The sequence below is a fragment of the Anolis sagrei genome, chromosome X (genome assembly GCF_037176765.1).
Source record: "Anolis sagrei isolate rAnoSag1 chromosome X, rAnoSag1.mat, whole genome shotgun sequence".
NCBI lineage: Eukaryota > Metazoa > Chordata > Lepidosauria > Squamata > Dactyloidae > Anolis > Anolis sagrei.
The window spans coordinates 2,143,362-2,215,450 of NC_090034.1; the positions used below are offsets into that span (position 1 = coordinate 2,143,362).

The 72,089-nt window shown below is 46.0% G+C and overlaps 1 protein-coding gene across 1 annotated transcript; it reads left to right on the top strand.

The window, feature by feature from the left end:
• Positions 1–15,276: 15,276 nt before the first annotated feature.
• LOC132780033 (forkhead box protein L3) lies at positions 15,277–44,514 on the top strand. The gene is made up of 3 exons (XM_067473158.1): positions 15,277–15,469; positions 34,400–34,568; positions 43,805–44,514. The coding sequence occupies exons 1-3, from the start codon at positions 15,363–15,365 to the stop codon at positions 44,276–44,278; spliced, it is 750 nt and encodes a 249-aa protein (XP_067329259.1). The 5' UTR covers positions 15,277–15,362; the 3' UTR covers positions 44,279–44,514.
• The last annotated feature ends 27,575 nt before the right edge of the window (positions 44,515–72,089 follow it).

Consider the following 72,089-nt stretch of genomic DNA (forward strand, 5'->3'; position numbering starts at 1 on the left):
CTCTGTCCATGGCATTCATCGACCTTGCAAAGGCATTCGACACAGTGAATCGCAGAGCTCTCTGGACCATCCTCCACAAAATCGGGTGCCCTGACAAATTTGTGAACATCCTGCGGCTCCTCCATGATGACATGATGGCAACAGTTTTGGACAGCAGTGGCTCCCAAAGTGACCCATTTAAGGTGGAATCGGGTGTCAAACAGGGATGATGTGTTATTGCCCCAACTTTATTCTCCATCTTCATCGCTATGATACTTTACCTTGTTGATGGGAAGTTTCCCACCGGAGTGGAAATCGTCTATTGGACAGATGGCAAGCTGTTTAACCTCAGCAGACTGAAAGCCAAAACCAAGGTCACAACAACATCTGTTATAGAACTCCAGTATGCTGATGATAATGTCATCTGTGCACATTCAGAAGATCTACAAGCCACTGTAAACACCTTCGCAGAAGCATACGAGAAGCTCGGCCTGTCATTGAACATCGAGAAAACCAAGGTGCTGTTCCAGCAGACACCAGCCATCCCCTCTCCAATGACAGTGATACAGCTTAATGGTGTAACATTAGAAAATGTTGACCATTTCCGCTACCTTGGCAGCCACCTCTCCACCAAAGTCAACATCGACACCGAAATACAACACTGCCTGAGCTCTGCGAGCGCAGCATTTTTCTGAATGAAGCAGAGAGTGTTTGAGGACCGGGACATCCGTAGGGATACCAAGATGCTTGTTTATAGAGCTATTGTCCTCCCAACCCTGCTATATGCCTGAGAGACGTGGACTGTCTACAGACGTCACATGCAACTCCTGGAACGATTCCATCAGCGCTACCTCCGGAAAATCCTGCAGATCTCTTGGGAAGACAGGTGGGGAAACGTCAGTGTGCTGGAAGAAGCAAAGACCACCAGCATTGAAGCGATGATCCTCCGCCATCAACTTCGTTGGACCGCCCACGTTGTCCGGATGCCCGACCACCGTCTCCCAAAGCAGTTGCTCTACTCCGAACTTAAGAACGGAACATGGAATGTTGATGGGCAGGAAAAGAGATTGAAAGAAGGGCTCAAAGCCAACCTTAAAATCTCTGGCATAGACACTGAGAACTGGGAAGCCCTGGCCCTTGAGTGCTCCAGCTGGAGGTCAGTTGTGACCAGCAGTGCTGCAGAATTTGAAGAGGCATGAATGGAGGGCGAAAGGGAGAAGTGTGCCAAGAGGAAGGCGCGTCAAGCCAATCCCAAACGAGACTGCCTTCCACCTGGAAACCGATGCACTCATGGCGGGAGAAGATGCAGAGCAAGAATAGGGCTCCACATTCACGTACGGACCCACAAGAATATTGGAAGACAGTTATCCTCGGAAAGCGAGGGATCGCCTAAGTAAGTAAGTAAGTAAGTAAGTCTAACTATAGGATTCCTGCTGGTTTTCCATACACAACAGGATCAACCACCTCTGTAGTTCACCGACCACAGACTGACAGTTAAAAATGGCTGCTCTGCCAAGTGGCAGTTGGCTCCGTCCCCATCTCCATGGAAACTCAACTCAAAGCAAGCTAAGCCGGTTACCATCCCCCAATATAAGGCATTACTACATACTTACCATTACTAATCCTTACTAAAACAATACATAAATGTAGGAATAAAAATGTACATATCATCACACCATGTATCAAGATGTGAGGCCTATGAGGAGCGGCTTAAGGAGCTGGGCATGTTTAGCCTGAAGAAGAGAAGGCTGAGAGGAGATGTGATAGCCGTGTATAAATATGTGAGAGGAAGCCACAGGGGGGAGGAGGGAGCAAGCTTGTTTTCTGCTTCCCTGGAGAGAGACTAGGACGCAATGGAACCATGGCTCTAAACAACAGGAAAGCAAGGAGATTCCACCTGAACATGAGGAAGAACTTCCTGACTGTGAGAGCTGTTCAGCAGTGGAACTCTCTGCCCTGGAGTGTGGTGGAGGCTCCTTCTTTGGAAGCTTTTAAACAGATGGCCATCTGTCAGGGGTGATTTGAATGCAACATTCCTGCTTCTTGGCAGAATGGGGTTGGACTGGATGGCCCATGAGGTCTCTTCCAACTCTTTGATTCTATGATTCTATGATATGTTAGGTGTGTTTTGAATGCAATTTTTCTGCTTCTTGGCAAAATGGGGTTGGACTGGATGGCCCATGAGGTCTCCTCCAACTCTAGGATTCTAGGATTCTTTGGCATCACAACTGCTGTTCTCTTTACTTTCGAATTCGTCCTTTCTGTCTCCATTCCAGTGAGTCCTCCTTCACTGCCATTCGGGGCACAAAGGGAGGTGGTGAACATCTGGAACACGTTCCTTGGCCCCATTTCGTGTTTAAGACGGAGCATAAATATTTGCCTCTATCCAAACAACTCTTTGAGCAGCTAAACAATTCTGTGGAGACCATGGGAATAGCTAAGGCCAGAGGGAAAAGCCAGCCCTCCACCTTAGAACACCTTTTTCCTCTTGAATCATAGAATCCTAGAATCAAAGAGTTGGGAGAGACCTCCTGGGCCATCATCCAGTCCAACCCCATTCTGCCAAGAAGCAGGAATATTGCATTCAAATCACCCCTGACAGATGGCCATCCAGCCCCTGTTTAAAAGCTTCCAAAGAAGGAGCCTCCACCACACTCCGGGGCAGAGAGTTCCACTGCTGAACGGCTCTCACAGTCAGGAAGTTCTTCCTCATGTTCAGGTGAATCTCCTTTCTTGTAGTTTGAAGCCATTATTCCGTGTCCTAGTCTCCAGGGAAGCAGAAAATGAGCTTGCTTCCACATCCCTGTGACTTCCTCTCACATGTAGCCATGTTACTTACTTTAGCCTTGGTGTCCTGGTGGGTTCGTATGTGGCTGTGGAGTCCTATTCTTGACCTGCATTTTCTCCCGCAGTGAGGGCATTGGTTTCCAGATGGAAGGTGGTCCTGGTCAGGGTTGGCTTGACTCACCTTCCTCTTGGCACGTTTCTCTCTTTCGCCCTCCATTCGTGCCTCTTCAAATTCTGCAGCACTGCTGGTCACAGCTGACCTCCAGCTGGAGCGCTCAAGGGCCAGGGCTTCCCAGTTCTCAGTGTCTATGCCAGAGCTTTTAAGGTTGGCTTTGAGCCCATTTTTCAATCTCTTTTCTTGCCTACCAACATTTTGTTTTCCTTTCTTGAGTTCAGAGTAGAGCAACTGCTTTGGGAGACGGTGGTCGAGCATCCGGACAATGTGGCTGGCCCAGCAGAGTTGATGTTGGAGGACCATCACTTCAATGCTGGTGGTCTTTGCTTCTTCCAGCATGCTGACGTTTGTCCGCTTGTCTTCCCTAGTTATTTGCAGGATTTTCCGGGGGCAGCGCTGATGGAATCATTCCAGGAGTTGCATGTGACGTCTGTAGACAGTCCACGTCTCACAGGCGTAGAGCAGGGTTGGGAGGACAATAGCTTTCTAAACAAGCACCTTGGTATCCCTACGGATGTCCCGGTCCTCAAACACTCTCTGCTTCATTCGGGAAAATGCTGCACTCGCAGAGCTGAGGCGGTGTTGTATTTCAGTGTCAATGTTGACTTTGGTGGAGAGGTGTCTGCCAAGGGAGCGGAAATGGTCAACATTTTCTAATGTTTCACCATTAAGCTGTATCTCTGGCATTGGAGAGGGAATGGCAAATGACTGCTGATTAGAGCACTTTGGATTTCTCGATATTTAATGACAGGCCAAGCTGCTCGTATGCTTCTGCGAAGGTGTTTAGAGTAGCTTGTAGGTCTTCTTCTGAATGCACACAGATGACGTTGTCATCAGCATATTGGAGTTCTATAACAGATGTTGTTGTAACCTTGGCTTTGGCCTTCAGTCTGCTGAGGTTAAATAGGTTGCCATCTGTCTGATAGATGATTTCCATCCAGCATGCTGATGTTTGTCCACTTGTCTTCCCAAGAGATTTGCAGGATTTTCCAAAGTATTGCTGATGGAATTGTTCCAGGAGTTGGGTGTGACATCTGTAGACAGTCCACGTTTCGCAGGCATAGAGCAGGGTTGGGAGGACAATAGCTTTATAAACAAGTCCCTTGGTCTCCCTATGGATGTCCCGGTCCTTAAACACTCTCTGCTTCATTTAGAAGAATGCTGCACTTGCAGAGCTCAGTCGGTGTTGTATTTCAGTGTCAATGTTGACTTTTGTGGAAAGGTGGCTGCCGAGAGAGCGGAAATCGTCAACATTTGCTAATGAAATGGCCATTTGTCCGCCTGTCTTCCCAAGAGATTTGCAGGATTTTTCAAAGGCAACGCTGATGGAGTTGCATGTGACGTCTGTAGACAGTCCACATCTCGCAGGTGTATATGAGGGTTGGGAGGACAATAGCTTTATAAACAAGCACCTTGGTAATGAAATGGCCATTTGTTCACCTGACTTCCCAAGAGATTTGCAGGATTTTCCGGAGGCAGCGCTGATGGAATCATTCCAGGAGTTGGGTGTGACATCTGTAGACAGTCCACGTTTTGCAGGCATAGAGCAGGGTTGGGAGGGGAATGGCTTTATAAACCTTGGTCTCCCTATGGATGTCCCGGTCCTCAAACACTCTCTGCTTCATAAAGAATAATGTTGCACTCCAGGCCCAGGACGGTATAGTCACAAGAAGGATATATATCAAACTACAAGAAAGCTAAACATCAAAAAAACCAAGATTATGGCAACAAGAATGATTGACAACTGGAAAATAGAGGGAGAAAACGTGGGCGCCGTGACAGGGTTTGTATTTCTAGGCGCAAATATGAGTGCAGACGCAGACTGTGGCCAGGAAATCAGAAGACGCTTCCTTCTTGGGAGGAGAGCAATGTCCAGTCTCGATAAAATCGTGAAGAGCAGAGACATCAGACTGGCAACCAAGATCCATTGCCTAGTCAAAGCCATGGTCTTCCCTGTAGTCACCTACGGATGTGAGAGCTGGACCTTCGGGAAGGCTGAGCGAAGGAAGAGAGATGCTTTTGAGCTGTGGTGCTGGAGGAAAGTGCTGAGAGTGCCTTGGACTGCGAGAAGATCCAACCAGTCCATCCTCCAGGAAATAAAGCCCGGCTGTTCACTGGAGGGAAGGAGACTAGAGGGAAAGCGGAAGTCCTTTGAATGCCACATCATGAGGAGACAGCAAAGCCTAGAGAAGGGAATGATGCTGGGGAAAGTGGAAGGCAAAAGGAAGAGGGGCCGAACAAGGGCAAGACGGATGGATGGCATCCTTGAAGTGACTGGAATGACCTTGAAGGAGCTGGGGGTGGTCACGGCCGAGAGGGAGCTCTGGCATGGGTTGGTCCATGAGGTTACGAGGAGTCGGAGACGACTGAACAAATGAACAACAACACAAGAAAGGAGATTCCATCTGAACATGAGGAAGAACTTCCTGAGTGTGAGAGCCGTTCAGCGGTGGAACTCTCTGCCCTGGAGTGTGGTCGAGGCTCCTTCTTTGGAAGTTTTTAAGCAGAGGCTGGATGGCCATCTGTCAGGGGTGATTTGAATGCAATATTCCTGCTTCTTGGCAGGATGGGTTTGGACTGGATGGCCCAGGAGGTCTCTTCCAACTCTTTGATTCTATGATTCTATGTTCCCCAATCCTTGTTTTCTGCACTGCATCACACATTCATAATTTATCTTGAAGGAATCAAAAAGTAACTTTTCTTAACAATTATTGAATCCTTTGCACACACAGAGACACACAAAAGAAGAAGCAAAATGCAAAATAGTCTCCTGGGATCATGATTGTGATTCACTGCAGGTGCCTTTTTATTTATTTTTAAAGTAAGTCATAAAAATATCTTTGGAAAACATCCTTTTATTCTGGGTTGCGTGGCCTTTTTTTTCCCTTTTACGAAGAGCAAATCTTACACGACATTTTAATTGCCTGCTTAATCTCCCAAATCCAAGAGTTTACAACTTTGCATTCTGGAAATATGCAGCATAGGAGAAAAAATAGCCCAGTAAAAGTATGATTTTATGATAACATCACAAATGAATTACCGTGGTTCCAGTGAAATTACGGTGGCAAAGCAGATGCTGAGGCAAAATCATGGTTCCTATTACTTTCCTGTAGTAACGTTGACACCTGTTAATGTCGCTACTGCGTAGTTAAAGGTCTTTGGGTATCCCTTCTGTAAACATTCTTTGGGTGGGATTTATAAGCCAGACATAAATATTCAGTCAGGGATGAAACGTGGCACAGAAGGCCTTAAAATGATGCATTAAAGGCATTTATTTATTTATTTATTTATTTGCTTTATTTCTATACCACATTTTTCAGCCCTTGACAGGCGACTCAATGCGGTTTACATGGTACAATTATCAAACAGTGTCAGTGCAATTAAAACATAACAATGCAACAAACAGGATCAACAGCATCAATCCACAACAGTTAACAATCAACAAGACAGATCAACAAAACAGACATAACATAACATAACGCCTCAGTTGAAATCAGATCCGTTCTCGTAATCCTTGTGCCATTCCTATGTTCCATTTGCCGTCTTCCTATGATTGGTTGCACTGCTTAACCAAACGCTTGTTCATAAAGCCAGGTCTTAACCATTCTCCGAAACGTCAGCAGTGAAGGTGCCTGCCTGATGTCTGCCGGTAGGGCATTCCATAGCCGAGGGGCCACCACTGAGAAGGCCCTGTCTCTCGTCCCCGCCAAGCGCGCCTGTGACGCAGGCGGGATCGAGAGCAGGGCCTCCCCAGACGATCTTAATGTCCTAGTCGGTTCATAGGTGGAGATGCGTTCGGAGAGGTAAGTAGGGCCAGAACCGTTTAGGGCTTTATAGGCTAAAGCCAGCACCTTGAATTGTGCCCAGTAGCGGATTGGCAGCCAGTGGAGCTGGCTCAACAGAGGAGTGGTATGCTCCCTGAGTGCCACTCCCGTTAGCAACCTGGCCGCCTAACGCTGGACCATCTGAAGCTTCTGGGCAGTCTTCAAGGGCAACCCCACGTAGAGCGCGTTGCAGTAATCAATCCGGGATGTAACCAGAGCGTGGACTACCGTGGCCAAGTCAGACTTCCCAAGGTACGGGCGCAACTGGCGCACAAGTTTGAGTTGTGCAAATGCTCCCCTGGACACCGCCGAAACTTGGGGTTCCAAGCTTAGCGAAGAGTCCAGGATCACACCCAAGCTGCGAACCTGCGTCTTCAGGGGGAGTGTGACCCCGTCTAACACAGGCTGTAACCCTATGCCCTGTTCGGCCTTGCGACTGACCAGGAGTGCCTCTGTCTTATCTGGATTCAGTTTCAATTTGCAGGTTGGCAAGAGAAGCCATTGTTGGGTTCTATTTGCTCACTGTGGGCGTCAGAAGGAGACGACTCTCGATTGTTTGTTTGCTGTCACACCCTGGGCCTGTAGCAATTGTCTATTAACAGGACATTCTCTCTATATGCCCAGCGGGATGCCTGGGGTACCTTGGCTGAGAGGCCCTATGGATTTCCCTATACAAAGTCTTTAGAAGCTTAGAAAGTTTAACAAGGTTCTTTATTAATGTTCTGTCGCGCGCTGGGCCTGTAACAACTGTACTTTTCTATAGGACGTATACTTTAAGCCCAGCAGGAAGCCAGGGGCGCCTCAAAGAGAGGTTCTCAGGGATTTTTCTGAAGTGATGGTCTTTAGAGTCTTTAATGATACAACAAAGTCTTTATTATGGAACAAACAACAAATCTTCAACGGTTCAAACAACCCTTCAAGGCTTTCTTAGTCTAGTCCTCAATGGACTGGTACCTGACTTTGATTAACTGAACCTTCTCTGTAGGAAAAACCCTATTTAACCTCTCCCAGGCTGCTTTCTATCTATGCCTCATCGGTGTGGGTCCTACTACCGATTCCAAATGCGTCTGGGTATTGAGTAGACCTACCAGCCGAGGCTTGAAGATATTTCAGCTGGAGTTCAGTGGATCTGTAGTGCTGTCCTTCCTCAGAGAATTCTTTGAGAACTTCAGGGCTGTTTTCCCTCTGATTGCTGTGAGGCTGAGAGGCTGTGAGCTCTCAGCCAGAGCCTTGGGACCTTTTCCCTGGAATTTCTGTTTCTGTTTCCCTGGATGCTATTGAGAAAAGAAGCTTTTCTACGGGACAAGCTGGTCTACGTCCTATAGTTTAGCTTCCTTGTGTGAGACTGCCCAAAAATGGCTCCTTTCCCTCCCAGAGCCCTGAACAAGGGGCGGAACCAAAGCTTAATTATGATGGACAGGAGGCCTGCCCTATGACTGCAAAACAGATAACAGAAAGAAAATAAAGCTGGAGCTCCTGGTACAGCCGTAGCAGCACAATTAATGCTTAAATCTTCAACAAATCAATCAAATATTTTAAAACTCTGGAAAACTGGTAGCTTTCTTAATCTGCCCACAAGGGACAGGCAACTTGCTTCAAGAACGGTATCTTTCTTCTATCAAGGAAATCCTTGACCCTTCCCTGGGGAATCTGTTCTTAGGCTGGCGTGGGGCCCTAGGTTCCAGTTTGCTTTATGGGTAACCCAAGTAGACTTTACCAGCCAAGATTTTGTAGATTTTCCAGCTGGTATCCTTTACCTTCCAGCAAAGCTGGCTGTATTTCTTAGTAAAGCTGTGGAACTGCTTTCCCCCGAAGTTTGTGAGAAATGAAGCTTTCTACAGGTGGGAGAATCTCACACATCTTGTTGGAAAGGCTTCGCCGTGATAACTGAGCTAAAGGTCCCTTTTCCCTCCAAAACCCTGGGGAAAGGGGCGGCTCTAAAGGCTGCAACAATGATTGACAGGTTGCTGGCCCTATAACTGCAACCTGGAAGAAGCTACCAAATTGCAAAGTGCATAGCCTACAGGAATTCATGCAAACAAGCAAAGAAAGAAAAAGGGAATTCAAACCCCTGGCACAGCCGTGCCAGAACAGTTTGTTTTAGGAAATCCAGAACATTGGCATTCCGAATGTCCCCAAATAAGGCCCAGTGTTGACATCCATTTAGAACAAATTAGGGAATAGATGTCTTTTCTGTTGCCATCTTTTTGGAAAATTGAAATCTCCATCACCTGTTGGAAATTTTATGATCTTTGGAGAGGTGTGACCTTGTTAGAAGTCATAACCTTTTGAAAAATGATGCCATGACCTCTTGCCAAAAAGCATGACCTTAAGAGTCATTACCTTTTGGGAAACTGGCATTCATGCAAGGCAATCCGGTTTCTCAACTATTAAATTCATATATTAAATATCTCTTTGAACTGTTAGGGACAAACATATGCCAGTGCACAAAAACGCAGAGTTTCAGAAGTGTTCTATTTAGTTGCCCCAAAACACCTATTCTCCCTTAAAATATATTTGCCTTTAAATCATGCTCACAAGAGACAAAAATAAGCAGACTTGTTTAAAATTGACATAGTTGGTTTACTCACAAACTTCATGTATTCAGCATACGCTCCAGTTGGAGGTCAGCTGTGACCAGCAGTGCTGTAGAATTTGAAGAGACACAAATGGAGGGCAAAAGAAATGTGCCAAGAGGAAGGCGCATCAAGCCAACCCCGACCAGGACCGCCTTTCACCTGGAAACCATTGCAGGAGAACATGCTGGTCAAGAAAAGGGCTCCACAGTCACCCACGGACCCACCCCCAGGATACTACACTTGGAGGACCATCATCCTCGGACTACAAGGGATCACCTATGTAAGTAAGTATTCAGCATTGAGGTACATAGAGGTACATTGCATATCAATCCAGTTACAGATAGGATTTGAAGTAGTTTCTCTGTGCAGATAACACAGGGCATCTTTCTCATGACAAGCTGGAATGTGTCCAGAGGAGGGCGACTCAAATGATCATGGGTCTGGAGAACAAGTCCTATGAGGAGCGGCTTCAGGAGCTGGGCATGTTTAGCCTGAAGAAGAGAAGGCTGAGAAGAGATATGATAGCCATGTAGAAATATGTGAGAAGAAGCCACAGGGAGGAGGAGGGAGCAAGCTTCCTTTCTGCTTCCCTGGAGACGAGGACGCAATGGAACAATGGCTTCAAACTACAAGAGAGGAGATTCCATCTGAACATGAGGAAGAACTTCCTGACTGTGAGAGCCGTTCAGCAGTGGAACTCTCTGCCCCGGAGTGTGGTGGAGGCTCCTTCTTTGGAAGCTTTTAAGCAGAGGCTGGATGGCCATCTGTCAGGGGCGATTTGAATGCAATATTCCTGCTTCTTGGCAGAATGGGGTTGGACTGGATGGCCCATGAGGTCTCTTCCAACTCTAGGATTCTATGATTCTATGATTCTATCAACAGTCCATAATCTAAAGCAGTGGGTCCCAACCCTTTTTTTTTTTTTTTACCAGGGACCACTTTGGCCAGGGAGCATTGCAGCACACCCACATACATGGGAGTCACTCTGGACCGTGCTCTGACCTACAAGAAGTACTGCTTTAATATCAAGCCAAAAGTGGGCGCTAGAAACAATATCACCTATGGAGGCTGTTCAGGTCCTGAACCGGTGCTTGGCTGCTGTGACGGTCTGGATGAGGGCGAACAAATTGAAATTTAATCCAGACAAGACAGAGGTCCTCCTGGTCAGTCGTAAGGCCGAACAAGGCATAGGGTTACAGCCTGTGTTGGATGGAAGGGGTCGCACTCCCCCTGAAGACGCAGGTTTGCAGCTTGGGAGTGATCCTGGATTCATTGCTGAGCCTGGAACCTCAGGTCTTGGCGGTGACCAGGGGAGCATTTGTACACTTAAAACTTGCGCGCCAGCTGCGCCCATACCTTGGGAGGTCTGACTTGGCCACGGTAGTCCACGCTCTGGTTACATCCCGTATAGACTACTGTACTGCTCGCTATGTGGGGTTGCCTTTGAAGACTGCCTAGAAGCTTCAAATGGTCCAACTGTCAGCAGCCAGGTTACTAACAGAAGTGGCATACGCTAGCATGCACTACTCAGGGCAGCCAAACGGGCACTCCTGTGACAGATGACGAATGCGCACGTGGACATTTTAATAGAAACGCGACCCAACACAACTCTCAGGGAGGTTCTCAGGGAGCATACAACTCCTCTGTTGTGCCAGCTCCACTGGGTGCTGGTTTGCTACCGGGCACAATTCAAAGTGCTGGCTTTAGCCTAAATGGTTCTGGCCCAACTTACCTGTCTGAACGCATCTCCTCCTATGAACCAGCTAGGGTGTTAAGATCCTCTGGGGAGGCCCTGCTCTCAGTCCCACTGCATCACAAGTATGTTTGGCAGGGACGAGAGACAGGGCCTTCTCAGTGGTGACTCACCAGAGGGAAGGATATAAGAGGCAAAGATTAAGTCCTTTGGCCACATCATGAGGAGACAGCAAAGCCTAGAGAAGACAATGATGCTGGGGAAAATGGAAGGAAAAAGGAAGAGGGGCCAACCAAGGGCAAGGTGGGTGGATGGGATCCTTGAAGGGACTGGCTTGACTTTGAAGGAGCCCCTGGGAGTGGTGACGGCCGACAGGGAGCTCTAGCGTGGGATGGTCCAGGAGGTCATGAAGAGCTGGAAGCAACTGAACGAATAAACAACAACAAGGTGTTTTGGACTTCAACTCCCACTGGCTGTTAGGAATTGTGAGAGTTGAAGTCCAAAACACCTGGAGGGCCGAAGTTTGCTCGTGGTTGCTGTGGAACCTTGCCCAGGAAGGGGAGCTTGGAAATAGGCCCCATAGACCCCATGAGCCCATTTCTTTGGGGGGAGGGGAAGGATGGCTTGTCTTCAAATCATCTAATTGTGCTGATGTTGCGCGTGCACGCCTCTCAAGGAGCTGCCTTCTCCTCCGCTCCCCTGGCATGCCCATCATGAAAGTGTTGACTGATCTGCCTTGAGTTTTACCCCACTTATTGGAAGCCACTCCAAAGCACTGAGTAGCGAGAGGGGGGGAAAGTGGGGGCAGGAGGATCCAACTGCTACAAGGATTCAATGCCAACGCCGAGCAGCGTTATTAGCCTAATTCATCCGCCAGATCAAAGCCCACACAAGGAGTTCTCTCTCCTCAGCGCCTACAGCTATTTTCCTTTTCCTTCCCTCCTTGACAGCAGTCCCTCCAACCTTTCTCTTCTTCCCTCTCTCTCTCTCTCTCTTTGAATGCACCACCTTTTTTTTCTCTTTTCAGTTCTCATTTTGGTCCCAGAAATCCCATTTACTTTTTTTCCCTATCCACGGGGTGCTTGGTTGCAAATCCCAGGATTGGTTGCAAGTTGGGTTTGGGACTTCCAAAAAGGTACATTCATTTTCCAGGAGTTTTGCAAGTTGGGTTCGGGACTTCCAAAAAGGTACATTCCTATCCCAGGATTTTGCAAGTTGGGTTTGGGACTTCCTTCCAAAATAGGTACATTCCTATTCCAGGATTTTTGCAAGTTGGGTTTCGGACTTCCAAAAAGGTATATTCCTATCCCAGGATTTTTGCAAGTTGGGTTTGGGACTTCCCAAAAAGGTACATTCCTATCCCAGGATTTTTGCAAGTTGGGTTCGGGACTTCCAAAAAGGTACATTCTTATCCCAGGAGTTTTGCAAGTTGGGTTTGCGACTTCCAAAAAAAGTTGGGTTTGGGACTTCCAAAAAGGTACATTCCTATCCCAGGATTTTTGCAAGTTGGGTTTGGGACTTCCAAAAAAGCACATTCCTATCCCAGGATTTTTGCAAGTTGGGTTCGGGACTTCCAAAAAGATACATTCCTATCCCAGGAGTTTTGCAAGTTGGGTTTGCGACTTCCAAAAAAAGTTGGGTTTGGGACTTCCAAAAAGGTACATTCCTATCCCAGGATTTTTGCAAGTTGGGTTCGGGACTTCCAAAAAAGCACATTCCTATCCCAGGATTTTTGCAAGTTGGGTTTGGGACTTCCAAAAAGATACATTCCTATCCCAGGATTTTTGCAAGTTGGGTTTGCGACTTCCAAAAAAAGTTGGGTTTGGGACTTCCAAAAAGGTACATTCCTATCCCAGGATTTTTGCAAGTTGGGTTCGGGACTTCCAAAGAAAGCCCATTTCTATCCCAGGATTTTTGCAAGTTGGGTTCGGGACTTCCAAAAAGGTATATTCTTATCCCAGAAGTTTTGCAAGTTGGGTTTGCGACTTCCAAAAAAAGTTGGGTTTGGGAGTTCCAAAAAGGTACATTCCTATCCCAGGATTTTTGCAAGTTGGGTTCGGGACTTCCAAAAAGGTACATTCCTATCCCAGGATTTTTGCAAGCTGGGTTTGGGACTTCCAAAAAAAGCACATTCCTATCCCAGGATTTTTACAAGTTGGGTTTGGGACTTCCTTCCAAAAAGGTACATTCTTATCCCAGGATGTTTGCAAGTTGGGTTTGGGACTTCCAAAAAAGGTACATTCCTCTCCCAGGAGTTGTGCAAGTTGGGTTCGGGACTTCCAAAAAAGGTACATTCCTCTCCCAGGAGTTTTGCAAGTTGGGTTTGGGACTTCCAAAAAGGTACATTCCTAGCCCAGCATTTTTGCAAGTTGGGTTTGGGACTTCCAAAAAGGAACATTCCTATCCCAGGATTTTTGCAAGTTGGGTTTGGGACTTCCTTCCAAAAAGGTACATTCCTATCCCAGGATTTTTGCAAGTTGGGTTTGGGACTTCCAAAAAAAGGTACATTCCTATCCCAGGATTTTTGCAAGTTGGGTTTGGGACTTCCAAAAAAAGGTACATTCCTATCCCAGGATTTTTGCAAGTTGGGTTTGGGACTTCCAAAAAAAGGTACATTCCTATCCCAGGATTTTTGCAAGTTGGGTTTGGGACTTCCAAAAAAAGGTACATTCCTATCCCAGGATTTTTGCAAGTTGGGTTTGGGACTTCCAAAAAAAGGTACATTCCTATCCCAGGATTTTTGCAAGTTGGGTTTGGGACTTCCAAAAAAAGGTACATTCCTATCCCAGGATTTTTGCAAGTTGGGTTTGAGACTTCCCAAAAAGGCACATTCCTATCCCAGGATTTTTGCAAGTTGGGTTTGGGACTTCCAAAAAAAGGTACATTCCTGTCCCAGGATTTTTGCAAGTTGGGTTTGAGACTTCCCAAAAAGGCACATTCCTATCCCAGGATTGGTTGCAAGTTGGGTTTGGGACTTCCAAAAAGGTACATTCCTATCCCAGGATTGTTGCAAGTTGTGTTTGGGACTTCCAAAAAAAACCCGGATTTTTGCAAGTTGGGTTTGGGACTTCCCAAAAAGGTACATTCCTATCCCAGGATTGGTTTCAAATTGGGTTTGGGACTTCCAAAAAGGTACATTCCTATCCCAGGATTGCTGCAAGTTGTGTTTGGGACTTCCAAAAAAGCACATTCCTATCCCAGGATTTTTGCAAGTTGTGTTTGCGACTTCCAAAAAAAGTTGGGTTTGGGACTTCCAAAAAGGTACATTCCTCTCCCAGGATTTTTGCAAGTTGGGTTTGGGACTTCCAAAAAAAACCCCGGATTTTTGCAAGTTGGGTTTGGGACTTCCTTCCAAAAAAAGGTACATTCATATCCCAGGATTTTTGCAAATTGGGTTCGGGACTTCCAAAAAAACCCTGGATTTTTGCAAGTTGGGTTTGGGACTTCCCAAAAAGGTACATTCCTATCCCAGGATTTTTGCAAGTTGGGTTCGGGACTTCCAAAAAAACCCCGGATTTTTGCAAGTTGGGTTTGCGACTTCCAAAAAAAGTTGGGTTTGGGACTTCCAAAAAGGTACATTCCTATCCCAGAATTTTTGCAAGTTGGGTTTGGGACTTCCTTCCAAAAGAGCACATTCCTATCCCAGGATTTTTGCATGTTGGGTTTGGGACTTCCAAAGAGAGCACCACCTTCTTTTCGTTTTGCAATACCTATAGATTGGTATCGTTTTTCGAAATCAGCGGGGAGGCCAAACGCCCACTTCCCCCACTTTCCCCACCGATGAGAAACGAGCCTTGCGGGGTGGGTTCTGAACCTCGCCTTGTTTCCTTGTGTCACTTGGTTTGTGCATCCTAGGATGGGGAGGAAGGCTGGGAGGCTCCTTCCTGGGCCGGGACCACCCAGGGAGGCGCAGCTCCTTGCTACTGGCTCTCCCCACCCAAGTTCAAAGGTTCAGGAGAGACCTTTCCCACATTGCAAGCGCTTGGCTTGTGGCTGGGCTCTTCCCCCCCCTCTCCACCCCCTCCCCAAATAGCAGAGCCGAGTGGGAGGGGAGGAAAGGGAGCGTGATTGCATGGAAAAACACCTCCACGGGGAATATTCGGTGAGATGGGCTGTTGGGGAAGAAGGAGAAGGAGGAGAAGAAGAGGGGAAATACCTACTAGCACGTGTGGGAGGCAGAAAGACAGCAGGAGAGGAGGGAAAGGAGGGAGGAAAGAAAGAAAGAAGGGAGCAAGGAAGGAAGGAAGGAAAGAAACCACCGGTGAGACAGCCAGCAAGCATCACTCCATCTGCTTCTTTCCAGGAGACCAAAACAGACCAGGAAGATGTTTGACAACACTCAGTATCCTTACAACTGCTTCAATTATGATGGAGATGACTACCCGGCTTGCAGCTCCGATGAAGAGAAGCGGTTCACCAGACCGGCATACAGGTACTACTACGAGTAATATACTTTATGTCTATTCTGCTAAGGTAGAGTTCCTCAACTTGAGGGTCGAGACCTCTGGGAGGGTCGTGCGGGGTTGTCAGAGGGGTCGCAAAACACCATCAGAAAGAAAGCACAGTATTTTTGTTTATTCTGTTGGTCGTGGGAGTTCTGTGTGCCAAGTTTAGTTCAGTTCCATTGTTAGTGGAGTTCAGAGTGCTCTTTGATTGTAGGTGAACTATAAATCCCAGCAACTACAACTCCCAAATGTCAAGGATTATTTTTCCCAAACTCCACCAGTGTTCACATTTGGGAATATTGAGTATCCATGCCAAGTTTGGTCCAGATCTATCATTGTTTTGAGTCCATTTTTGGGATTATGGAATATTCTTGCCAAGTTTGATCCAGATCTATCATTGCTTGAGTCCACAGTGCTCTCTGGATGTAGGTGAACTACAACTCCAAAACTCAAGGTCAATGCCCACCAAACCCAGTATTTTCTGTTGGTCAAGGGAGTTCTGTGTGCCAAGTTTAGTTCAATTCCATCGTTAGTGGAGTTCAGAATGCTCTTTGATTGTACGTGAACTATAAATCCCAGCAACGACAACTCCCAAATATCAAGGACTATTTTTCCCAAACTCCACCAGTGTTCACATTTGGACATACTGAGTATCTGTGCTAAGTTTGGTCCAGATCTATCATTGTTCTGAGTCCACATTTGGGATTATGGAATATTTTTGCCAAGTTTGATCCAGATCTATCATTGTTTTGAGTCCACAGGATTCTCTGGATGTAGGTGAACTACAACTCCCAAACTCAAGGTCAATGTCCACCAAACCCTTCCAGCATTTTCTGTTGCTCAAGGGAGTTCTGTATGCCAAGTTTGGTTCAATTCCATCACTGGTGGATTTCAGAGTTCTCTTTGATTGTAGGTAAACCCATTTTCCTAGTTTCCAACAGATCTCACAACTTCTGAGGATGCCTGCCATAGATGCAGGTGAAATGTCAGGAGAGAATGCTTCTGGAACATAGCCATACAGTCCAGAAAACTCACAACAACCCAGAAATTCTCCCAAATGTCAACTCCCAAATGTCAAGGTCTATTTTCCCCAAACTTCACCAGTGTTACATTTGGAATTATTGAACATTCCTACCAAGTTTGATCCAGATCTATCATTGTTTGAGTCCACAGTGCTCTCTGGATGTAGGGGAACTACAACTCCAAAACTCAAGGTCAATGCCCACTAAAGCCTTCCAGTATTTTCTGTTCATCAATTGAGTTCTGTATGCCAAGTTTAGTTCAATTCCATCCTTAGTGGAGTTCAGAATGCTCTTTGATTGTAGGTGAACTATAAATCCCAGCAACTACAACTCCCAAATGTCAAGGTCTATTTTCCCCAAACTCCACCGCTGTTCACATTTGGGATTATTGAATATTCCTGCCAAGTTTGGTCCAGATCAATCATTGTTTTGAGTCCACATTTGGGATTATGGAATATTCTTGCCAAGTTTGATCCAGATCGATCATTGTTTGAGTCCACAGTGCTCTCTGGATGTAGGGGAACTACAACTCCAAAACTCAAGGTCAATGTTGGCCAAACCCTTACAGTATTTTCTGTTGGTCAAGGGAGTTATGTATGCCAAGTTTGGTTCAATTCCCTTGTTAGTGGAGTTCAGAATGCTCTTTGATTGTAGGTGAATGATAAATCCCAGCAACTACAACTCCCAAATATCAAGGACTATTTCTCCCAAACCTCCACCAGTGTTCACATTTGGACATACTGAGTATCTGTGCCAAGTTTGTACTCACCAAACCCTTCCAGATAGTGGAGTTCAGAATGCTCTTTCATAGTAGGTGAGTCCACATTTGGAATTATGGAATATTCTTGCCAAGTTTGATCCAGATATATCATTGTTTTGAGTCCACAGGACTCTCTGGATGTAGGTGAACTACAACTCCCAAACTCAAGGTTAATGCCCACCAAACCCTTCCAGTATTTTCTGTTGGTCAAGGGAGTTATGTATGCCAAGTTTGGTTCAATTCCCTTGTTAGTGGAGTTCAGAATGCCCTTTGATTGTAGGTGAATGATAAATCCAGATCTATCATTGTTTTGAGTCCACAGGACTCTCTGGATGTAGGTGAACTACAACTCCCAAACTCAAGGTCAATGTCCACCAAATCCTTCTAGTATTTTGTGTTCACCATGGGAGTTCTGTGTGCCAAGTGTAGTTCAATTCCAACGTTAGAGGAGTTCAGAATGCTTTTTGATTGTAGGTGAACTATACATCCCAGCAATGACAACTCCCAAATGTCAAGGTCTATTTCCCCCCAAACTCCACCAGTGTTCACATTTGGGCTTATTGAATATTCCTACCAAGTTTGATCCAGATCGATCATTGTTTGAGTCCACAGTGCTCTCTGGATGTAGGTGAACTACAACTCCAAAATTCAAGGTCAATGCCCACCAAAGCCAGTATTTTCTGTTGGTCAAGAAAGTTCTGTTGCCAAGTTTAGTTCAATTCCATCCTTAGTGGAGTTCAGAATGCTCTTTGATTGTAGGTGAACTATAAATCCCAGCAACTACAACTCCCAAATGTCAAGGTCTATTTTTCCCAAACTCCATCAGTGTTCTCATTTGGGAATATTGAGTATCCATGCCAAGTTTGGTCCAGATCTATCATTGTTTTGAGTCCACATTTGGGATTATGGAATATTCTTGCCAAGTTGGTCCAGATCTATCATTGTTTGAGTCCACCATGCTCTCTGGATGTAGGTGAACTACAACTCCCAAACTCAAGGTCAATGCCCACCAAACCCTTCCAGTATTTTCTATTGGCCATGGGAGTTCTATATGCCAAGTTTAGTTCAATTCCATCGTTAGTGAAGTTCAGAACGCTCTTTGATTGTAGTTGAACTATAAATCCCAGCAACTACAACTCCCAATGTCAAAGTCTATTTCCCCCCCCCCCCCCCCAAACTCCACCAGTGTTTACATATGGGCATATTGAATATTCATGCCAAGTCTGGTCCAGATCCATCATTGTTTGAGTCCACAGTGCTCTCTGGATGTAGGTGAACTACAACTCCAAAACTCAAGGTCAATGTCCATCAAACCCTTCTAGTGCTTTTTGTTGGTCATGGGATCCCTGTGGTTCAATTCAATCGTTAGTGGGGTTCAGAATGCTCTTTGATTGTAGGTGAACTATTTTTTTGTCGTGTCAGGTATGTCCTGTTGTGAGAGAATTGGCCGTCTGCAAGGACGTTGCCCAGGGGACGCCTGGATTATTTGATGTTTTTTTTATCATCCTTGTGGGAGGCTTCTCTCATGTCCCCGCATGAGGAGCTGGAGCTGATAGAGGGAGCTCATCCGCCTCTCCCTGGATTCGAACCTGCGAACTCTTGGTCTTCAGTCCTGCCGGCACAGGGGTTTAACCCACTGTGCCACCGGGGACTCCTAGGTGAACTATAAATCCCAGCAACTACAACTCCCAAATGTCAAGGTTTATTTCCCCCCAAACTCTAGCAGTGTTTACATTTGGGCATATTGAATATCCATGCCAAGTTTGGTCCAGATCCATCATTGTTGGAGTCCACAGTGCTCTCTGGATGTAGGTGAACTACAACTCCAAAACTCAAGGTCAATGTCCACCAAACCCTTCTAGTATTTTCTGTTCACCATGGGAGTTCTGTGTGCCAAGTTCAGTTCAATTCCATCACTGGTGGATTTCAGAATGCTCTTTGATTGTAGGTGAACTATAAATCCCAGCAACTACAACTCCCAAATGACAAAATAAACCTCTCCCAAATCCAACTGTATTCAAATTTGGGCCAAATTTGGTCCAGTGAATGAAAATCCATCCTGGATATCAGATAGAATCATAGAATCATAGAATCAAAGAGTTGGAAGAGACCTCATGGACCATCCAGTCCAATCCCATTCTGCCAAGAAGCAGGAATGTTGCATTCAAAGCACCCCTGACAGATGGCCATCCAGCCTCTGTTTCAAAGCTTCCAAAGAAGGAGCCTCCACCACACTCCCTCCGGGGCAGAGAGTTCCACTGCTGAACGGCTCTCACAGTCAGGAAGTTCTTCCTCATGTTCAGATGGAATCTCCTCTCTTGTAGTTTGAAGCCATTGTTCCATTGCGTCCTAGTCTCTCTCCAGGGAAGCAGAAAGGAAGCTTGCTCCCTCCTCCTCCCTGTGGCTTCCTCTCACATATTTACACATGGCTATCATATCTCCTCTCAGCCTTCTCTTCTTCAGGCTAAACATGCCCAGTTCCCTGAGCCGCTCCTCATAGGGCTTGTTCTCCAGACCCTTGATCATTTGAGTCGCCCTCCTCTGGACACATTCCAGATATTTACATTACGATTCATAACAGGAGCAAAATTACAGTTGTGAAGTAGCAACGAAAATAATGTTATGGTTGGGGGTCACCACAACATGAGGAACTGTATTAAGGACCTATACGGCAAACCTTCAATGCCGTTACACAATTAACAAGCACAGACAAGACACAAACACACAAACAAGCCCTATGAGGAGCGGCTTAGGGAACTGGGCATGTTTAGCCTGAAGAAGAGAAGAATGAGAGGAGACATGATAGCCATGTATAAATATGTGAGAGGAAGCCACAGGGAGGAGGAGGGAGCAAGCTTGTTTTCTGCTTCCCTGGAGACTAGGACGCAATGGAGCAATGGCTTCAAACTACAAGAGAGGAGATTCCACCTGAACATGAGGAAGAACTTCCTGACTGTGAGAGCTGTTCAGCAGTGGAACTCTCTGCCCCAGAGTGTGGTGGAGGCTCCTTCTTTGGAAGCTTTTAAGCAGAGGCTGGATGGCCATCTGTCAGGGGTGCTTTGAATGCAACATTCCTGCTTCTTGGCAGAATGGGGTTGGACTGGATGGCCCAAGAGGTCTCTTCCAACTCTTTGATTCTATGATTCTATGAAAGGCTTTCCCCATCCTTTCCCATCTCCGGCATCTCAACTTTTTTGGCTCAACTTTTCAAAGTCTCTATTTTTCCTTCTTCTCTTTCTCTGTGTTATTGTTTCCAAAGGGAATCGTTCTCATCGATTCCCCCATTAAGTCATCCTTAGAACCTCTGACCAGGTTTCATGGGGAAAGAGAAGAGAGCAGGGGGATTTCAGTTCGTTTGTTTATGATTTAATGATTGTGTCATTTAAGTTGCGGTGAGTTTTCCTAATTTCCACCTGAATGTGAGGAAGAACTTCCTGGCTGTGTGAGCTGTTCAGCAGTGGAACTCTCTACCTCAGTGTTTCTCCACCTTCCTAATGCCGTGACCCCTTCATCCAGTTCCTCGTGTTGTGGTGACCCCCAACCATAACATTATGTTCGTTGCCACTTCGTAACTGTAATTTTGCTACTCTTAGGAATTGTAATGTAAATATCCAACATGCAGGATGTATTTTCATTCACTGGACCAAATTTTGTTGGGCTGGGAGGGGATTGATTTTGTCATTTGGGAGTTGTAGTTGCTGGGATTTATAGTTCATCTACAATCAAAGAGCATTCTGAATTTCACCAGCGATGGAATTAAACCAAACTTGGCAAACAGAACTTCCACTGGAAGGGTCTGGTGGGCATTGAACTTGAGTTTGGGAGTTGTAGTTCCCCTAAATCCAGAGAGCACTGTGGACTCAAACAATGATGGATCTGGACCAAACTTGGCACAAATACTCAGTATGCCCAATTGTGAACACTGATGGAGTTTTGGGGAAGATGGACCTTGACATTTGGGAGCTGTAGTTTCTGGGATTTATAGTTCACCTACAATCAAAGAGCATTCTGAACCCCACCAACGATAGCATTGGGCCAAACTTCCCACAAGAACTCCCATGACCAACAGAAAATACACTATTGTGTTTTCTGATGGTCTTTGGTGACCCCTCTGACACTCCCTTGTGACCCCCCCCCCCCAACAGAGTCCACAGCAGACACTCTGCTGGCTGTTGTATTGGATCACACGTCGGACACTTCCCAAGTGTCTAGGACTGTGTGATGTATCGGTGAATAATGCATGCAGATCCCAGTAAGGTGGCCTTCTGCAGCTGGCAGGTGGTAATCTTGTCAGCGCCAATTGTGTTTAAGTGCAGGCCAAGGTCTTTAGGCACTGCACCCAGTGTGCCCATCATGACTGGGACCACCTTTACTGCCAAAGTCTTTGCAGTTCGGTCTTTAAATCCTCATATCGTGTCAGCATTTCCAGTTGTTTCTCTGCAATCCTGCTGTCACCTGGGATTGCGACATCGACGTTCCATACTTTATTTTTTAACATGATTGTGAGGTCAGGAGTGTTGTGCTCCAAAACTCTGTCTGTCTGAATCCGGAAGTCCCAGAGGAGTTTGGCGTGTTCATTCTCTGTAACATTTTCCGGCTTGTGATCCCACCAGTTCTTTGTCGCAGGCAGATGGTGTTTGTGGCACAAGTTCCGATGAATCATCTGAGCAACGGTGTTGTGCCTCTGCTTGGAGTCTGTCCGTGATCTTCTTGCAGCAGCTGAGGATGGGATCTATTGTTTCATCTGCTTCCTTGCAGAGTCTACTTTTGGGATCTGTTGTCGACTTTTCAGTTCTGGCTTGGATGACCTTGGTTCAAATGGCTTGTTCTTGGGCTCCCAGAATCAGGCCCTCGTTTGTCTCCTTTCTCATAGTTCCATTTGTGAGCCACAGCCATGTTTTTCCTTTGTCCATTTGGCTCTCAATGTTTCCCAGGAACTGTCCATGGAGAACCTTCTTCTCCGGCCAGTTTTCTCTTCTGCTCTGCATTGTGTTTTTACGGTATGCACTCTTTGTCTTTTGCACTTGAAGCAGTTTACTACTCTTGGCTTCCCTCAATGTTGTTGTTGTTGTTGTTGTATGGAAGTTTTTAAGCAGAGGCTGGATGACCATCTGTCAGGGGTGCTTTGAATGCAACATTCCTGCTTCTTGGCAGAATGGGGTTGGACTGGATGGCCCAGGCGGTCTCTCCCAACTCTAGGATTCTGTGATGGTGCAAATGTATCCGGTTGGATGGTGATTACGTTGTGTACGTTTTGTATCAAGGACAGTTCAGGCTACGATCTGGAGCAACTTCTGCTGTTCTAGGTTCATTCATCACGTTTTTAATGACACCGGTTGGCAAAACGTTTTGACCCACTCTGGTAGTAAACATACAACCAAATCTAACTTAATGTGTTGTTGAAGGCTTTCATATCTGGAATCACTGGGTTGCTGTGAGTTTTCCGGGTTGCCATGTTCCAGAAGCATTCTCTCCTGACGTATACCCCACATCTATGGCAGGCCTCCTCAGAGGTTGTGAGGGCTGTTGGGAACTAGGCATGCTCAATGGAAATACTGGCTGTGAGTTTTCCAGGCTGCTTGATCATGTTCCAGAAGCATTCTCTCCTGACATTTTGCCCACATCTATGGCAGGCATCCTCAGAGGTTGTGAGGGCTGTTGGAAACAAGGCATGATCAATGGAAATACTGGGTTGCTGTGAGTTTTCCAGGCTGCCTGACCATGTTCCAGAAGCATTCTCTCCTGACATTTTGCCCACATCTATGGCCGGCATCCTCAGAGGTTGTGAGGGTTGTTGGAAACTAGGCATGCTCGATGGAAATATTGGGTTGTTGTGAGTTTTCCAGGCTGCCTGACCATGTTCCAGAAGCATTCTCTCCTGACGTTTTGCCCACATCTATGGCTGGCAAACTCAGAGGTTGTGAGGGCTGTTGGAAACTAGGGATGCTCAATGGAAATACTGAGTTGCTGTGAGTTTTCCAGGCTGCTTGATCATGTTCCAGAAGCATTCTCTCCTGATGTTTTTCCCACATCTCTGGCCAGCATCCTCAGATGTTGAGAGGTCTGTTGGAAACGAGGCAGGTGAGGTTTATATATCTGTGGAATGATGTCCAGGGTGGGAGAAAGAACTCTTGCCTGCTTGAGGCAAGTGTGAATGTTGCTCTTGGCCACGCTGATTAGCATTTAATGGTCTTGTAGCTTCAAAGCCTGGCTGATTGCTGTCTGGGGTGATCCTTTGTTGGGTTAGGCTCAAGAGCAAGCAGTTGTAATAATCATAATAATCACTGTGTTGTCAAAGTCTTTCATGGCTGGAATCACTGGGTTGCTGTGAGTTTTCTGGACTGTCTGGCCATGTTCCAGAAGCATTCTCTCCTGACATTTCGCCCACATCTATGGCTGACAAACTCAGAGGTTGAGAGGTCTGTTGGAAACGAGGCAAGTGAGGTTTATATATCTGTGGGATGATGTCCAGGGTGGGAGAAAGAACTCTTGTCTGTTTGACACAAGTGGGAATGTTGCTCTTGGCCACCTTGATTAGCATTTACTGGATGGGGACCAAACTTGGCACAAATCCTCAATATGCCCAAATGTGAACACTGGTGGAGTTTGGAGGAAAATAGACCTTTCTATTTGGGAGGTTGTAGTTGCTGGGATTTATAGTTCACCTACAATCAAAGAGCATTCTGAAGTCCACCAATGACTTGAATTGGGCCAATATTCCCACACAGAGACCCCCATGACCAACAGAAAATACTGGAGGGATTTGGTTTCCTAAGACATTCAGAAATATGTGTTTTCTGGTGGTCTTTGGGGACCCCTCTGAAACTCCCCTCATGACCCCCCCCCAGGGGTCCCGCCCCCCCCCCCCCAAGTTGAGAAACACTGTTCTATTGCTTCCCATGTTGGATGCTCTTGGTTAACCTATGCCAGAGAAGACATCTGCCCTTGCGCTATGCTACTCTGCTGCTGAGTACGCATGCCCAGTGTGGAACACATCTCACCACGCTAAAACAGTGGATGTGGCTCTTAATGAGACATGCCGCATTATCACGGGGTGTCTGCGCCCCACACCACTGGAGAAATTACACTGCTTAGCCGGTATTGCACCACCTGACATCCGCCAGGAAGTAGCAGCCAATAGTGAAAGGACCAAGGGAGAGACATCTCCAGCTCATCCCCTGTTTGGGTATCAGCCAGCACGTCAACGACTTAAATCCAGACATAGTTTTCTTAGATCTACAGAGACACTCTCTGAAACACCCCAGCAAGCGAGAGTCCAAAAGTGGCAGGCCCAAACCCAGCACCTGAACTCATGGGTGATACCAGATGAGAGACTCCCCCCTGGGCACTCAGAAGACTGGGCGACTTGGAAGGCGCTGAACAGATTGCGCTCTGGCACCACGAGATGCAGAGCCAATCTTAAGAAATGGGGCTACAGGGTGGAATCCTCGGCATGCGAGTGTGGTGAAGAGCAAACCACTGACCACCTGCTGCAATGCACCCTAAGCCCTGCCACATGCACGATGGAGGACCTTCTTGCGGCAACCCCAGAGGCACTCCAAGGGGCCAGATACTGGTCAAAGGACATTTAACCAAATACCAAATTTGCAAAATCTGTGTGGTTTTTTTTTCTTTCTTTCTTATCTCTGTGTTTATTTTGCTCTGTTAGAATTGTAATACAATGGTTGCTGATGACACGATAAATATAAATACCTATGCCAAATACAAATATCTATTATTATTATTATTATTATTATTATTATTACATCGCTGACCTTTTGACAACACAGAGTAAGTTGCAGCAGATAACCTCAAGGATCAGAATATTGCATAACTGGCAAAATTCAGGTTGTCAGGAGCAAAGAGATTGGCTTATTTGAAATCTAATTAGCCCATTAATTAAGTGACACAGTTGACACAGTTCCATGTGATGTTGAAGGGAACGAAGAGTGACTTGGATGGAGCTCATCATGTGAAAACTTCCCACTTGTTTTTAGATGATTTTGATGCATGATCTTCTATCTACTCCCAACTGCATTAGCCATTAGTTCCATTTGAGTTGATTAACTGACACCAAAATCCCAGCATTAAAATTTTTCTGTTGTGCTAAGACCGTAGTCCTCATGAATATGAATTAATCCCACAAAACCTAACAATATTCAAAATCCAGCTGAATATGGGAAGAATTGAGCTGATTTTAGCCCAAATAACTATTGGCCAATGGAACTCTTGCATTGTCTGCTACTAGTGATTTTTTTTCCAGCGCTGATTGTTTTTAAGTGCAGGCCAAGGTCTTGAGGCACTGCACCCACTGGGACTCCCTTGACTGGCTTGTGCCAGAGTCTTTGTAGTTCTCTCTTTAAGTCCTCATTCTCTCTTTAAGTCCTTGCCAGAGTCTAGTATGGTTGTTGTTGTTAATACAAGGGTTGAATGAAAAGTAATGCCTCCACCTTCGTAACTCCTCAACAGATGACAGTACTGGTATGTGGCAGGTACTGGCTTGTTCAGTAGACTCTCCTCTCCAGTTCCATTTTGATGGGAAGCCTTAGTATTGAAAGGACCTTCATAACTCCCCAAGAGATGGCAGTACTGGTATGCGGCAGGGACTGGCTTGTTCAGTAGACTCTCCTCTCCAGTTCCGTTTTGATGGGAAGCCTTAGTATTGAAAGGACCTTCGTAACTCCCCAAGAGATGGCAGTACTGGTAGGTGGCAGGGACTGGCTTGTTCAGTAGACTCTCCTCTCCAGTTCCATTTTGATGGGAAGCCTTAGTATTGAAAGGACCTTCGTAACTCCTCAACAGATGTCAGTACTGGTATGTGGCAGGTACTGGCTTGTTCAGTAGACTCTCCTCTCCAGTTCCATTTTGTTGGGAAGCCTTAGTATTGAAAGGACCTTCGTAACTCCTCAACAGATGTCAGTACTGGTATGTGGCAGGTACTGGCTTGTTCAGTAGACTCTCCTCTCCAGTTCCATTTTGTTGGGAAGCCTTAGTATTGAAAGGACCTTCGTAACTCCTCAACAGATGTCAGTACTGGTATGTGGCAGGTACTGGCTTGTTCAGTAGACTCTCCTCTCCAGTTCCATTTTGTTGGGAAGCCTTAGTATTGAAAGGACCTTCATAACTCCTCAACAGATGTCAGTACTGGTATGTGGCAGGTACTGGCTTGTTCAGTAGACTCTCCTCTCCACTTCCATTTTGTTGGGAAGCCTTAGTATTGAAAGGACCTTCATAACTCCCCAAGAGATGGCAGTACTGGTAGGTGGCAGGGACTGGCTTGTTCAGTAGACTCTCCTCTCCAGTTCCATTTTGATGGGAAGCCTTAGTATTGAAAGGACCTTCGTAACTCCTCAACAGATGTCAGTACTGGTATGTGGCAGGTACTGGCTTGTTCAGTAGACTCTCCTCTCCAGTTCCATTTTGTTGGGAAGCCTTAGTATTGAAAGGACCTTCGTAACTCCTCAACAGATGTCAGTACTGGTATGTGGCAGGTACTGGCTTGTTCAGTAGACTCTCCTCTCCAGTTCCATTTTGTTGGGAAGCCTTAGTATTGAAAGGACCTTCGTAACTCCTCAACAGATGTCAGTACTGGTATGTGGCAGGTACTGGCTTGTTCAGTAGACTCTCCTCTCCAGTTCCATTTTGTTGGGAAGCCTTAGTATTGAAAGGACCTTCGTAACTCCTCAACAGATGTCAGTACTGGTATGTGGCAGGTACTGGCTTGTTCAGTAGACTCTCCTCTCCAGTTCCATTTTGTTGGGAAGCCTTAGTATTGAAAGGACCTTCGTAACTCCCCAAGAGATGGCAGTACTGGTATGCGGCAGGGACTGGCTTGTTCAGTAGACTCTCCTCTCCAGTTCCATTTTGATGGGAAGCCTTAGTATTGAAAGGACCTTCATAACTCCCCAAGAGATGGCAGTACTGGTATGCGGCAGGGACTGGCTTGTTCAGTAGACTCTCCTCTCCAGTTCCATTTTGATGGGAAGCCTTAGTATTGAAAGGACCTTCGTAACTCCCCAAGAGATGGCAGTACTGGTAGGTGGCAGGGACTGGCTTGTTCAGTAGACTCTCCTCTCCAGTTCCATTTTGTTGGGAAGCCTTAGTATTGAAAGGACCTTCGTAACTTCTCAACAGATGTCAGTACTGGTATGTGGCAGGTACTGGCTTGTTCAGTAGACTCTCCTCTCCAGTTCCATTTTGTTGGGAAGCCTTAGTATTGAAAGGACCTTCGTAACTCCTCAACAGATGTCAGTACTGGTATGTGGCAGGTACTGGCTTGTTCAGTAGACTCTCCTCTCCAGTTCCATTTTGATGGGAAGCCTTAGTATTGAAAGGACCTTAATAACTTCTCAACAGATGGCAGTACTGGTACTTGGTAGGTACTGGCTTGTTCAGTAGACTCTCCTCTCCAGTTCCATTTTGTTGGGAAGCCTTAGTATTCAAAGGACCTTCGTAACTCCCCAAGAGATGGCAAGTTCTGGTATGCGTCAGGTACTGGCTCGTTCAGTAGACTCTCCTCTACAGTTCCATTTTGGTGTCTATGGAGAATGCTGGCTCTTTGGCTTAGAAATGGAGATGAGCACCAGAGTCCCAGAGTTGGACACGACTGGACTTAAGGTCAGGGGAAAATCTTTCCCTTACTATGGGGTTGAAAAATACTGAGTGCCAAGGAGACTGAAATGAAGCCACCCCTCCCCAAAAGATTCTGTGCCTTCAGTTTAATTTTCCTTCATTTTCCAAGCTTGTAGCACTTGAGCCACTAAAAAACCTGTTTGTTGACCATTCAGAAATGTCAGCACCCATTGTAAAAGATCGGGCAAAGTGAACAAGGGAATGCGATTAAAGGCTGAGTCGTCCTTATCCAAAATGCCTAGAATCAAAGGTATTTGGGACTTAAAGGGGATTTTTGGAATATCTGTATTTGCATAGATGCACATAATGAGAAATCTTAGAGATAAGACCCAAGTCTAAACACGAAATCCGTTTATGTTTCATATACACCTGACATACATTGCCTGGAGGTAGTTATATACTCTGTGTTTAATCAAATGGTGCATGAAACAAAGTTTGTGAGATCTCACAACCTGTGAGGATGCGTGTCATAGGTGTGGGAGAAACGTCAGGAGAGAATGCTTCTGGAACATGTCCAGTCAGCCATAAAAATACATACATTGATAACAAAAAGAACCATTATAGTGCAATTTGACATAAGACAGTGCATAATAACAATATTAAAAACTAAAAACTATATCCTCTCATTCAAGTCTGTTCCATCGTCTTGGGCCGTTCCTGGGTCATTTTCCAATTCAAGTTTGTCTATTTATTCAGAGGTTCCAAATGCCTGCTCGAAGAGCCAAGTTTTTACTCTTTTCCGAAAGGTCAGGAGGGAGGGGGCTGATCTAATGTCCCTAGGCAGGGAGTTCCACAGCCGAGGGGCCACCACAGAGAAGGCCCTGTCTCTTGTCCCCACCAGACGTGCTTGCAAAGCAGACGGGATTGAGAACAGGGCCTCCTCGGATTATCTCAAATTCCTGGAGGGTTCGTAGGAAGAGATGCGTTTGGACAGATAGGCTGCGCCAGAACCGTTTAGGGCTTTATAGGCTAAAGCCAGCACTTTGAATTGAGTCCGGTAGCAAACTGGCAGCCAGTGGAGTTGATGCAGCAGAGGAGTTGTATGCTCCCTGAGAACCTCCCTGAGAGTCGTGTCGGGTCATGTGTCTATTAAAATGTCCACGTGCACATCCTTCATCTGTCACAGGAGTGCTTGTTTGGCTGCCCTGAGTAGTGCATGCTAGCGTGAGCCGCTCCTGTTAGTAACCTGGCTGGTGCACATTAGACCATTTGGAGCTTCCGAGCCATCTTCAAAGGCAACCCCACGTAGAGCGCATTGCAGTAATCTATACGGGATGCAACCAGAGCATGGACTACCATGGCCAAGTCAGACTTCCCAAGGTGCGGGCACAGCTGGTGCACTAGTATTAATTGTGCAAATGCTCCCCTGGTCACCACCGAAACCTGAGGATCCAGACTCAGCGATGAGTCCAGGATCACTCCCAAGCTGCGAACCTGCGTCTTCAAGGGGAGTGTGACCCCATCCAACACAGGCTGTAACCCTATGCCCCGTTCGGCCTTACGACTGACCAGTAGGACCTCTGTCTTGTCTGGATTCAATTTCAATTTGTTCGCCCCCATCCAGACCGTCACAGCGGCCAGGCACCGGTTCAGGACCTCGACAGCCTCCTTAGTAGCAGGTGGAAAGGAGTGACAGAGTTGGACGTCATCTGCGTACAGATGACACCATACCCCGAAACTCCGGATGATCTCCCCCCTATATGTAGTAATATATTGGGAAATAGATATTTCTAATTACAAATGAATGAAGTTTTGGGTTGTTGTAGGTTTTTCCAGGCTATTTTTTTCTCCTGACATTTCGCCTGCATCTATGGCAAGCATCCTCAGAGGTAATGAGGACCTCACTACCTCTGAGGATGCTTGCCATAGATGCACGCGAAACGTCAGGAGAAAAAAATTGACTCCAGAACATGGCTATATAGCCCGGAAAAACCTACAACAACCCAAGGATTCCGGCCATGAAAGCCTTCGACAATAGAATGAAGTTTTGTCTTGAAGCATGGTGGAGCATGAATCTTATGGAAAGCAATGGTTTTAACCTGGCTCCCTGTCTCTTGTGTTGAATGGGGTTGGACTGGATGGCCCAGGAGGTCTCTTCCAACTCTTTGATTCTAGGATTCTATGATTCTTCCAGAGACGCTCCCCTCTGTCACCACCACCCCGGCGTCACTTGCATCTCTCACTTGCAGCAGCCTCTTCCTTTGCCCAATGGCCATGAAACACCCCCCCCCCCCACTTCATCCATGGTTTGTTTCTCCTCTTCCCTTCTCTTGAGCCTGCTTGCCCAGCATTGGCGGAGGTGGCTGGGGGCAATGGGAAGGCACCTCTAAAAAGTCACTGGGCTCAGGGAGGAGTAGCTGGGAGGCCGGAAGGGAGGCCTGTCACCACCTTCTCTCTCCTGCCTTCCTCGTGGGCCATGGCTGCTGCTGTTTTTGTGAAGCTCCAAGCCTCCTTTGACCGGAAGGTCTGAAAAGCCTCAGAAAAACCAGGAAGCCATTCCGGGCGGGCGGGGGGGGGGGGGGGGGGGGGACTGAAGGAGGAGTCGGCGACCCTTCAGAAATGGCTGAATGACCCCCTGGGGGTAGTGACCCCCAGATGGAGAAACACTGTATTAGAAGAAAAGGTGTCCCTGTTTCAGGTACCCAGGTGCACAGCTTTGGTAATTGGAGTCTCTCAGGTGTATAGCAGAGTTGGGAGGGGAATGGCTTTATAGACAAGCACCTTGGTCTCCCTACGGATTCGGAAACATAAGATCAACACCAATCAAGAAGATCAACACCTGGCCAGGAAACTGAGATGGATCCAGGATGGAAGTAATCATAGAATCATAGAATATTAGAGTTGGAAGAGACCTCATGGGCTATCATCCAGTCCAACCCCATTCTGCCAAGAAGCAGGAATATTGCATTCAAATCACCCCTGACAGATGGCCATCCAGCCTCTGTTTAAAAGCTTCCAAAGAAGGAGCCTCCACCACACTCCGGGGCAGAGAGTTCCACTGCTGAACGGCTCTCACAGTCAGGAAGTTCTTCCTCATGTTCAGATGGAATCTCCTCTCTTGTAGTTTGAAGCCATTGTTCCCTTGTGTCCTAGTCTCCAGGGAAGCAGAAAGGAAGCTTGCTCCCTCCTCCTCCCTGTGGCTTCCTCTCACATATTTATACATGGCTATCATATCTCCTCTCAGCCTTCTCTTCTTCAGGCTAAACATGCCCAGCTCCTTAAGCCGCTCCTCATAGGGCTTGTTCCAGACCCTTGATCATTTTAGTCTCCCTCCTCCACATTCCAGCTTAGAGTCAATATCTCTCTTGAATTGTGGTGCCCAGAATCTATCATTAATTTACAACTTTGGGATGACATCAACAGAATATTCCTATAAAAGACTCAGTCTAATAATGCTCAAAGTGCGACTGACCTGAGGAGTCTGGTTCACCCGCTCTGCTCTGCTCCATGCGAAGGAGAGAGATAGTGTACGTATGGAGAGTGGCAGATTTGCACGGGAGCAGTCTGGTCCCTTTGGGGCTTCTTTCTCAAGGGAAGAGGAAGAAGTGCGCTTTTGGAGTCTTGGATTTTGTGCAGAGAGTCAGGTTCTGCTGTGTGGAAAACAGAGATCTGGTCCTTGGCATTGTGCTTACGGAAAGAAGTTTTGGTATTTTGGCATTTTGAAGTTTTGGCGTTATGGAACTATGCATTGACAGACTAAAGGGAAGCAAGACCTGGCCTAACAAGTGCTTCTCCAAGGAGGGAGAATATTTGGGTGCATGAAGATGAATGCATGTGTGAATGTTGAGTGAAAATATAATTCCACTTTGTTTGTTTGTTAGCCATGTAATTGTAAATCCAACATAGAATCTGTATATCTGTATGTCCAATATCATTCTATGTCTAAATTGGGGGGTTTTTTTGGCGGGGGGGGGGGTTGTAATCTGATGTACCCTCTCACACTAGAATTTGCAATAAAAAGAACCAATGTAGTGTCGAAGGCTTTCATGGCTGGAATCACTAGGTTCTTGTGGGTTTTTTCGGGCTACTATAGAGCCATGTTCTAGAGGCATTCTCTCCTGACGTTTCGTCTGCATCTATGGCAAGCATCCTCAGAGGTAGTGAGGTCTGTTGGAGTTAGGACAATGGGTTTATATATCTGTGGAATGGCTGGGGTGGGGCAAAGAGCTCTTCTCTGCTGGAGCTAGGTGTGAATGTTTCAACTGACCACCTTCATTAGCATTTGAAGGCCTGCCTGAGCCTGGGAAAATCTCTTGCTGGGAGGTGTTAATCTGTGCCTGGTTGTTTCCTCTCTGTTGTTTTGCTGTTGTAATTTTAGAGTTATATCTATCTCTGTGTGTGGGTTTTCTGTAGACGGTGTGACCCAATTGTTGATCTGGTTTGCGGATGACTAGGACATTCACACCTAGCTCCAGCAGAGAAGAGTCCTTTGTCCCACCCCAGTCATTCCACAGATATATAAACCCATTTTCCTAGTTCAAACAGACCTCACTCCCTCTGAGGATGCTTGCCATAGATGCAGGCGAAACGTCAGGAGAGAATGCCTCTAGAACATGGCTCTATAGCCCGAAAAATCCCACAAGAACCTAAAAGAACCAATGCTTGAAAGTTATTGAAAAGTCATTCATGACCAGGGGTCCTCAAACTAAGTCCCGGGGGCCGGATGCAGCCCTCCAAGGTCAGGGTCAACCTAAGTCTGAAACTACTTGAAATCACACAACAACAACAACAACAACAGTCCTATCTCATCAGCCAAAAGCAGGCTCACAGTTTCCACTGAAATACTAATAAGTTTATATTTGTTAAAATTGTTCTTAATTTTAATTATTGTATTGTTTTTAAATGTTCTTTGCACTACAAATAAGATATTTGCAGTGTGCATAGGAATTCATTCGTGTTTTTTGATAATTATAATCCAGCCCGCCAACAGTATGAGGGACTGTGACCAGGCCCTCTGTTTAAAAAGTTTGTGGACCCCTGTTCATGACAAATGATTTAAGTGAGAATTATGTGTCGCTCTCTAACTCATAGTAACATAAACGTAAAGGTTGTCCCTTGACATTAAGTCCAGTCATGTCTGACTCTGGGGTGTGGTGCTCATCTCCATTTCTAAGCCAAAGAGCCAGCGTTGTCCATAGACACCTACAAGGTCATGTGACCTGCATGACTGCATGGAGCGCCGTTACCTTCCCGCCGGAGCGGTACCTATTGATCTACTCACATTTGCATGTGTTCAAACTGCTAGGTTGGCAGAAGCTAGGGCTGACAGCAGAAGTTCACACCGCTCCCCGGAATTGAACCTGCGACCTTTCTGTCAACAAGGTCAGCAGCTCAATGCTTTAACCCGAAATGCAAAGATACAGAATGGGGGACGCCTGGCTTGAGAACAGTACGTGTGAAAAAGATCTTGGAGTCCTCATGGACAACAAGTTAAACATGAGCCAGGAATGTGATGTGGCAGCAAAAAAAGCCAATGGGATGTTGGCCTGCATCAAGAGGAGCCTAGTGTCCAGATCTAGGGAAGTCATGCTCCCCATGCTCTATTCTACCTGGAATATTGTGTCGAATTCTGGGCACCACAATTGAAGAGAGATATTGCCTCTAAGCTGGAATGTGTCCAGAGGAGGGTGACTAAAATGATCAAGGGTCTGGAGAACAAGCCCTATGAGGAGCGGCTTAGGGAACTGGGCATGTTTAGCCTGAAGAAGAGAAGGCTGAGAGGAGACATGATGAGGGCCATGTATACATATGTGAGAGGAAGCCACAGGGAGGAGGAGGAGGGAGCAAGCTTGTTTTCTGCTTCCTTGGAGACTAGGATGCAAGGGAGCCATGGCTTCAAACTACAAGAGAGGAGATTCCATCTGAACATGAGGAAGAACTTCCTGACTGTGAGAGCCGTTCAGCAGTGGAACTCTCTGCCCCAGAGTGTGGTGGAGGCTCCTTCTTTGGACGCTTTTAAACAGAGGCTGGATGGCCATCTGTCAGGGGTGATTTGAATGCAATATTCCTGCTTCTTGGCAGAATGGGGTTGGACTGGATGATGGCCCAGGAGGTCTCTTCTAACTTTTTGATTCTATTCTATTCTATTCTATTCTATTCTACTCGACTCGACTCGACTCTACTCTACTCTATTCTAACCCACTGCACCACCGGGGGCTCATAGTAGTCCTCTAATTATCTGTACTCATGCCTGCCTCCAAATTGCTTGTCAACTTATGTCAACCCCATGGATTTTATTAAACAAGAAAACAATTGTGATCAGATAGCCTTTGCTCAAGTCCCAATGGTTTCAACTGAAGAAGTACAATTGCACAAAACCCATTGCATGATATGACACTTTCCTATGGTCTCACTGACATTTTTCATTGGGGTTTGTGACCTAGTAAGCAAGCCTGACCCATTGCATGTTACTGGTTCTGCATCGACTGCAAACCCCGAACGTTCATGAGATTTGTCAACAAACAGCCCAGCGTCACTGTTCTTTCTTTCTCTTCTCTTCTCAGCTACATTGCTTTGATCGCGATGGCCATCCAGCAGAGCCCGTCGAACAAGGTCACCCTGTCTGGGATTTACGACTTCATCATGAAAAAGTTCCCCTACTACCGGACCAACCAGCGGGCCTGGCAGAACTCCATCCGGCACAACCTCTCCCTCAACAGCTGCTTTGTCAAGGTAAGACGGTCACAATCGCCTTCACGTTCAGGGAGATCCCACTCCCTTTTCAGCCTTTGTACTCCTCCTAGTAGTAGTAGTGATAGTGATAATAATAATACTACTAATAATAGCAGAAACCCCAGAGGCCATCCAGTCCAACCTCCTTCTGCCTTGCAGGAAAAGCACAATCAAAGCACCCTCAAGAGATAGCCATCCAGCCTTTGTACTACTACTACTACTACTAGTGATAGTGGTAATAATAATAATAAAATAATAATAATAATAATAATAATAGCAGAAACCCCAGAGGCCATCCAGTCCAACCTCCTTCTGCCTTGCAGGAAAAGCACAATCAAAGCACCCCCAACAGATAACCATCCAGCCTTTGTACTACTACTACTACTACTAGTGATAGTGGTAATAATAATAATAAAAATAATAGCAGAAACCCCAGAGCCCATCCAGTCCAACCTCCTTCTGCCTTGCAGGAAAAGCACAATCAAAGCACCCTCAAGAGATAGCCATCCAGCCTTTGTACTACTACTACTACTACTAGTGATAGTGGTAATAATAATAATAATAATAATAATAATAATAATAATAATAGCAGAAACCCCAGAGCCCATCCAGTCCAACCTCCTTCTGCCTTGCAGGAAAAGCACAATCAAAGCACCCCCAACAGATGGCCATCCAGCCTTTGTACTACTACTACTAGTAGTAGTAGTAGTAGTGATAGTGATAATAATACTAGTACTAATAATTGCAGAAACCCCAGAGGCCATCCAGTCCAACCTCCTTCTGCCTTGCAGGAAAAGCAGAAAGCACCCCCAACAGATGGCCATCCAGCCTTTGTACTACTACTACTCCTAGTACTAGTAGTGATAGTGGTAATAATAATAATAATAATAATAATAATAATAATAATAATAGCAGAAACCCCAGAGCCCATCCAGTCCAACCTCCTTCTGCCTTGCAGGAAAAGCACAATCAAAGCACCCCCCAACAGATGGCCATCCAGCCTTTGTACTACTACTACTCCTAGTAATAGTAGTGATATTGATAATAATAATACTACTAATAATAGCAGAAACCCCAATGGCCATCCAGTCCAACCTCCTTCTGCCTTGCAGGAAAAGCACAATCAAAGCACCCTCAAGAGATGGCCATCCAGCCTTTGTACTACTACTACTACTAGTGATAGTGGTAATAATAATAATAGTAATAATAATAATAATAATAATAGCAGAAACCCCAAAGGCCATCCAGTCCAACCTCCTTCTGCCTTGCAGGAAAAGCACAATCAAAGCACCCCCAACAGATGGCCATCCAGCCTTTGTACTACTACTACTAGTAGTAGTAGTAGTGATAGTGATAATAATACTACTACTAATAATAGCAGAAACCCCAGAGCCCATCCAGTCCAACCTCCTTCTGCCTTGCAGGAAAAGCACAATCAAAGCACCCCCAACAGATGGCCATCCAGCCTTTGTACTACTACTACTACTAGTAGTAGTAGTAGTGATAGTGATAATAATACTACTACTAATAATTGCAGAAACCCCAGAGGCCATCCAGTCCAACCTCCTTCTGCCTTGCAGGAAAAGCAGAAAGCACCCCCAACAGATGGCCATCCAGCCTTTGTACTACTACTACTCCTAGTACTAGTAGTGATAGTGGTAATAATAATAATAATAATAATAATAATAATAATAATAATAATAATAGCAGAAACCCCAAAGGCCATCCAGTCCAACCTCCTTCTGCCTTGCAGGAAAAGCACAATCAAAGCACCCCCAACAGATGGCCATCCAGCCTTTGTACTAGTAGTAGTAGTAGTAGTAGTGATAGTGATAATAATACTACTACTAATAATTGCAGAAACCCCAGAGGCCATCCAGTCCAACCTCCTTCTGCCTTGCAGGAAAAGCACAATCAAAGCACCCCCAACAGATGGCCATCCAGCCTTTGTACTACTACTACTACTAGTAGTAGTGATAGTGATAATCTGAAGTTCCCCAAATCCCCAGCTAACATGGTCAGGATGATGGGCATCACAATAAACAAGGAAGTGGGAGAGCATTGTGATCTATGTTTCCCAATCATGCTGACATGCCACCACCCTAAACCAGGCATGTTTTGCCAGATTTTCAAAAACATAATAATATAAACAAACATGGAACACTCCCTTATTCTTAGCCATGCTGTACATCCAACCCAGAATTAGGATCTTTCTGTTTTTTCCCCAAGTGCCAAATTTGCCGAACTTTGTGCTTGCAAATGCAAGCAAATACCACATTTCGCAGTCATATAGCAGGTAAACAAGCCCCTTGGTCTCATAGAATCCTACAATCAAAGAGTTGGAAGAGACCTCCTGGGCCATCCAGTCCAACCCCATTCTGCCAAGAAGCAGGAATATTGCATTCAAAGCACCCCTGACAGATGGCCATCCAGCCTCTGTTTAAAATCCTCCAAAGAAGGAGCCTCCACCACACTCCCTCTGGCACAGAGAGTTCCACTGCTGAACGGCTCTCACAGTCAGGAAGTTCTTCCTCATGTTCAGATGGAATCTCCTCTCTTGTAGTTTGAAGCCATTGTTTCACGTCCTAGTCTCCAAGGAAGCAGAAAACAAGCTTGCTCCCTCCTCCTCCCTGTGACTTCCTCTCACATATTTATACATGGCTATCATGTCTCCTCTCAGCCTTCTCTTCTTCAGGCTAAACATGCACAACTCCTTAAGCCGCTCCTCATAGGGCTTGTTCTCCAGACCCTTGATCATTTGAGTCGCCCTCTTCCTCTGGACACATTCCAGCTTAGAGTCAATATCTCTCTTGAATTGTGGTGCCCAGAATTGGACACAATAGTCCAGGTGTGGTCTAACCAAAGCGGAATAGAGCATGGGGAGCATTACTTCCCTAGATCTAGACACTATGCTCCTATTGATGCAGGCCAAAATCCCATTGCCTTTTTTTGCCGCCACATCACATTCCTGGCTCATGTTTTACTTCCTCCCCACAAGGACTCCAAGATCTTTTTCACACGTACTGCTCTCGAGCCAGGCCTCATTGTCCCACATTCTGTCTCTTTGCATTTCGTTTTTCCTGCCAAAGTGGAGTATCTTGCATTTGTCACTGTTGAACTTCATTTTGTTAGTTTTGGCCCTTCATCTCTCTAATCTGTCAAGATCGTTTAGAGAGATCTCCCTACGGATGTCCTGGTCCTCAACACTGTCTGCTTCATTAGGAAGAATGCTGCACTCGCAGAGCTCAGGTGGTGTTGTATTTCAGTGTCAATGTTGACTTTTGTGGAGAGGTGGCTGCCAAGGAAGTGGAAATGGCATTGCAGTCGGATTGGCTGGTGCGTGCTGGAAGATCACTTTGGTCTTCTTGATGTTCAATAAGAGGCTCAACTTCTTGTATGCTTCTGCAAAGGTGTTGAGATTGGATTGTAGGTCTTCTTCTGAATGTGCACAGGCTACGTTATCATCGGCATATTGGAGTTCTATAACAGACGTTGTTGTAAGCCCTTATTTATTTATTTATTTATTTATTTATTTGCATTATTTCTACCACGCTCATATCAGCCTGAAGGCGATCTTTCAATCTTTTTTCCCATCCTCTAATGTTACATTTCCCATTCTTGAGTTCAGAGTAGAGTAACTGCTTTGGGAGACGTGGCCAGTCCAGCGGAGATGATGGTGGAGGACCATGGCTTCAATGCTGGTAGTCTTTGCTTTTTGATGTTCAGTCAGAGGCTCAGCTTCTTGTATGCTTCTGCAAAGGTGTTGAGAGTGGATTGTAGGTCTCTTTCTGAATGCACACAGACTACGTTATCATCGGCATATTGGAGTTCTATAACAGATGATGTTGTAAGCCCATCTTTCAATCTTTTTTCCCGTCCTCCAATATTACGTTTCCCATTCTTGAGTTTAGAGTAGAGTAACTGCTTTGGGAGATGTCGCCAGTCCAGTGGAGATGATGGTGGAGGAGCATGGCTTCCATGCTGGTAGTATTTGCTTCTTGATGTTCAATCAGAGGCTCAGCTTCTTGTATGCTTCTGCAAAGGTGTTGAGAGTGGATTGTAGGTCTTTTTCTGAATGTGCACAGACTACGTTATCATTGGCATATTGGAGTTCTATGACAGATGTTGTTGTAAGCCCATCTTTCAATCTTTTTTCCCATCCTCTAATGTTACGTTTCCCATTCTTGAGTTCAGAGTAGAGTAACTGCTTTGGGAGATGTGGCCAGTCCAGCAGATATGATGGTGGAGGAGCATGGCTTCAATGCTGGTAGTCTTTGCTTCTTGATGTTCAATCAGAGGCTCAGCTTCATGTATGCTTCTGCAAAGATGTTGAGAGTGGATTGTAGGTCTTCTTCTGAATGTGCACAGACTACGTTATCATCGGGATATTGGAGTTCTATAACAGATGATGTTGTAAGCCCATCTTTCAACCTTTTTCCCATCCTCCAATATTACGTTTCCCATTCTTGAGTTCAGAGTAGGGTAACTGCTTTTGGAGACATGGCCAATCCAGCGGTGATGATGGTGGAGGAGCATGGCTTCAATGCTGGTAGTCTTTGCTTCTTGATGTTCAATCAGAGGCTCAGCTTCTTGTATGCTTCTGCAAAGGTGTTTAGAGTGGTTTGTAGGTCTTCCTCTGAATGCGCACAGAGTACGTTATCATCGGCATATTGGAGTTCTATAACAGATGATGTTGTAAGCCCATCTTTCAATCTTTTTTCCCGTCCTCCAATGTTACATTTCCCATTCTTGAGTTCAGTGTAGAGTAACTGCTTTGGGAGACGTGGCCAGTTGAGCAGAGATGATGGTGGAGGAGCATGGCTTCAATGCTGGTAGTCTTTGCTTCTTGATGTTCAGAGGCTCAGCTTCTTGTATGCTTCTGCAAACGTGTTTAGAGTGGTTTGTAGGTCTTCCTCTGAATGCGCACAGAGTACGTTATCATCCGCATATTGGAGTTCTATAACAGATGTTGTTGTAAGCCCATTTTTCAATCTTTTTCCCTGTCCTCCAATGTTACGTTTCCCATTCTTGAGTTCAGAGTAGAGTAACTGCTTTGGGAGACATGGCCAGTCCAGTGGAGTTGATGGTAGAGGACCATTGCTTCAGTGCTGATGGTCTTTGCTTCTTCCAGCACGCTGACATTTCCCCGTCTGTCTTCCCAAGAAATTTGCAGGATTTTCCAGAGGCAACACTGATGGAATCATTCCAGGAGTTGCATGTGACATCTGTAGACAGTCCACGTTTCACAGGCATATAGCAGGGTTGGGAGGACAGTGGCTTTGCATGCAGAGGAGACATGCAAAAGGAGAGGTATTTCCCAGGATCCTGTTCCTGGTCTTTTCATCTAGAACAGTGGTTCTCAACCTTCCTAATGCCGTGACCCCTAAATACAGTTCCTGTTGTTGTAGTGACCCCCGACCATAAAATTATTTCCGTTGCTACTTTAGAACCGTAATTATTCTACTGTTATGAATTGTAATGTAAATGTATTTTCATTGCTACAAATTGAACATAATTAAAGCATAGTGATTAATCAGGGAAACAACATGTTTTGGGGAGGTTGGACAATGGATGATGGGATCTACAGTACCTCTGACTTCCACAGACTTGGGTTGCCCAGCTCGGGGGGCAGGACCTGGGCCCTGTGGGGAGCCATTTTGAGGAGGGGGGCAGGGCCAAAGGAGGTGACCTCCCGACCCCTCCAAAATGGCCAAGCGACCCCCCTGGGGGTTGCGACCCCCAGGTTGAGAACCACTGATCTAGAAATCCCCATAAGTTTCTGATGGCATAAACCGAAAGGCAGGAGGGAGAGCCAATAGTCCAGAGGACAGGAGCAGAATTCAAAACGATCTGGACAGATTAGAGAGATGAATGGCCAAAACTAACAAAATGAAGTTCAACAGTGACAAATGCAAGATACTCCACTTTGGCAGGAGAAATGAAATGCAAAGAGACAGAATGGGGGACAAGGCCTGGCTCGAGAGCAGTACATGTGAAAAAGATCTTGGAGTCCTTGTGGACAACAAGTTAAACATGAGCCAACAATGTGATGTGGCGGCAAAAAAAGCCAATGGGATTTTGGCCTGCATCAATGGGAGCCTAGTGTCTAGATCTAAGGAAGTAATGCTACCCCTCTATTCTGCTTTGGTTAGACCACACCTGGAATATTATGTCCAATTCTGGGCACCACAATTCAAGAGAGATATTGACAAGCTGGAATGTGTCCAGAGGAGGGCAACTAAAATGATCAAGGGTCTGGAGAACAAGCCCTATGAGGAGCGGCTTAAGGAGCTGGGCATGTTTAGCCTGAAGAAGAGAAGGCTGAGAGGAGATACGATAGCCATGTATAAATATGTGAGAGGAAGCCACAGGGAGGAGGAGGGAGCAAGCTTGTTTTCTGCTTCCTTGGAGACTAGGACGCAATGGAACAATGGCTTCAAACTACAAGAGAGGAGATTCCGTCTGAACATGAGGAAGAACTTCCTGACTGTGAGAGCCATTCAGCAGTGGAACTCTCTGCCCCGGAGTGTGGTGGAGGCTCCTTCTTTGGAAGCTTTTAAGCAGAGGCTGGATGGCCATCTGTCAGGGGTGATTTGAATGCAATATTCCTGCTTCTTGGCAGAATGGGGTTGGACTGGATGGCCCAGGAGGTCTCTTCCAACTCTTTGATTCTATGATTCTAGGACTATCCAAACATAGGAAAGCGTGGGAAGAAAGATCAAAGCAGATGAAGTGAGGATCGTGTGCAGAACCACGCCAACCTCTGCGTTGCTCCTCCAGAAGGTTAAACAAGAAACAGAGAAATCGGTTCTATCTAGCGTACACGCGTACGGAACAAATTGGAGGCATTTGCTTTGATTTTTACCTACAGCTTCTATAATTAGAGAGCCTGGGATTCAACAGCTTGTCATATGTGTTTACATGAGTCGTGCATTTAAATGAATACAGATGTCGAAATGGCAGGACTCGCAGAACACACGCACAAAGGCCGGAGCTTCGGCTGTAGCCTCGATCCAGTCCCACAACCTGTCCTGGGTGGCCGGAGCTCAGACTTCGGACATCGGAAGTGTTCTCCGTCCTCATCAAACAGACGTCTCCAGAGCGTGTGCCAGTCGTCATAGGGAATCAGGGTTTTTGGACTTTGGGTTATTTTCTTTATGTTCTAGTAATACATTCCAAACTGGAAAGATTTTTGTCATTTAATTTTATTTATTTATTTATTTATTATTCAAACGTATATGCGGCCACTCCCCTGGGGCTCGGAGCAGCTTACAAGAACAGGCTAAAATCGAACACAATTTAAAAGCAATTTAAAACAATTTAAAAATAACACTATCAAACATTAAAAGCCTGTCGAAACAGGTATGTCTTCCATTCCCTGCGGAAAGCTGATAAGTCCTGCAAGGAATGGACTTCAGGTGGCAGAGTATTCCAGAGCGATGGTGCCACTGCTGTGAAGGCTCTGCGTCTGGTTGCTGTTAGATGCAAGGTCTTGACACTGGGAATTTCCAATAGATCTTGATCCTCAGAGCGGAGGGATCTCTGGGGTTGGGAGGGGGTGAGGCGGTCCCTCAGGTACATCGGCCCCAGACCATGGAAGGCCTTCAAATAGAATCATAGAATCATAGAATCAAAGAGTTGGAAGAGACCTCCTGGGCCATCCAGTCCAACCCCATTCTGCCAAGAAGCAGGAATATTGCATTCAAATCACCCCTGACAGATGGCCATCCAGCCCCTGTTTAAAAGCTTCCAAAGAAGGAGCCTCCACCACACTCCGGGGCAGAGAGTTCCACTGCTGAACGGCTCTCACAGTCAGGAAGTTCTTCCTAATGTTCAGATGGAATCTCCTCTCTTGTAGTTTGAAGCCATTGTTCCATTGCGTCCTAGTCTCCAAGGAAGCAGAAAACAAGCTTGCTCCCTCCTCCTCCCTGTGGCTTCCTCTCACATATTTATACACGGCTATCATATCTCCTCTCAGCCTTCTCTTCTTCAGGCTAAACATGCCCAATTCCCTAAGCCGCTCCTCATAGGGCTTGTTCTCCAGACCCTTGATCATTTTAGTCGCCCTCTTCCTCTGGACACATTCTAGCTTGTCAATATCTCTCTTGAATTGTGGTGCCCAGAATTGGACACAATATTCCAGGTAAAGTGGTCTAAGCAGAGCAGAATAGAGGGGTAGCATTACTTCAAGGTGAGTCCCATCCCTTTGAAAGTGATCTGGTGCTCAATGGGTAACCAATGCAGCTGTAGTCAGATTGGGGTGATGTGGCATCTCATCGGAATTCCCGCAAGAAGCCGAGCAGCTGCATTTTGTACCAACTTGAGCTTCCGGATCACCGACAGAGGAAGGCCAATGTAGAGGGCATTACATTAGTCCAGCCTTGAGATGACCGTGGCCTGAATCACCGTAGCCAGGTCGTCCCTGGACAGGGAGGGGGCCAGCCGTCTAGCCTGCCGCAGGTGAGAGAAGGTGGTTCTGCTCACGGTGGAGATCTGGGCCTCCATCGTCAGCAGAGGGTCCAAAAGGACTCCCAGACTCTTGACCAATGGTGACGGGCGTAGCGCCTCGCCATCCAGGGTGGGCAGCTGGATGTCCCCACTGCCCGGTCCACCCAGCCATAGGATCTCCGTCTTTGCTGGATTCACCCTCAACCTGCTGGCACGCAGCCATCCAGTCACGGCCTCGAGGCACTGATGGAAACAATCGGGTACAGAGTCTGGTCTGCCCTCCATCTTCAGCACCAGCCAAGTGTCATCGGCGTACTGGTCACACTCCAGCCCAAAACCTCGAACCAGCTGAGCAAGTGGTCGCATAGAGATGTTAAACCACAGAGGGGAGAGAATGGCCCCTGAGGAACCCCACAAGATAGAGAGAGGGGACCTCTCAGAGACCAGGCATTCCCTCTCCAATAAACACAATCATGATAACAATGGGCAGGCCACATGTACAAGATAAAACGATTAAAATCTAATCAGATAAAAAATAGGAGCAGGTTATTTGCAGGGAACTCATAAAAGCAAGCAGAGTTGTGAAGCAAGCAGAGTTGTGAACTCATTACCTGGAGAGATCAGGAAAGCCCCTTCACTAGAAATGTTCAAAAAGAACCTTAAAACCTGGCTCTTCCGCTGTTGGGAATAGTGTATCCCCATTTGGAAGTCTCCATGTTGTCCATCCCTGTTTTAAAAGAGAACTAGTAGGTCATTGACTGACTTCTGTCTTTTTCCATGACATGCAGGTTCCCCGGACAGAAGGCAATGACAAGGGGAAAGGAAACTACTGGAGCTTTGCGTCAGGATGCGAATCCATGCTGGATCTTTTCGAAAACGGGAATTACCGGAGGCGGAGAAGGCGGAGGAATGTCAAAAGGGAGCCGAGAGAGAAGAGGTCAAGTAACGAAATGGGTTGCTTGCCCGTGTTGTCCCCCATGGATTCTGCCTTCCCTAATATCTCCTCTCCGGGCGAGGACACGGAGTCTCCGCTGAAAGCTTTGGAGTCTCGCGAGTTCTTCCCAAACGCCGTTGCCGGACAGGAGACTCTAAACAGCGCTTCGGTAGGAAAATCTGACTCCGAAATTAAGTTTAGCATTGATTACATTCTCTCCTCTCCGGATCCTCTGCCCGTCCTAAGGTCTCCGTATCACGTGCAAGACCACAAGAACCACCACCTCTTGGATTCTCAGCAACTGAACGTTCAGATCTGGACAATGTGAAGCCTGGACCTGGCTTCTGTTTGTTTATCTTACAGACTAAGACGAGTGTGGTAAAGATAGTCAGGTTCATCTGATTTTCATTGTGGGCTACATTGAGGACAATGATGGAAGGACCAGTCTTAGCCAACGTAGTCAATGGTGAAGAGAGTGAGATAATATCTGTGTTGCACTCCAGAACAGGAATAACCCTCTGACTTGAAAACACCACACGTTGAGTAGGGGAAAACAATACTTTTGTTGAAGCCGTCCCCTGCCATGCGTTGCTGTGGCCCACATGGGAGTTCTGTGTCGGAGGTTTGGCCCAATTCTATCGTTGATGGAGTTCAGAATGCTCTGTGATTGTAGATGAACTGTAAATCCCAGCAACTACAACTTCCAAATGTCAAGATTCTATTTTCCCCAAACTCTACCAGAGTTCACATTTGGGCATATTGAGTATTCGTGCCAAGTTTGGTCCAGATCCATCATTGTTTGAGTCCACAGTGATCTCTGGATGTAGGTGAACTACAACTCCAAAACCAAAGGACACTGCCCACCAAACCCTTCCAGTATTTTCTGTAGGTCATGGGAGAACTGTGTGGCAAGTTTGGTTCAATTCCATCATTGGTGGGGTTCAGAATGCTCTGTGATTGTAGATGAACTATAAATCCCAGCAACTACAACTCCCAAACATCAAGGTCTATTTTCCCCAAATTCCACCAGTGTTCACATTTGAGCATATTGGATATTTGTGCCAAATTTGGTCCAGATCCATCATTGTTTGAGTCCACAGTGATCTCTGGATGTAGGTGAACTACAACTCCAAAACCAAAGGACACTGCCCACAAACCCTTCCAGTATTTTCTGTTGGTCATGGGAGAACTGTGTGCCAAGTTTGGTTCAATTCCATCATTGGTGGGGTTCAGAATGCTCTGTGATTGTAGGTGAACTATAAATCCCAGCAACCACAACTCCCAAATGACAAAATCATCCCCCCTAACCCCACCAATATTCAAATTTGAGTGTATTGGGTATTTGTGCCAAATTTGGTCCAGTGAATGAAAATACATACATTGGGTTGTTAGGTGTCTTGTGTCCAAATTTAGTGTCAATTCGTCCAGTGGTTTTTGAGTTCTGTTAATCCCACAAACGAACATTACGTTTTTATTTATATAGATAAGCAAAAGCAGCAAAGTAAAAAGGCACTTTAAGGGGATAGATGAATCCAATTAGGGTAAAAGATAAGCAGGAACAAATTAGTCCAAGGTAGAGCTCAGCAATGTCCAAAAGCAAAGTCCATAAGCCTCTAACAAAATCCAAAGAACCAGGAAACATTGATCCAAGGCCTGAGCAGGTAATCACAAGAGACAAAAAACTAAACAGGAAACAAGAAATCTTTAAGCATGAATTTTCGAGGCAAGGCTTCTATGAGACGAGGACAAGACCTTAGCAGGATTCTAAACGATGCTTCATCTGGTAATATTTTCCATGCTTGGGACTTGTAAACCTTCCCAAGCACTCAGAAACTGTTTTCACTTTCCTTGAATGGCCCTTATCTTTTTCTCCTAAAGCCTGGCAGAACGCCGAAGGCCTTGCTCGGCCTGTCTGTTTTGACTCATTTCCGCCCGTCTATCTCTATGCTCATTAGTCTCCACAAGTGCCGAGTTGTTTTCAACCCCCAAATCCTGGGAACTCTCTGGAAGCAATTCAGGGAGTAAACCATCATCCCTATACCCTGTAGGAACATTCTCATGGGAAACTACACTTGGAACAGGTGCCTCTCTGTCTTCTCTGCATTAATATCACTGACCAAACCATTGCCATCTTGAACCTTATTTACAGCATTCCCCACATCCAAAGCACCCTGATCCTGAAACACAATCAAAGGCTGAACTCCAACAATCTGGAAGGCCTAACTAATAGTAATTTATCACTAGACTTGTGCGCGGAATTCGTTTTCTCTGTTTCTTTCGGTACTTCGGGAGCCAGTAATGGTAAGAGCACTCCCGGTACAAAAACCCACCCAACACGAAAGCAAGCAGGAACCGATCTCGGCTCCTCTTCTGCTTTTCAGCATCACAGTTTAATTGTTTTTATTAATCCCCCAACAAACAAAAACACTCCTCCTCTGACAACTACTCTCCTCTTCCAGGAGGTCATCACTCTTCCTTACCCGAAAGTGGGAAGGTGTTGTATCGCAGGCTAAGATTCACCTTGCTATCTCTGACAAACCAGCCAAAATTGTGAGGTAGAGAGTTTATTGTGAGGTTTTCAAACAAAGCAGTTCATCAGCAGTGAAAAGATCAGTTGTACAAGGTAAAAATCCAATATAATCCCTTTGAGTCAAAGCAGGAGACTTGAAGCATAGAAGCAGAGTAAAAGTCCAGGAAATAGCATGAAGTAACGTGAAGCAGGCTTTCCCCAAGCCCCAGAGCCGAAGGCAAGCAAGCCATTTAGCAAAGTTGGAACTGACACAGAACCAGCTCCAAGGCAGTTTACTTATAGGTAAAACATCAAACAGGCAGCTAACAAGCAGTTTTCCCACCAACTGATGAGCTCAACACTTGGCCGCAATTCGTAAACTCTGTCTCAACACCTGCTGGGCAGCCTGACCTTGATCCCCACCAACTGCCCTATCAGCTACATTCCGTTCCTGAGAGAACAGCGGCTTGTCTCTAGCTACAGATTGTGACTGAGAAAACCCACACCTGCATCTGTATTCTCATTTCCATCATGCTCATCTGCACTCTCAGTCCCATCATGCTGTTGCTGTTGAACCACAACAGAAGGCTCCTTAAAATGCCTTGGAAAGAGTGTGTGCATGGCTGCTGGTGTGGTGTAGCCCAGGAAAGAAAGTGTACGGCTGTCTACTGCCAAGAGCCTCTCCTCTAGAGGAAGAAATAGAGTACAGGCCTCCTTGACTCGGAAAGAGTGTGTGTGGTATGCAGGCCCGAGAGAGAAAGTGCAGGTGCCTGCCTGCAGCCGATAATCTCTCCTCTAGAGTAGAAACAGGCAAGAAGCCTCCTTCAAGCGCGCACCTGCCTGCAGCTGAGTGCCTCGCCTCTAGAGTAGAAACAGGTAAGAAGCCTCCTTCAAGCGCACACCTGCCTGCAGCTGAATGCCTCTCCTCTAGAGTAGAAACAGGCAAGAAGCCTCCTTCAAGCGCGCACCTGCCTGCAGCTGAGTGCCTCTCCTCTAGAGTAGAAACAGGCAAGAAGCCTCCTTCAAGCGAACACCTGCCTGCAGCTGGGCACCTCTTCTCTAGAGTAGAAAGAGGCAAGAAGCATCCTTAAAGTGCACACCTGCCTGCAGCTGAGTGCCTCTTCTCTAGAGTAGAAACAGGTAACAAACCTTAAAGTGCACACCTGAGTGCAGCTGAGCGCCTCTCTTCTAGAGCAGAAACAGATGAGAAGCCTCCGTAAAGCGTGCACTTGCCTGCAGCTGAGTGCCTCTCCTCTAGAGTAGAAACAGGTAGGAAGCCTCCTTAAAGAACGTGCCTGCCTGCAGCCGAGTGCCTCTCCTCTAGAGTAGAAACAGGTAAGAAGCCTCCTTAAAGTGTGCACCTCTCTGCAGTGGAGTGCCTCTCCTCTAGAGTAGAAACATGTAAGAAGCTTCCTTAAAGTGCGCACCTGCCTGCAGCGGAGTGCCTCTCCTCTAGAGTAGAAACAGGTAACAAACTTTCTTAAAGTGCACACCTGAGTGCAGCTGAGTGCCTCCCCTCTAGAGCAGAAACAGATGAGAAGCCTCATTAAAGCGTGCACATGCCTGCAGCTGAGTGCCTCTTCTCTGGAGTAAAAATAGGTAACAAGCTTTCTTAAAGCATGCACCTGCCTGCAGCTGAGCACCTCTCCTCTAGAATAGAAACAGGTAAGAAGTCTCCTTAAAGTGCGCACCTGTCTGCAGCTGAGCACCTCTCCTCTAGAGTAGAAACAGGCAAGAAGCTTCCTTAAAGTGCGCACCTGCCTGCAGCTGAGTGCCTCTCCTCTAGAGTAGAAACAAGTAACAAACCTTCTTAAAGTGTGCACCTGAGTGCAGCTGAGTGCCTCTCCTCTAGAGCAGAAACGGATGAGAAGCCTCCTTAAAGCGTGCACTTGCCTGCAGCTGAGTGCTTCTCCTCTAGAGTAAAAATAGGTAACAAGCTTTCTTAAAGCATGCACGCACCTGCAGCTGAGCACCTCTCCTCTAGAATAGAAACAGGTAAGAAGTCTCCTTAAAGTGTGCACCTGTCTGCATCTGAATGCCTTTCCTCTAGAGTAGAAACAAGCAAGAAGCTTCCTTAAAGCGTGCACTTGCCTGCAGCTGAGTGCCTCTTCTCTAGAGTAAAAATAGGTAACAATCTTTCTTAAAGCACGCATGTGCCTGCAGCTGGGAACCTCTCCTCTAGAATAGAAACAGGTAAGAAGTCTTCTTAAAGTGTGCACCTGTCTGCATCTGAATGCCTCTCCTCTAGAGTAGAAACAAGCAAGAAGCTTCCTTAAAGTGTGCACTTGCCTGCAGCTGAGTGTCTCTTCTCTAGAATAAAAATAGGTAACAAGCTTTCTTAAAGCACACGCCTGCCGCTGAGCACCTCTCCTCTAGAGTAGAAACAGGTAACAAGCCTCCTTAAAGTGCATGCCTGCCTGGAGCCGAGTACCTCTCCTCTAGAGTAGAAACAGTTTAAATGCCTAGCATGATGGGATGCTGGTCCTGGGAAGCCCCACTCCCTGTAATGGGCCGATAGAAAATGGTTCTTTTGGCATTCTAGAGCAAAAACAGATATTTGCTCTCCTGATTTCAGGAGGCTCCCAAAAAACAGATCAGAGCCCCCACTGAAAACTGGCACATGAAAGAGATCAAAGGAAGCACATACAATGCAATGCATGGCTGAACGGTGCCCCATCTGTCATGTTGTTGCTTCACAACCTTGGCTGAAACACTGGAATGATATTGGGATATGAAATAATTACAATGGAGGTGGAGAACTTGACTTTCAGGAAGCATTTCCCCTGGTGTTTCCCGCTGTTCCATCTTCCTACCTTGCATTTTTGGAGGTCCCATCTTCGGCAATTACTTGTACACAATCTACTCCGCAACTATGATAGCATGTTTATGTCTTTGAATGCATGCCTCTGTATGTTTGAGCGCTCTTGACATGTAGACATGAATAATATCTAGATTTCTATCTACTTCTGTGACTTATCCGTTGATAAACAATTACCTGTTAATCTGTCCTTATCAAGGCATACATACCTGTACTGTTTTTAATGTGTAGTCAGTTGGCACCATATAGATATATATGGAAAGAAGAACATCTGCTGCTGCTGGACATATTATATACCCTACTGTGTTGTATTGACAGTGTTTGTTTGGCTGCCCTTCACCAAAACCAGGTCTACCAAGAGCTTGTTTGAATTTAGAGTTCATTCCACAGGGATATTTCCAAAATGGAAGATTAAAACAAACTTTGATGAGCACACAATTCTCGGACCGTTTCATTGTCTTCTTGTATTAATCGCGAACTCTATTTTTTAATTATGCCTGCATCCTATTTTGAGTTTGATTGATACATGAGATTCAGCGATATGCTAAATCAGTGGTTCCCAACCTGTGGTCAATCCAAGCAGATGATCCACTTTATCTGCTTTGAACTGGAATGTATCCAGAGGAGGGTGACTAAAATGATCAAGGGTCTGGACAACAAGCCCTATGAGGAGCGACTTAAGGAGCTGGGCATGTTTAGCCTGAAGAAGAGAAGGCTGAGAGGAGATATGATGAGGGCCATGTATAAATATGTGAGAGGAAGCCACAGGGAGGAGGGAGCAGATCAAGGGTCTGGAGAACAAGCCCTATGAGGAGCGGCTTAAGGAGCTGGGCATGTTTAGCCCAGAGAAGGCTGAGAGGAGATATGATGAGGGCCATGTATAAATACATGAGAGGAAGTCCTAGGGAGGAGGGAGCAAGCTTGTTTTCTGCTTCCTTGGAGACTAGGACACAATGGAACAATGGCTTCAAACTACAAGAGAGGAGATTCCATCTGAACATGAGGAAGAACTTCCTGACTGTGAGAGCCGTTCAGCAGTGGAACTCTCTGCCCCGGAGTGTGGTGGAGGCTCCTTCTTTGGAGGCTTTGAAACAGAGGCTGGATGGCCATCTGTCAGGGGTGATTTGAATGCAACATTCCTGCTTCCTGGCAGAATGGGGTTGGACTGGATGATGGCCCAGGAGGTCTCTTCCAACTCTTTGATTCTATGATTCTACTGGATGGAATGTGTTCTGTATCAGAAACTAGAGCTGATGCGGTCTATCCAATGCAATTTTCTGAATCAGATCTAAAGTTGACCAAAAACTGATTCGTAAGCCTTTTGGTACTAATGTTGGAGAGTGGTCCCTGCTTTGAATTGGATTATATTAGTCTACACTGCCAAATAGTCCAGTTCAGAGCAGATGACCTGGATTTTATATGGTAGTGTAGAAGAGGTCTTAGACTGACACTGCCATATAATATCCAAATTAACTGCTTTGAACTGGATTATATGGCAGTGTAGACTGATACAATCCAGTTCAAAGCAGATGTAGATCCTTAAACTGCATTCTACGAGTCTACGCTTATCAGTTTCATATTTCACACTATAGGAAAGGATATTCCATCTGAACATGAAGAAGAATTTCCTGACTGTGAGAGCTGTTCAGCAGTGGAACTCTCTGCCCTGGAGTATGGTGGCGGTTCCTTCTATGGAAGCTTTGAAACAGAGGCTGGATGGCCATCTGTCGGGGGTGCTTTAAACACGATTGTCCTGCTTCTTGGCAGAATGGGGTTGGACTGGATGGCCCACGACATCTCTTCCAACCCTATGATTCAATGATTCTATGATTATACGGCAATGCAGATGGTCTACAGACTGTCTTATGAATAGTTGAAGTTCTTCATCTACAGAACTTTCAGTGTTTGTTTATTTTTTTGGCAATGTAAGTTGAATTTAGTCTATTAAACACCAGCATCATCAAAACTTCATTTCAGATAGGAAAACCTAAGACTTGTGGTGCTTTTGGCCATACTTTATTTACTCATGCTGGCATTGTGCCAGAATTTAGGGGTCTTTGCCAGGAGGCAGAGACCAATCAGACTCATCAAAGAGTTCGTTACCCTGGCGAGACAGAGAGAAGCACCCAATCCCTGATTTTTCCCAATAAAAGGTCTCACCAAGTTGAAGGAAGCGCCACTGATTATGCGATTCAGCTGAAAAGGATACAGAGCGGCAATAATTCGCCAAGCAGAGCATGAAAAGTTACACAATAAATGCCATTTTTATAGAAAATACAGAGTTGTGAGTTCCAAATCTCCCGCTCCCGCCTCCTGCCGGTCTTGAAGGTGATTGGTTGGCGCACAAACAGCTGGGAGGAGGCTCGCCCACCTCCCAAGCGCCTGGACCAATCACAGAGCAGTTGCGGCTCACCAGAACCAATGGGAAGACTCCTGCCATCTCGCCACTTCAGCGAATCAGGAGGGAGGGAGGCGGGATGATGGAATACAATGCATTTTTGAATGGATTATGGCTCAGGAAATGTCCAAAAGCCTCCTGCCAGTCTTGAAAGTGATTGGTTGGCACGCAAACAGCTGGGAGGAGGCTCGCCAGCCTCCCAAGCGCCTGGACCAATCACAGAGCAGTTACGGCATGCCAGAACCAATGGGAAAACTCCTGCCGTCTCGGCGCTTCAGCGAATCAGGAGGGAGGGAGGGAGGACGATGGAATACAATGCATTTTTGAATGGATTATGGCTCAGGAAATGCCCAAAAACTTAGCGAGTTCCAGAAGGACCTGCCAGTCAAGCTGGCCTATTGTTTTGTGAGTGGTGTCAATAAACATGTTGGAGCATAAACCGGGTTTTTCTTTAACTACAAGACAGGGGAACAATGGGGGGGGGGGGCAAACTTGAGTAGATGCTATCAATAGGAAGGCTTGTGTGTAAAATTTCCTGCTTATCTTACTGAAAAGTGATTAAATTCTGCCAAATGAATTACCTCCTGATGGTCAGCCTCCGAGGTCAGGAAATAACTCCTTTTCTATTGTCCATGCAAGAGAGGTCTTTGGGGGAAGTCTTCGGTATTCGCTAATTGCTTTGTCCCTTGGGGCTGGGTGGCTTCCTCACATATTTTCTTAAGGCAAGGAAATGGGGAAAAGGGTCAGGAAAGGGTCAGAAACATAAGGGGAATATATAGAAATATTGCGATCATGCACAAGGAAATCATATCTAGGCATCCCTTCCCTCCCTCCCTCCAACAGAGCAATTGATAAAAGGTTCTTGTGGGTTTTTTTCGGGCTATATGGCCATGTTTTAGAGGCATTTTCTCCTGACGTTTCGCCTGCATCTATGGCAAGCATCCTCAGAGGTAGTGAGGTCTGTTGGAAGTAGGAAAAATGAGTTTATATATCTGTGGAATGGCTGGGGTGGGGCAAAGAGCTCTTCTCTGCTGGAGCTAGGTGTGAATGTCAGACTACACCAACAACCACCATGTCAGACTACACAGAGAAGCGATTGAGATCCACAAGCATGTGGACAATTTCAACAGAAAGAAAGAGACCATGAAAATGAACAAAATCTGGCTACCAGTATTAAAAAAAACTCTCAAATTACAACAGCAAAACAGCAGAGAGGAAACAACCAGGCACATCTTAACACTTCTCAACAGAACATTTTCCCAGGCTCAGCCAGGCCTTCAAATGCTAATGAAGGTGGTCAGTTGAAACATTCACACCTAGCTCCAGCAGAGAAGAGCTCTTTGCCCCACCCCAGCCATTCCACAGATATATAAACCCATTTTCCTAATTCCAACAGACCTCACACCTCTGAGGATGCTTGCCATAGATGCAGGCGAAACGTCAGGAGAAATGCCTCTAGAACATGGCCCTATAGCCCGAAAAAACCCACAAGAACCTAGTGATTCCAGCTATGAAAGCCTTTGACAATAAATTGATAAAAGCCTTTATCACGGCATAGTATGAATTCATAGCTCAGTTTTGGGAAAATTCATGGGCGAAAACAAATTCATGAAGGAAAAAAGAGTCCAAAATGTGGCAGGAAGTCCAAAGATCATTAAGAAAAGGAGTCTGATGATTTCCACTGAGCCAAAACATGAAGCCCTGCAGCGCTGAGGTCAAATCTTGTCCCTTGTCCTTGGAAAACTATAAGTTACTATCTCTTATTTGCGGGGGGGGGGCATGTTCGACGTCATTGCTATTGAAAAAGACAGTAGCCAGAGTTTCTCTGCCATGCCAACCTGTATCAGAGCTTCCCTATGAGGAGTGGCTTAAGGAACTGGGCATGTTTAGCCTGAAGAAGAGAAGGCTGAGAGGAGAGATGATAGCCATGGATAAATATGTGAGAGGAAGCCACAGGGAGGAGGAGGAGGGAGCAAGCTTGTTTTCTGCTTCCCTGGAGACTAGGACGCAATGGAACAATGGCTTCAAACTACAAGAGAGGAAATTCCATCTGAACATGAGAAAGAACTTCCTGACTGGGAGAGCCGTTCAGCAGTGGAACTCTCTGCCCCGGAGTGTGGTGGAGGCTCCTTCTTTGGAAGCTTTTAAGCAGAGGCTGGATGGCCATCTGTCAGGGGTGATTTGAATGCAATATTCCTGCTTCTTGGAAGAATGGGGTTGGACTGGATGGCCCATGAGGTCTCTTCCAACTCTGTCTAGATCTAAGGAAGTAATGCTACCCATGCTCTATTCTGCTTTGGTTAGACCACATCTGGAATATTGTGTCCAATTCTGGGCACCACAATTCAAGAAAGATGTTGACAAGCTGGAATGTGTCCAGAGGAGGGTGACTAAAATGATCAAGGGCCTGGAGAACAAGCCCTATGAGGAGCGGCTTAAGGAGCTGGGCATGTTTAGCCTGAAGAAGAGAAGGCTGAGAGGGGATATGATAGCCATGTATAAATATGTGAGAGGAAGCCACAGGGAGGAGGAGGGAGCAAGCTTGTTTTCTGCTTCCCTGGAGACTAGGACGCGGAACAATGGCTTCAAACTACAAGAGAGGAGATTCCATCTGAACATGAGGAAGAACTTCCTGACTGGGAGAGCCGTTCAGCAGTGGAACTCTCTGCCCCAGAGTGTGGTGGAGGCTCCTTCTTTGGAAGCTTTGAAACAGAGGCTGGAGGGCCATCTGCCAGGGGTGATTTGAATGCAATATTCCTGCTTCTTGGCAGAATGGGGTTGGACTGGATGGCCCAGGAGGTCTCTTCCAACTCTTTGATTCTATGATTCTATGATTCTATGATTCTTCCATGGAAGATCATTGCCAGTTTGCACACCGGAGGACCCGCTCCATGCAAAGCCTTTCCCAGAACTGGAAAACAAAACAAACAAACAAACAAGTGCGAACCTCGTCGGTACAAAACTTCCCAAGCTTTAAATAGCGTCATTATCTCCGATCTTTAATCACCGTTTGGAGATAAAGGGAGAAAAATAATGAAACGTCAAGTCAAAGCATGTTGTGTATTATGCCTCCGATTCAATCAGAGCGGGTCTCGTTAAAATTAAAAGGTGATAGCATTATGCAACCCCCTCCTTCCCAGATTAGGGATCCTTCAACTGTCCTGACTAGCAGGCTGAGGAATTCTATTCATAGAATCATAGAATCAAAGAGTTGGAAGAGACCTCCTGGGCCATCCAGTCCAACCCCATTCTGCCAAGAAGCAGGAATATTTCACTCAAAGCACCCCTGACAGATGGCCATCCAGCCTCTGCTTAAAAGCTTCCAAAGAAGGAGCCTCCACCACACTCCCTCTGGGGCAGAGAGTTCCACTGCTGAACGGCTCTCACAGTCAGGAAGTTCTTCCTCATGTTCAGATGGAATCTCCTCTCTTGTCGTTTGAAGCCATTGTTCCATTGTGTCCTAGTCTCCAAGGAAGCAGAAAACAAGCTTGCTCCCTGCTCCTCCCTGTGACTTCCTGTCACACATTTATACATGGCTATCATATCTCCTCTCAGCCTTCTCATCTTCAGGCTGAACATGCCCAGATCCTTAAGCCGCTCCTCATAGGGCTTGTTCTCCAGAACCTTGATCACTTGAGTCGTCCTCCTCTGGACACATTCCAGCTTAGAGTCAATATCTCTCTTGAATTGTGGTGCCCAGAATTGGACACAATATTCCAGGTGTGGTCTAACCAAGGCAGAATAGAGCATGGGGAGCATGACTTCCCTAGATCTAGACACTATGCTCCTATTGATGCAGGCCAAAATCCCATTGGCTTTTTTTGTCGCCACATCACATTCCTGGCTCATGTTTACCTTCCTGTCCACGAGGACTCCAAGATCATTTTCACACGTCCTGCTCTCGAGCCAGGCCTCATTGTCCCCCATTCTGTCTCTTTGCATTTCGTTTTTCCTGCCTAAGTGGAGTATCTTGCATTTGTCCCTGTTGAACTTCATTTTGTTAGTTTTGGCCCATCATCTCTCTAATCTGTCGAGATCCCTTTGACTCCTGCTCCTGTCTTCTGGAGTCTTGGCTCTCCCTCCCCATTTGGTGTTGTCTGCAAACTTGATGATCCTGCCTTCTAGCCCTTCATCTAAGCTTTGATTAGATATTCTTGGGAGTTGGACTGGACGGCCTTAAGTATTTTCTGTTGGTCATGGGGGTTCTATGTGGGAAATTTGCCCCAATTCTGTTTTTTGTGTAGCGCAAGGGCAGATGTCTTCTTCTGGTTGTGATCCCCAGGTTGTGCCAGTCAGCTTTTGTATGATATTGTTTCTAGCACCCACTTTTTGCTTGATGTTCAGGCAGTGCTTCTTGTAGGTCAGAGCACGGTCCAGAGTGACTCCTCCCAGGTATTTGGGTGTGCTGCAATGCTCCAGTGGGATTCCTTCCCAGGTCATAATCCTAAGAGCTCGGGATGCTTTTCTGTTCTTGAGATGAAAAGCACATATCTGTGTTTTAGATGGATTAGGGATCAGCTAGCTTTCCCTGTAATAGGCAGTAAGAGCACCTAGAGCTTCGGAGATCTTCTGTTCTGAGCTGGGCATGTTTAGCCTGAAGAAGAGAAGACTGAGAGGGGATATGATAGCCATGTATAAATATGTGAGAGGAAGCCACAGGGAGGAGGAGGGAGCAAGCTTGTTTTCTGCTTCCTTGGAGACTAGGATGCAAGGGAACAATGGCTTCAAACTACAAGAGAGGAGATTCCATCTGAACATGAGGAAGAACTTCCTGACTGTGAGAGCCGTTCAGCAGTGGAACTCTCTGCCCCGGAGTGTGGTGGAGGCTCCTTCTTTGGAAGCTTTTAAACAGAGGCTGGATGGCCATCTGTCAGGGGTGATTTGAATGCAATATTCCTGCTTCTTGGCAGAATGGGGTTGGACTGGATGATGGCCCATGAGGTCTCTTCCAACTCTTTGATTCTATGATTCTATGATTCTACCGTCTCAAAGCTCCCTGCTTGAGCAGTAATGGCATGATCATCAGCATAGATGAAACTCTCTGTCCCTTCTGGCAGTGGCTGGTCATTTGTGCAGATGTTGAACATGGATGGAGCAAGCACGCTCCCCTGAGGCAGGCCGTTCTTCTGTTTCTGCCATCTGCTTCTTCGGCTCTGGAACTCAACAAAAAAGCTCCTGTTCTGTAGCAGGTTTCCTGTGAGGCGGGTGAGGTGGTCGTCCTTTGTGATATTATACATTTTTCTCAGGAGGAGGCAGTGGTGGTTGACAGTATCATAGGCTGCTGGCAGGTCTATGAAGACATCTCCTGTGATCTGCTGCCTTTCAAAGCCATCTTCTATGTGCTGAGTCAGGTTCAGCACTTGCGATGTGCAGCTTTTGCCTTTCCTGAAGCCAGCTTGCTGTGGGATCAGACAGGGGTCTATTTGTTCCACAAATCAATGCAAAATAAGTCTCTCCAGAACTTTGTAAAGATGGCATAACAAAGAGATTGGTCTATTTTCCAAGGTTGCTTGTCTGTTCTTGAGATGAAAGGCACATGTCTGTGTTTTAGATGGTTTAGGGATCAGCTGGTTTTCCCTGTAGTAGGCGGTAAGGGCACGTAGAGCTTCGGAGATCTTCTGTTCAACCATCTCAAAGCTCCCTGCTTGAGCAGTAATGGCATGATCATCAGCATAGATGAAGCTCTCTGTCCCTTCTGGCAATGGCTGGTCATTTGTGTAGATGTTGAACATGGGTGGGGCAAGCACTCTCCCCTGAGGCAGGCCGTTCTTCTGTTTCCGCCATCTGCTTCTCCGGTCCTGGCACTCAACAAAAAAGCTCCTGTTTTGTAGCAGGTTTCCTATGAGGCGGGTGAGGCACATATCTGTGTTTTGGATGGATTAGGGATCAGCTGGTTTTCCCTGTAGTAGGCGGTAAGGGCACGTAGAGCTTCGGAGATCTTCTGTTCAACCATCTCAAAGCTCCCTGCTTGAGCGGTGATGGCATGATCATCAGCATAGATGAAACTCTCTGTCCCTTCTGGCAGAGGCTGGACATTTGTGTAGATGTTGAACATGGATGGGGCAAGCACGCTCCCCTGAGGCAGGCCGTTCTTCTGTTTCCGCCATCTGCTTCTCCGGTCCTGGCACTCAACAAAAAAGCTCCTGTTTTGTAGCAGGTTTCCTATGAGGCGGGTGAGGCACATATCTGTGTTTTGGATGGATTAGGGATCAGCTGGTTTTCCCTGTAGTAGGCGGTAAGGGCACGTAGAGCTTCGGAGATCTTCTGTTCAACCATCTCAAAGCTCCCTGCTTGAGCAGTAATGGCATGATCATCAGCATAGATGAAGCTCTCTGTCCCTTCTGGCAATGGCTGGTCATTTGTGTAGATGTTGAACATGGGTGGGGCAAGCACTCTCCCCTGAGGCAGGCCGTTCTTCTGTTTCCGCCATCTGCTTCTCCGGTCCTGGCACTCAACAAAAAAGCTCCTGTTTTGTAGCAGGTTTCCTATGAGGCGGGTGAGGCACATATCTGTGTTTTGGATGGATTAGGGATCAGCTGGTTTTCCCTGTAGTAGGCGGTAAGGGCACGTAGAGCTTCGGAGATCTTCTGTTCAACCATCTCAAAGCTCCCTGCTTGAGCAGTAATGGCATGATCATCAGCATAGATGAAGCTCTCTGTCCCTTCTGGCAGTGGCTGGTCATTTGTGTAGATGTTGAACATGGGTGGGGCAAGCACTCTCCTCTGAGGCAGGCCGTTCTTCTGTTTCCACCATCTGCTTCTCTGGCCCTGAAACTCAACAAAAAAGCTCAAAAAAGCTTCTCTGGCCCTGAAACTCAACAAAAAAGATTTCCTTGAGCGGTGATGGCACGATCATCAGCATAGATGAAACTCTCTGTCCCTTCTGGCAGTGGCTGGTCATTTGTGTCGATGTTGAGCATGGATGGAGCAAGCATGCTCCCCTGAGGCAGGCCGTTCTTCTCTTTCCGCCATCTGCTTCTTCGGCTCTGAAACTCAACAAAGAAGCTCCTGTTTTGTAGCAGGTTTCCTATGAGGCGGGTGAGGTGGTCATTCTTCTGTTTCCGCCATCTATTCCAGAAGCGCCACCTCCAGAAGCGACCAGATAATTATCTCACAACCTCTGAGGATGCTTGCCATAGATGCAGGCGAAACGTCAGGAGAAATGCCTCTAAAACATGGCTCTATAGCCCGAAAAAACCCGCAAGAACCTAGATAATTATCTGTTTTGAACTGGATATAAGTCTATGTTCCCAGTTCAAGGCAGATAATCTGTATGTATTTGACATGGCAGTGTAGATGGGACATTAGCAAAACAAGTGCAATTGCTGAGACTCAATTTGCAGCCAGTGAGGTCTATGAAATCTACACCGATGTTGCCCTATTATCTCTGCAAGTGTGCGAGAGAATATTTTTAGTCTCACTGATGCATAATTTCGGGTATTTCTGTCCCGCTGCATTGTCAGCGTTGGCTTTGCAAAGGAGATCAATCATCCCCCTTCATTCCCCCCCCCCCAAAGAAAAACCCAGGGACATTTTTTCAATTTACCTGGTGGATTGTCGTCTGAGGACTTCCGAACGGTTCCTGGCCCTTGAAATGAATGGCATTTTAATAATAGGACAACATAAGCGAGGTGAGGGCTGGATGTGACCTTATTCAAATGCCGCCGCCATTACAAAAGCCCTTCCCAACATAATTATAATTAAATACTTTATGCCTTCCTTGCAAAACCTTTCTTTCTTTCCTTTTTTTTAGATCAATCACGGATATTAACATGAGTCTTGCCTTGCCCCTCAGCGAATGCCTCCCGCTCAAGTGTTTACGGATCACTGGGTTTCCATTAAGGAAGTTGTGAGCCACTGCCATGCATCGGTCCCGGGCACATTTGCACAAATTAGCTCCTTGCAAGGAAGTGGGAAAGAGGGGGACGTCCTAGTTTTCTATAGTTTTGGGATCTGGTTCATAATAGAGGTATATACTAGGCTTGGGCGATCCAGTTCGTTAATTTCGTAATTCGTTATTAATTCGTATTTAAATTAGCTTACGATCCAATATCGAGCCATGCAGGAATAGTGTGAGGAGTAATTAAGAATTGAAGCATTTTTTCCAATTTTCGTAATTATTTCGTAATTATTTCGTAATTATTTTCGTATGTCTGGTGCAAGTTTTACAATCTCGCATTTACTCCACTTCCGGTCCCTTTGCTCTGCTGCTTCCCTCCTCTTTCCTCATGCTTCTTCTTGCCTCACTCTAATATACAATACTATAATATAATATATAATATAATCTATATATATATATATATATATATATATATACACAAAATTTTATATTATTATAATACTATTATATTATAGTATTGCATATATTATATTATATTATATTATATTATTATATATTTTATTACTATATTATTATATTATATTATAATTGTATAATATATTATAATATAAAGTAATATAAAGTAATATAAAGTAATATAATATAATATATTATAATATAATATGTTGTTGTTCATTCGTTCAGTCGTCTCCGACTCTTCGTGACCTCATGGACCAGCCCACGCCAGAGCTCCCTGTCGGCCGTTACCACCCCCAGCTCCCTCAAGGTCAGTCCAGTCACTTCAAGGATGCCATCCCTCCATCTTGCCCTTGGTCGGCCCCTCTTCCTTTTGCCTTCCACTTTCCCCAGCATCATTCCCTTCTCTAGGCTTGGCTGTCTCCTCATGATGTGGCATTCAAAGGACTTCAACTTGGTCTCTCGTCTCCTTCCCTCCAGTGAGCAGCCGGGCTTTCTTTCCTGGAGGATGGACTGGTTGGATCTTCTCGCAGTCCAAGGCACTCTCAGCACTTTCCTCCAACACCACAGCTCAAAAGCATCTCTCTTCCTTGGCTCAGCCTTCCCGAAGGTCCAGCTCTCACCTCCGTAGGTGACTACAGGGAAGACCATGGCTTGGACTAGGCAATGGATCTTTGTTGCCAGTCTGATGTCTCTACTCTTGACTATTTTATCGAGACTGGACATTGCTCTCCTCCCAAGAAGGAAGCGTCTCCTGATTTCCTGGCCACAGTCTGCATCTGCAGTAATCTTTGCACCTAGAAATACAAAGTCTGTCACGGCCTCCACGGTTTCTCCCTCTATTTCCCAGTTGTCAATCATTCTTGTTGCCATAATCTTGGTTTTTTTGACGTTTAGCTGCAATCCGGCTTTTGCGCTTTCTTCTCTCACCTTGATTAGAAGGCTCCTCAGCTCCTCCTCGCTTTCGGCCATCAGGGTGGTGTCGTCTGCATATCTGAGGTTGTTAATGTTTCTTCCAGCAATTTCCACCCCGGCTTTGCATTCCTCAAGCCCCGCACATCCTCGCATGATGTGTTCTGCATACACGTTACAAAGGTTGGGTGAGAGGATGCAGCCTTGCCGGACGCCTTTCCCAACCTTGAACCCGTCTCCTGTTCCGTGGTCAGTTCTGACTGTTGCTCCTTGGTCCTTGCACAGATTCCTCAGGAGAGAGGGAAGGGGGCTTGGGGTGCCCATCCCACCCAGAACATGCCACCATTTATTATGATCCACACAGTCAAAGGCTTTATAAGAGTCAATGAAGCAGAAGTAGATGTTTTTCTGAAACTCCCTGCCTTTCTCCATTATCCATTATAATATAATATAATATAATATAATATAATATAATATAATATAATATAATATAATATACAATAATATAATATAATAATATTATAATAATATATTATAATATTTATATAATATAATAATAATATAATATAATATACAATATAATATAATAATAATAATATAATATAATATAATATAATAATATTATAATAATAATATAATATAATATAAATATAATATAATATAATATAATATAATATAGTTGTTGTGTGTTTTATCACACCAACAGTCAACAACAGAGGGAGAGGGAAGCCTCAGAAGTTCCCCCTTGTCCCATTTGGAGGATTTTTTAGCATATTGCGCAATCACGTCCGCCATTAACGAATCGATTCGTAATTTACGAAATTTTGGAAATTTCGAAATTTTGAAATCTTAAATTTTGGAAGTCCTCAGAATTTAGAAACGCTAGCGCACCCTAGAAACGAAACGAGTTTAGAACCAATTTTTTTCTTGATCGCCCAAGCCTAGTATATACCTTTCTCTTTTTTTGAGAGGCGTGGTTTTGAGTAAGTGGATAGGAAAGAAATATGGACTGGAGAGCAGTGTTTCTCAATCCTGGGAGGGTCACAAGGGGTGTCAAAGGGGTCACCAAAGACCATCAGAAAATACAGTATTTTCTGTGTGTCAATGGGGTTCTGTGCGGTAAGTTTGGCCCAATTCTGTCATTGGTGGAGTTCAGAATACACTTTGGTTGTAGGTGAACTATAAATCCCAGCAACTACAACTCCCAAATGACAAGGTCTATTTTTCTCAAACTCTATCAGTATTCACATTTGGGCATACTGAGTATTTGTGCCAAGTTTGGTCCAGATCCACCATTGTTTGAGTCCACAGTGCTCTCTGGATGTAGGTGAACTACAACTCCCAAACCCATGGTCAATGCCCATCAAACCTTTCTTGTGTTTTTTGTTGGTCATTGGAGCCTTGTGTGCCAAGTTTGGTTCAACTCTATAGTTAGTGGAGTTCAGAATGCTCTTTGACTGTTGGTGAACTATAAATCCCAGCAACTACAACTCCCAAATGACAAGGTCTATTTTCCTCAAACTCCATCAGTGTTTACATTTGGGCATACTGAGTATTCATGCCAAGTTTGGTCCAGATCCATCATTGTTTGAGTCCACAGTCTCTGGATGTAGGTGAACTACAACTCCCAAACTCATGGTCAATGCCCACCAAACCCTTCTAGAGTTTTTTGTTGGTCATGGGAGCCCTGTGTGCCAAGTTTGGCCCAAATCCATCATTAGTGGGGTTCAGAATGCTCTTTGATTATAGGTGAACTATAAATCCCAGCAACTACAACTGGCCACCAAATCCTTCCAGTATTTTCTTATGGACATGGGGGTTCTGAGTGGAGAGTTTGGCCCAATTCTATCATTGGTAAGGTTCAGAATGCTCTTTGATTGTAAGTGAACAATAAATCCCAGCAACTACAGCTCCCAAATGGCAAGGTCTATTTTCCTCATACTCCACCAGTGTTCACATTTGGGCATATTGAGTCTTCATATTTATTTATTTATTTATTTACTTTGCTTCTATACCACTGTTCTCAACCCGAAGGCGACTCACAGCGGTCCTCATGCCAAATTTGGTCCAGATCAATCATTGTTTGAGTCCACAGTGCTCTCTGGATGTAGGTGAACTACAACTCCCGAACTCAAGATCAAGTCCCACCAAACTCTTCCAGTATTTTCTTATGGACATGGGGGTTCTAAGTGGAGAATTTGGCCCCATTCTATCATTGGTAAGGTTCAGAATGCTCTTTGATTGTAAGTGAACTATAAATCCCAGCAACTACAACTCCCAAATGACAAGGTCTATTTTCCTCAAACTCCATCGGTGTTTACATTTGGGCATACTGAGTATTCGTGTAGAGTTTGGTCCAGATCCACCATTGTTTGAGTCCACAGTGCTCTCTGGATGTAGGTGAACTACAACTCCCAAACTCAAGGTCAATACTCACCAAACCCTTTCAGTATTTTCTGCGGGTCAAGGGAGTTCTATGGGCCAAGCTTGGTTCAATTCCATCATTGGTGGAGTCCGGAATGCTCTTTGATTGTAGGTGAACTATAAATCCCAGCAACTACAACTCCCAAATGACAAGGTCTATTTTCCTCAAACTCCATCGGTGTTTACATTTGGGCATACTGAGTATTCGTGTAGAGTTTGGTCCAGATCCACCATTGTTTGAGTCCACAGTGCTCTCTGGATGTAGGTGAACTACAACTCCCAAACTCAAGGTCAATACTCACCAAACCCTTTCAGTATTTTCTGCGGGTCAAGGGAGTTCTATGGGCCAAGCTTGGTTCAATTCCATCATTGGTGGAGTCCGGAATGCTCTTTGATTGTAGGTGAACTATAAATCCCAGCAACTACAACTCCCAAATGACAAGGTCTATTTTCCTCAAACTCCATCGGTGTTTACATTTGGGCATACTGAGTATTCGTGTAGAGTTTGGTCCAGATCCACCATTGTTTGAGTCCACAGTGCTCTCTGGATGTAGGTGAACTACAACTCCCAAACTCAAGGTCAATACTCACCAAACCCTTTCAGTATTTTCTGCGGGTCAAGGGAGTTCTATGGGCCAAGCTTGGTTCAATTCCATCATTGGTGGAGTCCGGAATGCTCTTTGATTGTAGGTGAACTATAAATCCCAGCAACTACAACTCCCAAATGACAAGGTCTTTTCCCCCCAAACCCCACCAGTGTTCATATTTGGGCATTTGGAGTATTCGTGCCAAGTTTGGTCCAGATCCATCATTGTCCACAGCTACAACTGTGGACTACAACTCCAAAATTCAAGGTCAATACTCACCAAACCCTTTCAGTATTTTCTGTGGGTCTTGCGAGTTTTGTGTGCCAAATTTGGTTGAATTCCATCCTTGGTGAAGTTCAGAATGCTCTTTGATTGTACGAGAACTATAAATCCCAGCAAGTACAACTCTCAAATGTCAAGGTCTTTTCCCCCCAAACTCCACCAGTGTTCAGTGTTTGGGCCTATTGAGTATTCCTGCCAAGTTTGGTCCAAATCCTTCATTGTTTGAGTCCACAGTGCTCTTATAACAGTAAATAAATAAATAAACTCAAACACAGGGGAAGTCCAGACAAGAAACAATCAGGAACAACTAATCACCTCTCAACAAAAGATTCCCCCAGGCAGTGGAACAAAAGCACCTCCCTATGGTCGGAATAGAGCATTGCCTCTAGATGCCAGAGATGGAAAGGGGATGGCATTTACATTTGTCTGTGTATTGTATGTACACTGTTTAACTGGTATTGCACCACCTGACATCCACAGGGAAGTAGCAGCCAATATAGTGAAAAGACCAAGACTTTGACTCCCTCCGGTCCTTCAGTACATGGATGACATACTCATAGCACAGGCATGGGCCAACTTGGCCCCTCCAACTGTTTTGGACTTCAACTCCCATAATTCCTTCAGTATGTGGACGACATCCTTCAGTTCATGGATGACATGCTCATAGCACAGGCATGGGCCAACTTGGGCCCTCCAAGTGTTTTGGACTTTGACACCCTCAATTCCTTCAGTATGTGGGCAACATCCCTCAGTTCATGGATGACATACTCATAGCACAGGTATGGGCCAACTTGGCCCCTCCAACTGTTTTGAACTTCAACTCCCTCAATTCCTTCAGTACGTGGCCAACATACTCATAGCACAGGCAGGGGCCAACTTGAGCCCTCCAAGTGTTTTGGACTTCAGCTCCTTCAATTCCTTCACTATGTGGACAACATCCTTCAGTACGTGGATGACATACCCATAGCAAAGGTATGGGCCAGCTTGGGCCCTCCAGGTGTTTTGGACTCCCACTCCCACTATTCCTTCAGTAGGTGGATGACATTCTTCATTACGTGAAAGGCATACTCATAGCACAGGCATGGGCCAACTTGGCCCCTCCAGGTGTTTTGGACTTTGACTCCTCACTTCCTTCAGTACGTGGATGACATACTAGTAACACAGGCATGGGTCAACTTGGTCCTCCAAGTGTTTTGGACTTCAACTTCCACAATTCCTTCAGTACGTGGATGACATCCTACAGTACGTTGAAGACATAGTCATAGCACAAGCATGGGCCAACTTGGGCCCTCTAAGTGTTTTGGACTTCAACTCCCTCAAGTCCTTCAGTACGTGGCTGACATATCCATAGTACAGGCATGGACCAACTTGGGCCTTCCAAATGTTTTGAATTTCAACTCCCACAATTCCTTCAGTAGGTGGATGACATTCTTCAGTACGTGGAAGGCATACTCATAGCACAGGCATGGGCCAACTTGGCCCCTCCAGGTGTTTTGGACTTTGACTCCTCACTTCCTTCAGTACATGGATGACATACTAGTAACACAGGCATGGGTCAACTTGGTCCTCCAAGTGTTTTGGACTTCAACTTCCACAATTCCTTCAGTACGTGGATGACATCCTACAGTACGTTGAAGACATAGTCATAGCACAAGCATGGGCCAACTTGGGCCCTCTAAGTGTTTTGGACTTCAACTCCCTCAAGTCCTTCAGTACGTGGCTGACATATCCATAGTACAGGCATGGACCAACTTGGGCCTTCCAAATGTTTTGAACTTCAACTCCCACAATTCCTTCAGTAGGTGGATGACATTCTTCAGTACGTGGAAGGCATACTCATAGCACAGGCATGGGCCAACTTTGGCCCTCCAGGTGTTTTGAACTTTGACTCCCTCAATTCCTTCAATACATGGCTGACACACCCATAGTACAGGCAAACTTGGGCCCTCCAGGTGTTTTGGACTTCAACTCCCACTATTCCTTCAGTACATAGATGACATCCTTCAGTACATGGATGACATGCTCATGGCATAGGCATGGACCAACTTGGGCCTTCCAGGTGTTTTGGACTTTGACTCCTTCAAATCCTTCAGCACATGGACAACATCCTTCAGTACATGAACAACATGCCCAAGGCATAGGCATGGGCCAAATTGGGCCCTCCAGGTGTTTTTCACTTCAACTCCCACAATTCCTTCAGTACGTGGATGACATCCTTTAGTACATGAAGGACATACTCATAGCACAGGTATAGGCCAACTTTGGCCCTCCAGGTGTTTTGAACTTTGACTCCCTCAATTCCTTCAATACGTGGCTGACATACCCATCGTAAGGCATGGACCAACTTGGGCCTTCCAAGTGTTTTGGACTTCAGCTCCCTCAATTCCTTCAGTACGGGGATGACATGCTCATGGCATAGGCGTGGGCCAACTTGGGCCCTCCAGGTGTTTTGGACTTTGACCCCCTCAGTTCCTTCAGTATGTGGATGACATCCTTCAATATGTGGCTGACATACCTATAACATAAGCATGGGCCAACTTGGGCCCTCCAAGTGTTTTGGACTTCAACTCCCACAATTCCTTCAGTACATGGACAACATCCTTCAGTATGTGGAGGACATACTCATAGCACAGGCATGGGCCAACTTGGTCCTCCAAGTGTTTTGGACTTCAACTCCCACAATTCCTTCAGTACTTGGACAACATACTCATAGCACAGGCATGGGCCAACTTGGGCCCTCCAAGAGTTTTGGACTTTGACACCCTCAATTCCTTCAGTATGTGGGCAACATCCTTCAGTTCATGGATGACATACTCACAGCACAGGTATGGGCCAACTTGGCCCCTCCAACTGTTTTGGACTTCAGCTCCCTCAATTCCTTCAGTACTTGGACGACATACTCATAGCACAAGCATGGGCCGACTTGGGCCCTCTAAGTGTTTTGGACTTCAACTCCCTCAATTCCTTCAATACGTGGCTGACATATCCATAGTACAGGCATGGACCAACTTGGGCCTTCCAAATGTTTTGAATTTCAACACCCACAATTCCTTCAGTAGGTGGATAACATTCTTCAGTATGTGGAAGGCATACTCATAGCACAGGCATGGGCCAAGTTGGACCTTCCAGGTGTTTTGGACTTCAACTTCCACAATTCCTTCAGTACGTGGATGACATCCAACAGTACGTGGAAGACATAGTCATAGCACAAGCATGGGCCAACTTGGGCCTTCCAAGTGTTTTGGACTTCAGCTCCCTCAATTCCTTCAGTACGGGGATGACATGCTCATGGCATAGGCGTGGGCCAACTTGGGCCCTCCAGGTGTTTTGGACTTTGACCCCCTCAGTTCCTTCAGTATGTGGATGACATCCTTCAATATGTGGCTGACATACCTATAACATAAGCATGGGCCAACTTGGGCCCTCCAAGTGTTTTGGACTTCAACTCCCACAATTCCTTCAGTACATGGACAACATCCTTCAGTATGTGGAGGACATACTCATAGCACAGGCATGGGCCAACTTGGTCCTCCAAGTGTTTTGGACTTCAACTCCCACAATTCCTTCAGTACTTGGACAACATACTCATAGCACAGGCATGGGCCAACTTGGGCCCTCCAAGAGTTTTGGACTTTGACACCCTCAATTCCTTCAGTATGTGGGCAACATCCTTCAGTTCATGGATGACATACTCACAGCACAGGTATGGGCCAACTTGGCCCCTCCAACTGTTTTGGACTTCAGCTCCCTCAATTCCTTCAGTACTTGGACGACATACTCATAGCACAAGCATGGGCCGACTTGGGCCCTCTAAGTGTTTTGGACTTCAACTCCCTCAATTCCTTCAATACGTGGCTGACATATCCATAGTACAGGCATGGACCAACTTGGGCCTTCCAAATGTTTTGAATTTCAACACCCACAATTCCTTCAGTAGGTGGATAACATTCTTCAGTATGTGGAAGGCATACTCATAGCACAGGCATGGGCCAAGTTGGACCTTCCAGGTGTTTTGGACTTCAACTTCCACAATTCCTTCAGTACGTGGATGACATCCAACAGTACGTGGAAGACATAGTCATAGCACAAGCATGGGCCAACTTGGGCCTTCCAAGTGTTTTGGACTTCAGCTCCCTCAATTCCTTCAGTACGGGGATGACATGCTCATGGCATAGGCGTGGGCCAACTTGGGCCCTCCAGGTGTTTTGGACTTTGACCCCCTCAGTTCCTTCAGTATGTGGATGACATCCTTCAATATGTGGCTGACATACCTATAACATAAGCATGGGCCAACTTGGGCCCTCCAAGTGTTTTGGACTTCAACTCCCACAATTCCTTCAGTACATGGACAACATCCTTCAGTATGTGGAGGACATACTCATAGCACAGGCATGGGCCAACTTGGTCCTCCAAGTGTTTTGGACTTCAACTCCCACAATTCCTTCAGTACTTGGACAACATACTCATAGCACAGGCATGGGCCAACTTGGGCCCTCCAAGAGTTTTGGACTTTGACACCCTCAATTCCTTCAGTATGTGGGCAACATCCTTCAGTTCATGGATGACATACAGCACAGGTATGGGCCAACTTGGCCCCTCCAACTGTTTTGGACTTCAGCTCCCTCAATTCCTTCAGTACTTGGACGACATACTCATAGCACAAGCATGGGCCGACTTGGGCCCTCTAAGTGTTTTGGACTTCAACTCCCTCAATTCCTTCAATACGTGGCTGACATATCCATAGTACAGGCATGGACCAACTTGGGCCTTCCAAATGTTTTGAATTTCAACACCCACAATTCCTTCAGTAGGTGGATAACATTCTTCAGTATGTGGAAGGCATACTCATAGCACAGGCATGGGCCAAGTTGGACCTTCCAGGTGTTTTGGACTTCAACTTCCACAATTCCTTCAGTACGTGGATGACATCCAACAGTACGTGGAAGACATAGTCATAGCACAAGCATGGGCCAACTTGGGCCTTCCAAGTGTTTTGGACTTCAGCTCCCTCAATTCCTTCAGTACGGGGATGACATGCTCATGGCATAGGCGTGGGCCAACTTGGGCCCTCCAGGTGTTTTGGACTTTGACCCCCTCAGTTCCTTCAGTATGTGGATGACATCCTTCAATATGTGGCTGACATACCTATAACATAAGCATGGGCCAACTTGGGCCCTCCAAGTGTTTTGGACTTCAACTCCCACAATTCCTTCAGTACATGGACAACATCCTTCAGTATGTGGAGGACATACTCATAGCACAGGCATGGGCCAACTTGGTCCTCCAAGTGTTTTGAACTTCAACTCCCACAATTCCTTCAGTACTTGGACAACATACTCATAGCACAGGCATGGGCCAACTTGGGCCCTCCAAGAGTTTTGGACTTCAACTCCCATAATTCCTTCAGTACATGGACAACATCCTTCAGTACGTGGAGGACATACTCATAGCACAGGCATGGGACAACTTGGTCCTCCAAGTGGTTTGGACTTCAACTTCCACAATTCCTTCAGTACGTGGATGACATCCAACAGTACGTGGAAGACATAGTCATAGCACAAGCATGGGCCAACTTGGGCCCTCCAAGTGTTTTGAACTTCAACTCCCACAATTCCTTCAGTACTTGGACGACATACTCATAGCACAGGCATGGGCCAAGTTGGACCTTCCAGGTGTTTTGGACTTCAACTCCCACAATTCCTTCAGTACTTGGACGACATACTCATAGCACAAGCATGGGCCAACTTGGGCCCTCCAAGTGTTTTGGACTTCAACTCCCACAATTCCTTCAGTACATGGATGACATTCTTCAGTACGTGGAGGACATACCCATAGCACAAGCATGGGCCAACTTGGGCCCTCTAAGTGTTTTGGACTTCAACTCCCTCAATTCCTTCAATACGTGGCTGACATATCCATAGTACAGGCATGGACCAACTTGGGCCTTCCAAATGTTTTGAATTTCAACACCCACAATTCCTTCAGTAGGTGGATGACATTCTTCAGTATGTGGAAGGCATACTCATAGCACAGGCATGGGCCAAGTTGGACCTTCCAGGTGTTTTGGACTTCAACTCCCACAATTCCTTCAGTACATGGAGGACATACCCATAGCACAGGCATGGGCCAGCTTGGTCCTCCAAGTGTTTTGGACTTCAACTCCCACAATTCCTTCAGTACGTGGAGGACATACTCATAGCACAGGCATGGGCCAACTTGGTCCTCCAAGTGTTTTGGACTTCAACTCCCTCAATTCCTTCAATACATGACTGACACACCCATAGTACAGGCATGGGCAAACTTGGGCCCTCCAGGTGTTTTGGACTTCAACTCCCACTATTCCTTCAGTACATAGATGACATCCTTCAGTACATGGATGACATGCTCATGGCATAGGCATGGACCAACTTGGGCCTTCCAGGTGTTTTGGACTTCAACTCCCTCAATTCCTTCAGTACGTAGATGACATCCTTCAGTACGTCTATGTCATACTCCTAGCAGAGGTATGGGCCAACTTTAGCCCTCCAGGTGTTTTGGACATTTATGCTCTCAATTCCTTCAGTATGTGGACGACATCCTTCAGTTCATGGATGACATACTCATAGCACAGGTATGGGCCAACTTGGGCCCTCCAAGTGTTTTGGACTTCAACTCCCAGAGTTCCTTCAGGATGTGGACAACATCTTTAGTATGTGGAGGACATACTCATAGCAAAGGCATGGGCCAACTTGGGCCCTCCAAGTGTTTTGGACTTCAGCTCCCTCAATTCCTTCACAATATGGACAACATCCTTTCGTATGTGGAGGACATACTCATAACACAGGCATGGACCAACTTGGGTCCTCCAAATGTTTTGAACTTCAACTCTCACAATTCCTTCAGTACTTGGACAACATACTCATAGCACAAGCATGGGCCAACTTGAGCCTTCCAGGTGTTTTGGACTTCAACTCCCAGTATTCCTAACCGTCTCAGGCCCTTTCCTTTCCCTTCTCGGCCACTTAAGGAAGGAACCCAAGGCTGTTAGGACTTGTGGGAGCTGAAGCCCAAAACAGCTGGAGGGCCCAAGTTGGCCCATGCCTGCTTTGAGTCTTCATAAATCATCACTGTCTTGAAGGACAAGAAGGAGGAGTTCACTGGTCTCACTCTTTTGGTTTACCACACATATTTTTAGGTTTCGACTTCCGTTTTCCAAGAAGGATTAAACAATCATCATCATTGTATTGTCGAAGGCTTTCATGGCTGGAATCACTCAGTTCTTGTGGGTTTTTTCGGGCTATATGGCCATGTTCTAGAGGCATTCTCTCCTGACGTTTCGCCTGCATCTATGGCAAGCATCCTCAGAGGTAGTGAGGTCTGTTGGAACTAGGAAAATTGGGTTTATATATCTGTGGAATGACCAGGGTGGGTGCAGACTCCTTCAACCAGAGAAGTCAGCCATAGCAGAGCACCTAATGAACCAACCTGGACACAGCATATTATAGGAGAACACAGAAATGCTGGACCATTCTCACAACCACCATGTCAGACCACACAGAGAAGCCATTGACATCCACAAGAAGCATGTGGACAATTTCAACAGAAAGGAGGAAACCATGAAAATAAACACAATCTGGCTACCAGTATTTAAAAATAATCTAAAATTACAACAGCACAACAACAGAGAGGAAAGAAACAAGGACATATAATCACCTCTCAACAAAAGATTCCCCCCAGGCACTTCCAAGCCATTAAATGCTAATCAACGTTGTCAGTTGAAACATTCCCACCTAGTTCCAGCAGACAAGAGTTCTTTGTCCCACCCTGGTCATTCCACAGATATATAAACCCACTTTCCTAGTTCCAACAGACCTCACTACCTCTGAGGATGCTTGCCATAGATGCAGGCGAAACGTCAGGAGAGAATGCCTCTAG

Bases quoted from the DNA above. Each gene is read 5' to 3' on its own strand.
- LOC132780033 (XM_067473158.1), top strand. From the start codon at position 15,363: ATGTTTGACAACACTCAGTATCCTTACAACTGCTTCAATTATGATGGA. The intron at 15,470-34,399 runs GTACTACTACGA...TTCTCTTCTCAG, and splicing joins TTCACCAGACCGGCATACAG to CTACATTGCTTTGATCGCGA. The intron at 34,569-43,804 runs GTAAGACGGTCA...CATGACATGCAG, and splicing joins TCAACAGCTGCTTTGTCAAG to GTTCCCCGGACAGAAGGCAA.